The sequence below is a fragment of the Sitophilus oryzae genome, unplaced genomic scaffold, assembly GCF_002938485.1.
Source record: "Sitophilus oryzae breed Bouriz unplaced genomic scaffold, Soryzae_2.0 scaffold_1203_pilon_pilon, whole genome shotgun sequence".
In the NCBI taxonomy this organism is placed as follows: Eukaryota; Metazoa; Arthropoda; class Insecta; order Coleoptera; family Curculionidae; genus Sitophilus; species Sitophilus oryzae.
The window spans coordinates 558,417-615,123 of NW_022145842.1; the positions used below are offsets into that span (position 1 = coordinate 558,417).

The 56,707-nt window shown below is 31.6% G+C and overlaps 1 protein-coding gene across 1 annotated transcript; it reads left to right on the forward strand.

Annotated features, from left to right (window-relative positions):
• Positions 1 to 8,198: 8,198 nt before the first annotated feature.
• Positions 8,199 to 49,994, forward strand: LOC115891934 (protein Skeletor, isoforms B/C). The gene is made up of 9 exons (XM_030912545.1): positions 8,199 to 8,407; positions 20,192 to 20,411; positions 30,700 to 31,047; positions 32,719 to 32,893; positions 32,958 to 33,200; positions 38,409 to 38,544; positions 44,352 to 44,642; positions 47,286 to 47,540; positions 49,479 to 49,994. The coding sequence occupies exons 1-9, from the start codon at positions 8,365 to 8,367 to the stop codon at positions 49,790 to 49,792; spliced, it is 2,025 nt and encodes a 674-aa protein (XP_030768405.1). The 5' UTR covers positions 8,199 to 8,364; the 3' UTR covers positions 49,793 to 49,994.
• Positions 49,995 to 56,707: the final 6,713 nt, after the last annotated feature.

Here is a 56,707-nt window from a genome sequence, read left to right on the forward strand (position 1 = left end):
TATATATGTTATTTTGGACTTATTTGAAAAACTGCAAAGAGAAAAAATGTTTCTTTTGGCCAGATCTACCACCACTTAAAATTCTTGCACTTATTTCTGGGACACCCTGTATATTCACGAGTAGCCACTGATGGAACAGAAATGTTAAGGCATCCTTCCTTCCTTGTCAATGCATTCCAATCATGCATTTCTTCAGCAAGACTCGCACTATACGATATGCTCCTAACTCCTGTCCCATCGAATTACTGAAGTTCTATGTAATTAAGAAATTTATCGGGGTAAGGCTGTTTTGTTAAAATTGACGTTTGAAGAGGGGAAGATGACACATTTTCCCTACTATTTTTGGTGTTTTGTTTATTTGACTCGATTTCAAAAAATTTAATCGAAAATCAAGGGGCATAATAACAATGAAACAATTAAATCATGGTAATTAACTAACAATGGCAGCCCGGGTAAAAAATCTTCTTTTGAACAATTTAGTTACTCAGGCATAATTGTTTATAATTGTGGATTGTAGATAAGTAAATAAGTAGTGTATTTAATTCCTTATTTACGATCTATTTCAATTAAGTCCCGTTGTTTTCCATATCTACCAACGGTTAAGAATGTTATATGCGATATTTAAACTTTAACGGAGGGGTAGAAAGGCTGGCAGTATTAAAATGACGAGGCAAAAAGTAAGACTTTTTCGATCTTTCAATTTTTTATATTAATATTATCTTCTATATTAATAAAACATTGAGGGATCCAAAATGTCTCACTTTCATTAGGTAACATTAGGTCACATGAAACTCGTACAGTATACAGGGTTGTTCACCACATACGACACGGAGTATCGTATTTTACAAATTGTAAGTTTTGGATTCGTTGAAGGACTATTAGAGCTACAATTTAAAAATATTTTTACAAAATACAGAGTGTCCCAAATAAATAAAAAATATCGAAGTTTTAAATGGAACACCCTGTATATTATTACATTTTTAGTTTCTACGCTTAAAATAAAGGTAAATTTGATTAAGGTTTATTACACTTAAACCTTACAGTTTTTGAAATATTTTCAATTTTGTGAAATCGCAGTAAAAATTTTAAAGCTTCATTTCTCCAAGGGTATCAATGTTTTTAATACTAAATATTTAATGAAGTTTATTTATTGATCAGTTATTGTGTTGCAATAATAAAAATAATACTACCTTATACAGAGTGTCTAAAATTTACTTTTAAATAATTATTAGCTTCAAACGGTTAAATAACTTCTTTTAATTTAAATGGAATGCCTGTATATTTTAGGAGAATCAGATGCACAATTAAATTGTCTATCAAATTGTATTATACCATTTTTTACCTATCCCTTCAAGTTTTCGTAGAAAATGCATTTTCTTATAATTTAGACCTCATTTATCAATATATCCATGGAATATTGATATTTTAGATTGTTTTTTTAAAGCAACAAATGTACAATGTACAGATTAATATTTATCGTTTTTAGCAAAACGATACAATATTACTAGCCCATTTGTATGCAAAAAAAAAACTATTTAAATCTTTTATAAAAGAGTATACCATTAATTAAATATAACACCATTATTTCCGCCCATATACTAATTAATGGCATACTTAATTGTGTTCGTTAATAAATTATTATAAATAAATGTGGATTTTTGAGTCAGAAATCAATATAATAATAAGTTATCAAATTAAAGTCTTTGTTGTTATAAATAAGCATTATTAAAAAATGAAATATCATTTTTAAGGTGTTACCACAAACTAACTTAAACAGATGCGACACCTTATGGGAAATTTTGTGTTCAAAAAGACCTATGTTCGGAAGTGCGACGACAGGGCGGCGATACCGTCGATGAAGGCAAAATATTCGGCCAAGCAAACAGCCGTGGTGACTTCAAATCGTTCCCGCACCCCCGCTTCCCTAAGCTTCCATTTCCTTTCGTTCTTTCTCGCCTTTAACCTTGCTTTTTGATACACCGGGTGCCGTCTCGTCTGGCCGTCGCAGCCGCCGCACGATTATAAAGTCAAAGCGAGATTGCCAGCTTGAACTTTTTTTATGTGAGAATTAAATGTTATATGTACTTGTATTAGCGCTTTCTCCTGGATAATAATATATAACTATTACATGATGTTAGGGAAATATCAGCTAATATTTATTTGTAAAGTATGAGAAATTTACACATTTTAACAATGGGTTAAGATCAGTACATATGTATAAAGAAAATTACGATTTCTTTAAAATTAAAAATGATATAAAATATCAGAAATATACAATTCTTAAAGAATAGGATCTTTGTTGTCAGCTTGCCGTTTGTATTTAGCTATACTTCCAGCTGTTAATTTCAAATATTAATCTAAAGTCTATCTACTATTAGCCAGCTTAAATTATCTTTTAATTATTTTTTATATCCTGCTTGTTAATAGTTTTATGCACTACTATCATTTTATTTGATATTTTAAATTGATTTAAAATTTAGCAGCTGATCTTTATATAGCAAATAGGTACTTTTATGATACAGACACGGCATATTGTTTGCATGTGCCGTGATACCGATATAGTTTATACAAATTGGTAAGTAGAATTGGCAACAGTGTCCTAGAAAAAGAATATGGGAATCTAAGATGGGAATATTGAAGGTTTTCAGAGGATTTTTAAGTCAGTTTCTTCAGTTGTTTTATATGGATATTACATATACATCATTATTATTAGCTGTTTCCGATTTTAATTTTCTGTTGGGTTTTGTTGGTTTACATTTAGTTAGTTCACGGTGTTCTTAGTATTGTTTTAGTTAGTTCAGCTATTCAGTTTAAGTTTCTTGTTTTGATTTTATTTAAAATGCTTTTAAAAAAATATGCTTTCAATGGATGAGAAAACATTTCACTAAAAACTGAAAAAGATACATTTTTTAGATTTTCTAGGACTAAATTATATCAAAAACTGTGGGTGTTTTTTCCGAAAATACCTAGATTTTCTAATACGAAAAAAGCGAATTTAAATAGACATACAGTTCGATCAAATAATCGACTTATTAACTACATAAACTTTGTAAAAATATTATACTCTATTATATAGTATAATATATATATATTCTATATTATATTCTATGCCAGGTAGTAATAAATTTTCATGCCAACTTTCACCCCTATCATCCCCGAGATGAGGAATTTTCAAAAATCGTTTCTTCTACTCTATACTATTGCTTCCCAATTATACTTAAGCATATTTGGCCAAATTTTAATTCATAAATATTATGTAGTTCTAAATCACATAGTAGTAACGAATTTTCATAAAATTTTGCCCTTAATTTTACTCCCTTTAGAAATGAGTTTCGAGAAAACGCTTCTGTAAGTATGCCACACCGAAATATCATACTTCTATACCAAATATTAACGAATATTTACAATCATTTTTCCCTTCTTTAAGAGATGGATTTTTTTTATTGAATCCCTAGAGAAACCTTTTATTGTGTAATGTTTTGAATGAACAGGTTTTATTTTATGTTTTGCTTTTTATAATTGTTCAGCCCTAATTTTACCCTCCTCGGGGGATGAATTTTCATAGTCGCCTCTCATATAGTCATTGGTGTTACTTAAGAAACCTTTTGAAATTATTAATAACAAAAATTATTGCATATTCTTAGGACGAGATTTTTACAAATTTTTATATAAATTTCCCCACCACTAATTTCACACCTCTAGGGAATGAATTATCTTACCTTTGTGTGCAAAATATTAAACTCCCAGAACCAATTTTACGGAATGTTTGTACCGACTTTTTCCTTTTTTGGGAGATGAAATTTACGGATAATTATAATAATTATAGTTCGTTCCAATGGAGCTGAGAGCACAGAGCGCCTATAATAAACGGAAAACGGAGGTCGGGTGTGTCAACAAATTTTATCTCTTATTTATGTTTTGCAAATGTATTTAGACTAAGAAGAAAGAAATTGTGACCCAGACCACCCTGTAATCGGAAGTATATGTATAGAAAGTGACTCCGCTGCCGGCGCCGGCTTCCACAATTCAGAAGCATAGATGCCGGCTCCGAAAATAAAAATGTCAACTTACCCCAGAGACTAACCAACGCTAAACAAATGTAAATTAGTAAAAACCAAACCAACCCCACCTAGCTAAATAATAATAGCTAACCTATCCAATGCAATCAACACCACCAAATAACCAACGCAACTAACTCCACCAAATAATCAATCTAACCTCACCAAAAAGAGTGAAACCAACGCAATCCGTATTTTGGTTGCTATTAAATATTTACAGCTTTTTTTTAAATAAAAACAGCAGTAAAAAAATAAAAAAATTCTAGTTTGGCGTGAGATTTGAACCACGGACCTCTCGTTCACGAAGTGATGGCCTCAGTCTCAGTAACGGAGCCACAGCTGCTCTCGCAAAATCGTCAATGGAACAGGAGACGGCAACCATTAAGGGAACCGGCGCCGGCAGCGGAGTCACTTTCTAATAATTATATAGTTAGAAATTATATAATATAAAATAAGAAATACATAAAAAAACCTAATAGTAAAAAACCTTTTTTTAAAATGTATTAATATCTTTTAGTTATTATTAATTACTAGCGTGTGTACCTGCGACTTCGTTCGCGTCGAATTAATCATTTGTAATGGTGATGATAAAGCAAAGCAAGAATTTCCATTAACATACAAACTGGATAAAATTTTCTCACATTTATGTCCTGAGCCTGAGAAAACAATATAGCGATATTATTATATAACTTGGTAATATTTGACGGGTAGTTTCATCTCGTTGGAATTTGACTTTCGAAACATCTCTTTGCCAAAATAATAATTTTTACGTCAAGCAGTTTAAGCAGAATCGTAGTTAATCAAATTACCTACCCAACTTTTTTTGAACACTCTGTATGATTTTTTAAAAATTCAAAATATGTAAAAACAAAATAAATTATACGTGTCCAAGCGTTTTCCTGAAAGACCAATCGTTTTTAAATAACAAATATTGTAATATTTGAGGGGCATGCATGTTCACCCTCTTGAATCCCTCCTTATCGAATCCTCCTTATCGAATCTCTACACCCCACAGTCAATCCGTTTTGCCAAAAATCAGCTTTAAACGTCAAGCAGTTTAAGCAGAATCGTGGATTACTCAATGGTCATATTTTATGAAACACCCTGTATAAATTTTTAAAAAATCTTAAAATATGTAAAAAACACAAAATAAAATATATGTGCTTAAGCGTTTTTTCGGAAACTTGGCTGTTTTTTAAATAAAAATATTGTAATATTTGAGGGATGGTTTCACCCCCCTTGAACTGAATTTCGAAAAATCTCTTCCTATCGAACCTCTACACCCTAGAATCAACCTGTATGCCAAAATTGAGCTTCTTACGTTGAGTGGTTAAGAATTTTATATAGGTATATTAGTAGGTATAGATTGTGAATGTATCAAAATTGAAAAAAATAATGAAATTATAATCATCTCTATTTGATTCCGAACTACAAAAATTCTTATATTTTCTACACAAAGGAGGCGTGGCTTTAGTAAACGAATGGAGGTTACTTTGCTGGTCCGCTGTAAAATTCGCCTATATGACAAATCTAACGGAAAAATTTGCCTGGCGCATTCGCCAAAATGTAATTTTCAGATTTGCATTGTTTGTCGCATCTGTTTAGGTTAGTCTGTGGTGTTACTTTTTATCACACTGTCTAATGCCCATACAAAATTCAGTTTTTTAGTATTTGGAGCAATTATTATTAATCAACGCAAACAGTCAGTTAATGTAGTTTGAATACTGGAATCATATATTAATTGGTCCTCTTTAACAAATATTTAAACAGTTTTTTTTTATTTTTTTAATGAAATAAACGAATTATATCGACAATATTAGTATCTGTACTCTTTAGTACTCTAAAAATTTGGTACATCTTTAAAAATAATCTAAAATGTCAATAGTCCATGGGTATATTGATAAATAAGTTCTAAATTACAAGAAAATGCATTTTCTACGGAAACTTAAAGAGATAGGTAAAAATGGTATAATTACAATTTGATAGACAATTAAATTGTGCATCTGATTCTCGTAAAATATACAGGGTGTTCCATTTAAATTAAACAAGTTATTGCCGTTTGAAGCTAATAATTATTTAAAATAAATTTTTAGACACTCTGTATAAGGTAGTATTATTTTTATTATTGCAACACAATAACTGATTAAATAAACTTCAGTAAATATTTAGTATCAAAAACTTTGATACCCTTGGAGAAATGAAGCCTTTTTACTGCAATTTCACAAAATTGAAAATATTTCAAAAACGGTAAGGTTTAAGTATAATAAATCTTAATCAAATTTACCTTTATTTTAATCGTAGAAACTAAAAATGTAATAATATACAGGGTGTTCCATTTGAAAAAATACAACTTTGATATTTTTTACTTATTTGGGACACTCTGTATCTTGTAAAATTATTTTTAAATTGTACCTCTAATAGTCCTTCATCGAACCCAAAACTTACAATTTGTAAAAATCTCATCGTTTAGCTACAATACTCCGTGTCGTATGTGGTGAACAACCCTGTATAACTTCAATAGTCCAGAACTCTCTAGAACGGGCACTCCAGTAATTCGGACACGGCTATTATTCGGGCATTATAAATTATAAAACATTTGCCCCTGAAATCCGGGGAGCAAAGAAATCATACGCGAAATCTCAGAATTTCAAATCTGGACAAGCAAAAACGTTTACATTTTGTTTATGAACTGAGTCTATTCTTATGTATTGGATTCTAGAGCGGGTTAAACGTAATAGTTCCAATCAAACGAGCACATAAGATTCTTACACTGGCCGAAAAAATCTAAAATATTAGAGTATATTGATTCTGAAAAAAACTCGCCAAATTGCGGAACAGATCATGGTTTCAAAATCTGCAGTGTTTGACATGAACAAAAGGGATAAAAAGGACTTTTATATCAAAATTATTTCAAAGGCCAGTTGGGAATAGCATTATCGATGACGTATTGCTTTAAAGGCAAATAAAAACAATTTAGAAAAGAAGAATAATCTAAACTTGAAACTTGTATATACAATGGGGGGATCCGCAACAGTAACACTCGTGTCTATCATTTTAAATCACAGCTAAATTGTATTTTCTACCATTTTTTTGGATAATATCTGTCGGAATCTTTCCTGAATCGTTGGAAAAACTATACCATTGTAACTGGCTTATACAACAACGAAATGATTACGCACCTGTTTCATATTTCACGAACGAAGACAGAATTTTTAGCAAGTTATGAATTGCTAGATAAACTCATATTAGGGCACGAAGCACGTTTTTTTGACGATATGTGGCCAGAAATGTTACTGCTTTCCAGTGATTTCACCACCGTGATTCCATATCAGGAAAAAGTTTAGATCTGTTGTTCTAGATACGACAATATGCAAAATATCAAGATGAAAAATCATATCCATATTAAAAGATCGAAAGACCGATTAACTGTTTATGCCGTGCTACAACGCAGCGAGGAATCAGATTTTTATAGGAAATAGTACCTATTTATCTATAATTTAGAATAATAAACGTTATATTTGACACTTTTTGAGTTGTTTTCATTATCTAAAGAAATAAAAAATGCAAATTTTCTGTTTATAATTCTTAAATTATTAATTTTAAAAAAAATATTTTTAAACTATTAAATTCTACGTAAAAAGTTGATTTGAAAAAAATATATTTTCTTAAAAATACAAAATTTTCCATAGCCAAAAAGTTACAGCGATTTGTTAAAAATGCATATTTTTGAAAAACACACTGTAACTTCGAAACGGTAGCAGATATCGATATGCGGTTTTCGCCATCATGTTTTTGACAAAAGTTGAGCTCCAGACACCGATATTAGTTTTCGTCTATCTCCTATAGAAAAGGCCGGGTGTTTCCCTTTAAAAGCGTCCAATTTGGCCCACCCTGTACATAACATTTCAGTTATTTCCAGCGGTGAAGCTTCCGTTGATGCGGGTAACGAGTCGCATCCCTTCAAAATATTTTAATGCATTTTTATTTAAAAAAATTAAATTTTTCAACGCGTCAGATAAAGGGTTTTCCGTTAACGCGGCAGTACCGGTCATCCGACGACAGTGTTCCGTAATAAAATAACGTAAAGTAAAAGTAATAGACAATGCAAAATCTCTTCAATACGTACTGTAATCAAGCACAGCCGTTCTTGAATAAGAGACTAGAAAGTTGAACCGAAAAGTTGCCGCAGAAGCCGCCGTGGCTGGCTCTGCATAACGATATTGTTATTGGTGACAAGCCAAGCATTAAATATGATGTTAATTTCCTAAAAATATTAGTAAAAAATGTTCAAATCCATAGTGTTAAGATGAAAAAATTGCTATTTTTATTCCTGACCTTGTTTACTGCAGGTGAGTCGCCTTTGGCATGTTAGATTCCTTTCTTTCATTTTATTATTGTTCTTGTCTTATTACAAATTTTTGATATAGTTGAACTACATTCTTAATATCGACGTTTAGGTTAGAATGTAACAATTCATAAAATTCATACATATGTTAACAGTTAACAATACTGTTAAATTTTAACAGATATAAGCATTTATTTTCGCGATTATTCTTGTTTATCTTTTCAATTCATTTGTGATTTTAAATTTGCTAAAATTTTCATAGTACGTATTATTTTTAAATTGTTTTTTTAGTAAGTTTCCTTTTGTCTTTTATTCCTTTGCACTATAACAGCTAAAAATTCCAAAAAATAATAACTACAAATAATCTTATAGTGTAATAATCTTGTAGTATAACTTATATTAACAATAAGATCCAGATTGTCAGAGTTTTTTTCAGCGGTTTAAAAAATACTACAAATTCATAAAATTCTTCAAATATATGGCTTCACTGGCAAGGAATTTTTGTGTTAAGGTCCTTAATTTTTGCATCATTTATTCAAATTTTTATGACAAAGTAAAGTTTATTTAATAGATAATACATTATTTTGTAGTTTTTGGAAAAATGGAATTATATTTCTTATTAAAAAATCAAATAAATAACGAGATTGCTTTAGATTATCAGCTACGCTTGGCTTAATACCGTATGATCGAAAAATAAAACGGCGTCCAGATGGATTGGAAATGAACATCAATGATATTCCAAATAAAATTTTACATATAAAATGACAACGATCTTCATTTCATAGCCATCGCTTACGCGGTTTTTTTCCCAACATATTGTACTTAATATTCATGCCAACCAAATAATTACCATTGTCAGTACCGGGAAAATTTAATTACAATATACAAATGATATAATATCGATATACAATACAAATTTATTATATGTTTGAACTGCATTCTTAAGATTGGAGATTATTGACATTTACGTTACAGTCTAATAAATGTTGTTTCATTAATCCGATACATTATTTTTAAGAATATGTTACATTTATATTAAATTTAACCTGAATATGAACGCAATTCGGATTATATAATAAAATTGTATGTGTTTTCAGATTTTATTAGAATTTTCGAAACGATATTATATTATATTCACTTCCTCCTCATCGTCAGTGGGGTTTCTTTACTATATGACTGTTGATATCTCCTAAAAATAATGGAAAACGAGCTTATTCTTATGCAAACAGGTTGTTTCAAAAAACATGTGCCATCTTTCGTAGGGAGACTCTTCCCGTAGAAATAAGATGTATTTTTCATATAAATCCTATTCTGCTTTGTTTCGTAGGTACAGGGTGTTAAAGTTTTAACATTTTTTCGTTTTATTATAATTTTCTAAATAAGTACTTTTAGTGTTTCGAATGAAATTTTGAGGGTAAAACTTACTATAAATGCGACATATTTTAAAGCTAAAAAAGTTTCGACATATTTACCAGGGACGTGCATATGGGTTATCACTGGAATATTTTTCAAAAAAAAATGAACGCCACTGCCTTTTTTTTTCTCTTGTTACCGAAATAGTGTAAGCAGTTTAATGCCGATTAAAAAATGCCTCTTCATATTTTGTTGATTTCGGTCTCCTTGATGAGATAAATGCAATTTTACTAATTTGCCTTGATCCAGGTCTAATAGCAACCTTTAAAACATTTTAATATCATTAATTTGCGAACGTTTTAAATAAGTAGTCATTAATTCCTCATCAAAAGATATGAAAAAAAAGTTCCTATAAACATGGGTATGGGAATGCATAGTCTTAGACACAGGATGTTAAAACTTTTTAAAATTAGGTTTTTTGTAATAATTATATTAAATACCATTATTTTGTTTAATTTGAAATTGCTGTATGTTGTTAACAAATAGTAATAATAACTAATAGTAATAATATTTAATAATAAATTAGGTATAAAATATAATTTATTAATTTTATATTTATCTTAATTTTACTAATTGTGATAATTTAGTTTTTTTTTATAATAAATCGAAAAAAATGATTAAGACTTTAACACCTTGTAGCTACGAAACAAAGCAGAATCGGACCTATGTTTCTATGAAAAATAAATCTTATTTTTACGTGAGGAATCTCACCGCGAGAAATGGCACATGTTTTTTTGAAACACCTTGTATATCTAACGTATTACTTTGAATAAGAAGACTAAGGAAGGCGCATAATGCTATCCATGTATTCATGCATGGTGGGCGGAAAAACCACCATAAAAGCACTCTAGGGTGGGGATCCTTGACAGTTCTGTTTGACGATTCATTTGACACATTTGAATTTGATTATTTTATGTTATTTATTATTTATTCTACTACTGATAGTTGTATAAAGGTAGTAAATCTAGATGGAAATTGTGGCAGAACTTAAATTAACAGTGACACTATCGCGATTTATCGAAAAAGACACTAAAATAGTTGGTTGTGAAACAACCAACTATTTTAGTGTCTTGATAGTTGTTGATTGAGTGTCTTGATAAGTGGTTGTTGGAACAACTTTTCGCTAGTAAGTGACTATATAATATACATACGTGTAGTAAACCGATCATTTATGAAATTCACTTAAATTAACTAAATTATATATTTTTCTTGCATTTTAGCTTTTATTTATTACTTGTCAAAGATTAGATGTCAAAGAATTTAGATACGTTAATTTGACTTACCTGCTTCAGTAGCGTATCGGATGTTTGTGTTAATAAATACTTATTATAACTTATCTATTTTATTAGAATTATATATTTTTATAACAATTTTAATAACTACCAACATTTATTCACAACGTAAAATAAAACAACAAATTAGTGAGTCTACCCCACGTCTACCCTACATCATAGTTTTACATTTTTTAAATAAAATTAGAACGACACTGATAAACCGGAATTTAAGTCGGCCATATTTGAGGCCCATCGCGGTGTACCTAAGATTTTTGATATGCTCCTTCCTTAGTCTTCTTATTCAAAGACGTATTACATACCTATCAGAGCTACCAGATTTTCAGAAAAAAAGTTTAAAAATATATTACAAATTAATATTATTCGACTTATGATTTATTATTCTTTAAAAGTGATGTTGCTGCTACATGATCTTATATTTTTTCCACACTATATTCAAATTGTTTTGACAAAACGAAATATATTAATTACTTTTTAAGTCATTTTTTTATTAAACTAAATGAAACAACTCATTATAATACACGGGCCAAGTAATGACATTTAGGGCTTTACCTCGCCAAAATTATAATTTTGATATTATTCATTAATGTTTATTAAACTATATAATTAATTTCTTCAAATCACAGGTGTTTTTGAATGTCTTAAACTTTAAAATACGTTTGTATATTCATTTATTTTGCCACATTAGGGTTTCTTCAATATGTGACTGTTGATATTTCGAAAAACAAATAACCGATTAAAGATATTATTTTTAATATTGACAAATCAATGAAATCTTGTGAAATTTGTAAAATTATGATGCATCTAGTATCTGACTTATATGACTCATAACATTCTTCTTAGAACAAGCCTTCGTTTAACCGGATTTTTTTGTTAGTGACCTTTAAAATATAGCACAATAGAAATTTTTGTCTTCTGTTTTAATAGTTACATTAAAGTTGTAACAAAATCACACACACACAAGTATGTTTTCATTTTTTAACTATTCTATAAAACACAATGAATACATACAATGAAATCGCCTCCTTTTTTGTCAGTTTATGGTTAGTTATTTGTAATTGAAGGATCCTGGGGAAAAACTTGATAAGCGCCAATTTTTTAATTTTAGGATTTTACAATATTAGGTCTAACAGGTCCCTACAAAATGTATAAACTCTGCAGGGAAATAAGTTGTTAAATCCTATTATATATGCCTAGTAAAAATAGAGGGAGTGCCCCTCTGTAAAATTAGTAAAATGGCGCTTATCATGTTTTTCCCCTGGACCCTTCAATTTGTAACTTATATTATAATGGCAAAATTTTTCATAGCGTTATTTTACATTTTTTATTTCGTTAGTAAAGCTTCTTGTCTATGTAACTGTTGATATTTCTGAAAAAACTGTCCTGGCAGCATATTTCAGGCGTTTCTATAATAGTCTTCATGCAAAAGAAAAAAGAAACATATTGAGAGTTAATAGGAACACTTTGTGTAAAACAAAATTTCTTTAAAACAAGCTTACAGGCCAATCTCTAAAAAAAGTGACGTTTCTGGAGTTCCCGATATTTTTTTAAAAAAATCTTTGCTTATACAGGGTGGCGCACCTCATTCGCCTCGGTTGATTATACGACAACGGAAAGATGTAGAAACGAAATATTTCATGGGTATATGTGGGAAGGCAATGTGCATAATTTAAAATTATTTTGAAATGTACAGGGTGTGTCAGAACCAGAGATATGGAAGTGGGAGAATGAGCTTCGACGAGTGCGCATCCAAATTTTTGTCGACGGCAAGATGGCAGACATCTTCCAGGTCTCGCTGTCACTTCCCCTCTTTAATTGACATCTGTTTGTTTTTTTTTTCGTTTGTGTTGTTATCTAGTTAAAATTTATTATTATCTCAATTATTCTAAACACTAATTCAAAAAGGCTTGTTGTATATTCATAGTCATTCTAAGAAAGCTAATACGCCGGGAATAATGATTAGTTTTCATGTGTAAGTTTATACAACATAATTGTGTTTACAGATGATTCAAAACTGTTTATTTTTAGTTTTCCTAAAGGCGATTTGTAAAAATCGTGATTGTAATTGGGAATGGTCAAAAATAAGTGTATGATGTGGCCATTTAAAGAGGATGTTTTTATTACGTGTGGAGGAAGAAGATACTTGGAATCAGTGTTCGTGCTTCTGTAAAACAGTGCACTCTTATAGTGTCCATGAAAGCACAAGTTCAAGTGTACCAGAAATATATCAAATAAGATTGGTCCTTACTTGACAAGAAGATTATTTGGAGGAAAAGAAAACATAAGATAGGGTATTTTAATCGAACAGCGAAAATTTAACACTTTTATTGTAAAGTTTGTTGTAGGTAGTTGTAGTTTTGTGCTAAATATTTCTAACATTAGCAGCAGCCGTGTTCAGAGTGTCAAGAGGAGGAGAATTCAGTTAATTAGATTTATGCACAGTTACAGGTATGAAGGCTTTTTCAAACATAGTATCGAGTTCTATAGTCAACATTTTTAGTATTCCTACAACTGTAAAAACAAGGAACATTGGACTGAAAAAATGGCAAGATTTATATAGGAAGAAAGGGTATTATGCCAATAAGAAAATTAAATCTGTAGGCAGAAGTTTCTTATTTAAAAACTGTTATGGGGCATATATTAATTTGTATCTGTGCCACAAATCACTGAGAAAAATCATATAATATTCATAATTGTTAACGAGATGATATTTAAAGAGTGTTAAAAATGAGACTATTAGTCATGAAGCTTACAGTGTTACTTTGTTTCAATATTACACTTTTATTCTTGTAAAATCTATGATGAAGTTCAAAAGCATTTTGCAATGGCCTTAAATTGTGAGTTGTGAGCCAGGATTTATAGTAAAGGTATTTGATGCAATGAAACTTAATCGGTACCTTCCAGTATGTATTTTAGTAAGGGGATTGTCAATCCCATGTTTTTAAATAGATAAAATACAGGCCAAAGTTGACAATATTACAGTTGAGAAGAAACTATTTTATCTTAAAAAAAAATTTCTTAAAATTCTGAGATCATATAATCTAATTTTCTTAATAATAAATTAGGTATATGTACATACAGAATTTTGTTATGGACAAATAAGGATCGACAAGCTTCTTTTGTGCAAAAAATAAATGATTTTTTCTAGTATTACGACAAACCATAATGTGTTTTACAAACTTACCGGTAACAGTTTTTGTTTATAATAAAATATTTAGGAATAATTTGGGTTGTTTATCAATATATTAATGACTTGAATTTTGACAAATCGAATTTGTATCAAAATAATTTTACGAAATATAAAATTGATGTTCTATTACAAGATTGAGTTTTTATTGTCGACAAAAACCAGGATAAATACTAATAATAATACCCTTAATAAAATCAATGATGTTTATGTATTATGAAAATATTTGTTAGAGGACATGTTATGTAACAGTTTTTGAAACATAATTTGAAGGGACGAATAAAAAAAATAAAACAAAAACATATTTTTTCTAGGTTTATATTAAAAATACAAGGTAGATAATCATCAAAAATAATTATGAACCAAATGTTTTTTATGAATATACAACTTGAACAAAAAGTTGTTTAGAACAATTTTTACCAAATTTGCAAAAATTTTAAATTGAAACGCGTAATTCAGTACAAGTAAACATGAAATATTGTAAATACTTATTTAATATCATTTCGAGTGTTTAACGACGAAAAGGTCATCTGTCCGTAGCGTCTTTTGTCAGAATATTCGTATATTTAGTGTATTATATACCAATATTGTACGCAGTTTTGAAACTGATAATTAAATAAATCATATTAATGTTAACTATCCATAACATAGACTTAAAATAAAATATAGACTGAGCATCTCATTCATAAATAGCTGGAACATGCGGTCAGACAATGTCTTGTTATTGTTGTATTATTGTTTTAGGTTATAACGAGTGCGACACGAGCGATAGATAGGTTGTCTCTGTCGTAACGGTCGTTCCCTGACGACTCTGCCGAGAAACACAACACTGTCTTTCGTTTCTCAAGTACACCTGAACTCTCCGTATTATAGCCGGGTAATGTTTTTATTTTAATGAAGCTATAATTAAATTAAAAATATATCATATTTAAACTTTTTTATATTTTATTAAGATTTAGGACAGATTTTTTAAATAAAAGTTTAGAAAAAACGATTTAGAGTCCAAAAAGGATAAAAATAATAAAATACACGTTATAGAAGAAATGTTATAATCGAAATTACGTAATTTTTGAAATTAATAATAAATTATTAATTTTAGTCAAATATTTACAACCCCTAATATTAATCAAAACAGGATCTATTCCACAGATATAATAGAATCGGCGACAGGGAGAGAAAAATAAATATGATTTTTGTAATTTTTTTTCTGGTTAAGTGGTGTCGTCTTATTATGTAAATTAGAAAAAACATAAATCTGTTCCATTAAAGCAAGGAAGGTGATAGGAAGTGGATAAAATGAAAACTACATTTATTTAACTCGTTACTGTCTTTATTATACCGGGTGCGTCCCAAAAGTGGCACATCCCCCATAATTTTTTTATATGTTCAAATAAAAAAAGAAGATTTAATATGTTAGTATATGACATAAATTAGGATTGATTGACGCATTCAACTGTTTTTGGTCACTTCCTGTTTCACAGGAAATGACGATAACTTTTAATTTTTAAACGGCACCCTCGGTGTATTTCTACTTTATTCGATAGAAAATGGCACTCTCAATAGAATGACATATCATATGTCAACTTTTGACATTTTCGCATATGGTTTAATTGTAATTGTAACACGCGGTTCATAACGACAATTTGATTCGAAATACCAAGTGTGTGGTATCAATATATTCATAAAAAAATGCTTTTTCCAAATATGCTAATGAGTCACCCTTGTCCCATTTGAAAAAATTGACATATGTAGGATTAAAAATACGATTTGTACATCTTTTAACCGGCCTAGACAAGACACGAAACCTATTAGACGATCAAAACTATTTTTCCAAGGTTCCTTGATTAAAACTTAGTGTTTTTAACAACACCATGGCACCCTGGATTGAAATTTAAAATACGATTTGTTTTTAAGCGACAATGTCAAAAGTTGAAATATGATATGTCATTCTATTCAGAGTGTCATTTTTATCGAATAAAGTAGCAATATACCGAGGGTGCCTTTAAAAATCAAAAGATGTAATCATTTCGATGAAACAGGAAGAGACCAAAAACAATTGAGTACGTCAATAAATCCTAATTTATGTCATATACCTACTAACATACAAATCTGTTTTTTTTATCTAAAAAAATAAAAAAGTTATAGAGGGGTGAGCCACTTTTGAGACGACCTGGTATTATTAAAAATATTGTTTCATAATGTAATATCATTTTAAAATTCTTGTATGTTATTTTAGATTCTGAAGATAATTTTAGAATAAACCGGAATATATTTTTAATAAAAACATTATTAATTATTAACAGGGTTATAATTATGATTTTGTTACAATGTAAGTAAGTAAATAATGTAATGTAAGAGAAAAATTCAGATTTTACATTTTACTAAAATATTATCTACATAAGCTCCTTTCTGCAACAACGCCCCTGACTCCCACTGGGTAAATTGAAAGTTGCTTACCGGTCGAAAGTCGTTTCAAGACTTAAATGGATTATTTAAGTCAAATTTCTTGCAAATTTGGCACTGGCGAACCATATTTTATAGTTCTTGAACAGAAAAAGTCAATAAAATAAACACTTAAGAACTACAAGCTAAGAAAATGCGTTAATACAGCCGGGGACATAGCGGCAACAAAGCTTTACCGCACACGTGCGACGCGTACTAATATGCTCCCTCGCCTCTAATCGGTGTTGTCATATTGTAAAGAACTTATCCTTTTTAAACAGTGTCCGACTTATAATTTAGTAGTATAAGGACTATTTAATACATCTATGGGATATTAAAACCTACTTTATTAAACTGTAGTATTAATATCTCAATATATGTGTATAACAAGAAAAAAAATATTGATAATATTAAAGACGTGACAACATAGGCTGGATGAGGAAGGCTCGGTCGACTGTACCCAGAAGTAAACATGTGTGTACAAAAAAAATTGTTTGACCGCGTGGAGATGTAAATAGTGTAGTCTATATTTTATTTTAAGTCTATGATCCATAATAAATGATAGCATTTCACTAAATTTAAATTGCCCCCCGTATGGTTGAAAACAGCAAATTGATATTTGATTACTTATAGATTACCACCTATATACAAAATGACACGAAGATCTGGAATATGGCGCCCAACTTGATTAGACCTTCTGCGCATGTTGACGCTCATTCTCTATCCCTTCTATTTCTCTGGTCTGAACTAAGATCCATACCAAAGTTATATTTTTTCTTATGGAACACCCAGTATTTTATTTCATTTTTGGATTCTTCGACATAAAATAAGGCATTTATTATAAGGGTTTAATATGTTTAAAAGCTTTGGTTTTTGAGATATTTAAAGATATTTAAATATGCATGCTATAATAAAAAAGTTTGTCAATTTGTACATTACTTTTCAGAATTAATTCTTGCGCCGACTTTCAAACCAAAGAAATAAACTTTACTAAAAAAATTTGATTGCTTCCTTAAATGTATACAGGGGTATCAAAAATTGCTGGTCTATTTTAAATATTTATTTTACATAAAAACTTTGTTATTTCAAATGCAACACTATGTATTTTTTTAAATAAGTTGAAGCAAATTTCTATGCTCTTTCAAACTATATTAGGGTTTCCTATACCTATCTAGCTCAGATTTTGAATAAAAAGCGATTTTTTAATAAAATTGTAATCAAGATGGCTGGTGTCGCCATGGCAATTTTCTAATGACACTTAGTAGCTATTTTCAAAATCGACATTAGTGTATGGACTTTATTTAAATTTATAACGGGTTATTTTTATTCAATTTACCTACAATAATGTTAATAAGTAAGTATTTATTATTTTATCAAGAAAAATGAATTAGTATATGATGGCGGAAAGAATGGATATGCTAGTGATTTTATTTTGTGAGGACAATTGTTTGTTGGCCTGAAGGGTTAGGGGTTAGGTTATGCTCAGACATCCAAATAGGAATTTTCTTGACAAGCGTTCCTTTGAAAAACTACTTTTCGTATTTCGTAGAGCTGATGGTGGTATATGAAAAACATATTAGGCAGAAACCTGTCGTTGGAAGTGATGAAAATGAATTTGCCTTAATTGGTTCTTTTATAGAAAATCCAATATATCTACTAGTCATCGTAATATAAATTAAAAAGAACTACATCTTTATTTTTCTTGATAAAATAATACATACTTACTTATTAAACTATTGTAGGTAAATGAGGTAAAAGTAAATTGTTATAAATTTAAATAAAGTACATATACTGTCGATTTTAAAAATAGCTACTAACTGTCACTAGAAAATTGCCATGGCGACACCAGCCATCTTGATTGCCATTTTATTGAAAAACTGCTTTTTATTCAAAATCTGAGCCAGATAGGTATAAGAAACCCTAATATAGTTTGAAACAGCACTTAAATCTGCTTCGACTTGTTTAAAAAAATACATATTGTTGTATTTGAAATAACGAAGCTTTTATGTAAAACAAATATTTAAAATAGACCAGTAATTTTTGATACCCCTGTATACATTTAAGGAAGCAATAAATTTTTTAATAAAGTTTATTTCTCTGGTTTCAAAGTCAGCACAAGAATTAATTCTGAAAAGCAATGTACAGGGTGTATATATAATATTTTTTATTATAATATGCATATTTAAATAACTTTAAATATCTCAAAAACCAAAGGATTTAAAGATATTAAACCATTATAGTAAATGCCTTATTTTATGCCCAAGAATCCAAAAATGAAATAAAATACCAGATGTTCCAAAGAAAAAATATAACTTTGGTATGGATCTTAGTTCTGACGCACCCTGTACATTTGAAAATAATTTTAAATGATGGACATTGCCTCTCTACATAGACCCAAAAAAAAATTTTGTTCCTACATCTTTCCGTTTTCGTATAATCGACCGAGGCGAATGAGGTGCGCCACCCTGTATGCTTTTTAAAAAATTATGTATTTCTTAAATAGAAATATGTATAACGAATACGGAGAAAGGAGTTTTAAAATAAAATAGTCCTGAGGAAGACCCTTATATACAGGGTGCTACAAATTCGAGGTACGAACATATGTATCTCGGAAACCGTAATAGATACGAAGATGGTTAAATTGGGGCAAAGTTGTGCCTTGGGATGTTCACAAAAATGCCATTAAAAAAGTTTAAAAATTTTCAAGGATTGCTGAGTTTTTTAGAAAAAACGGATTTTTTTGAAAATAAATTTATTTTTTCCTGTCGTTACTTTTTAGAAAATCAAAAAACTAATTAGAACTGAATTAAAAAATGAAGGTCCGTATTTAAAAAAAATAAGTCGGCCTCTATATTTGACAAATTATCAGCTAATTTGAAAATCTAAAAATACTGTGAGATAGCCCTAATGAAGTGGCTATGAGAATAGGCTATTAGTTTTTTGATTTTCTAAAAAGTAACGACGGGAAAAAATAAAATTGATTTTCAAAAAATCCGTTTTTTCCGAAAAACTCAGTAATCCTTGAAATTTTTAAAACTTTTTTGATAGCATCTTGGTGAACATCCCAGGCGCAACTGAACCCCAATTTAACCATCTTGGTATCTATTACGGTTACCGAGATACCAGTGCTCGTATTTGTAACACCCTGTATATGTCAAAACGTCGACATACTAAATTAAAAACCTGAGTTTTATTTTACCCAAATCCAACAAAAAACAGCTATTTTCAGAATATGTTCGACTTCCTTGAAAATGTGCTTTATTGGACATATTCGAAATTAAACAAAGTAATAATTGCGTTTACTAATGGAAATTCTTAAAACTAAATACATTTTCTTTAGCTCAAAAACCAATTGTCATATTCTCCTAAATAAATATATTTTATCTTTCTAACTTCTAAGTCCAATAGACTATCTTTGATTTCATTAATTTTTATAATTTTAATTTTTTGTTAGGAATTTGTCAAGACGATGACGGACCATACAAAGGAAAATTGATTGGAAAACTAAATTCCTATCATCATCAGGTTTCAGGAGACGTATATGCTGTAGATAAATACACTTTGCTTCTAACATCTTTCAGTTATGACGGAAATGGAGCCGACACATTTTTCTGGGCAGGAGCGGCTAACCGACCTGGACCCCAAGGATTTATTGTACCAGACGAACATGGAAAGTTAGTATAATATTTAACTACCTAATAACTGCGTTTTATCTGTTAGTATACCATTCGATCGAGAAAAAAGGGCGTCTGAATTCGCTTGGCAATGAAATCGTTTAATTATTGTTATGTTAAATTACATGGCGAATATCACTGATCGTCATTTTCGACCCATCTTGAAGCCGTTTTTATTTCCATTATACGGTACATACCTTAGATTAACAATGTACATACAGTGTATATACCGGGTACGTCTCAAAAGTAGTGATGGGATGTTATTTAACTATCTGTTATTTTATAACAATTATTTATAAATAAATGCCTTTATTGTCAAAAAATTTTTCAATTTGTAGACAAAGGTAAACTAACAAACAAAGTAAAAAAAGAAGGTACACAAACAAACAAACAAAAGATAATACAAAACATTATACAAATAATATTGTCAGTCTTATTGTTAAAATAAACATTTATAAATGTTTATAATGTCAAAGAACAAAAAAAAATAAAATAATATTAAAAATATTTAGCTAGTTTATAGTAAAATATCAATGACCTCTAAATAAATTCATTTCGATGTCATTAGTAAATATAGCAATAGCAAACAGTAGACCAGTGTTTACAAGATCAAATTTTATTTTCAAAATATAATTCATTTACGGCGTAGAAAGCCTTGTCTAGTAAATAAGAGTTCAATTCTTTGCAAATGAAAAAAATGATGTTATGGATTTGATTTCAAATGGCAGGTGATTGTGCATTTTTTTCGAGTTGTATAGTATTGAACTTTTAACTAACTCTGAGCGTGGGGTAGGTAGATAAAGATCTTGCTCCGCGTTCCTGAGTGGATAAGTGTGAGATGACCTTCCTTGAGAAGCTGATACATGTTTACCTATTAGGAAAATGGATTCAAATATAAATAAGGAAGGAAGAGTCAATATTTTTAATTTTTTAAAAAAGTTCTGCTGTTTAGTCCCAGTGAATATAGAACAGCTCTCTTCTGGAGCCTGAAAATGCGGTCAAATTGAGTCGCACAACACGTACCCCAGAATGGAAGGGCATACCTGAGGTGCGACTCAAAAAGTGCATAATAAACAGTTCTAGCCACTGACAAGTTAAGCTCCTTAGAAACAGTACCTTAATGCAAAACAGGCAGAGCTCAATTTTTTGACAAAGCTTCGATATGTATGTCCCATTTCAGAGAATTGTCCACAACAAGCCCCAAGAACTTTACAGATTTGACGACGTCAATGGTGGTGTTGTTAAGTACAAAAGGCTGCAACGAGTTTTTATACGACAAAGCTTTAGTTTTAGAAATGTTGAGAGTCAGGAGGTTCGAATCGCACCAAGATTTAATGGTGATTAAGTCATTTGATATAATCCTATGAAGTGCCGTGATGTCCTTGTTGTTCCAAGTGAAGCTAGTGTCATCCGCAAAAAGACATATTTTGCCACTGATGTTTATGTTAGCAATGTCGTTAATAAAAAGAAGAAACAAAATAGGGCCTAGTACTGGGCCTTGTGGTACTCCACATTCTATTGGCTTGCTAGAAGACAACGTGGTATCCACCCTCACAAGTTGACTTCTGTCGCTCAGATACGACTTAAACGATTCGAGAGATGATCCCCTGAACCCACAGTGCTGCAGTTTATTAATTAAGATCTTATGATTTACACAATCGAACGCCTTAGAAAAATCACAGAAAATTGTTGCTGTAGAATGATGGTTGTTTAGGCTGGAGTAAACATTATTAAGCAGGGAAAACATAGCGTCATTTGTGGACTTGTTGCTTCGAAATCCAAATTGATATTCAGTAAGTATTTTGTACTTAAACAGAAAAGCCTTCCAAAAGATACCAGCCTTCTTTTAACCAACCTTTCTATGATCTTAGATAGCGTTGGAAGGAGTGCAATTGGGCGATAGTTAGAAGCTTCATCTTTGTCTCCGCCTTTATGCAGAGGAATGATTATTGCCGTCTTAAGACATTTTGGAAAAATACCATTTTGGAACGACATGTTTATTAAAGTTGTTAGGTGATTCAGAGTGCTTTCTGGCAGATTCGAAAACATTTTAAAGTTAGCCCGTTGGTCCCACAAGAGGATTTATTTTTGATGGTACTAATTGTACTGCGAAGCTCTTCTAAAACTACGGGCGAAAAAAAGAAACGTAAGTTTACAATATCATTAGAGAGAGATAAGAAAGTGGACTGCGACAAGGAGGACATATGGTATTAGTTAAGTTTTTCGCTACATTTACAAAGTAATCGTTAAGGTTCTCAGGTGAGGTAGAGATATTGCTAGACGAAGAAGCTTTGTTTCTCAACTGATTCACAATAGACCATGTTTCTTTAGCAACATTACCAGAATTGACTATTCTCCTATTATAATAAAGGTCCTTAGCGGCTCTTATAGTCTTATGATAAATTTTTCTGTATAGTTTTACGTAATTGTGGAAGAAGAGACTGTCTGAAAAATTTTTTAAGTGAGATAATGAACGCATGTTTTTAGAAGATATGCGTAGACCTTGAGAAATAACATAAAGCAACCGTTACTACTTCTAAAAAATAACAGATATAAAATAACGACACGTAGAGATCGGCCGCTCGTGAAACGAAAAACGAAGTCGGCGCTCTGCACCACCACGAAATTCTATGCTGCTCGAAGCAATTCCAAAAAACAACTAGTATGGATGGAAAACATGTTATTTCGTCAACCATCGATACAGGCGGCGAGACAACGGACAACGGAGTGGGGAATGCGCTACGGCGAACGTAGCTGCTTCGGTCGATCCCGTCGACGGTCGTATTGCGCTTATAACAGCTTAAAAATAATAGGATATAAAAGAAGCAGGTTTTTTGAAACAGTTGCGGGCATAACGCCTGGCGGTCGAGATAACAGGAGTGGGAAAGGAAGGCTGCTGCATCGGTCGATTGTCGATGGAAGTTCGAAACAGGTTGGAGAATAACGCATCAGTTGTTTTAGATATATTGTTTTTCAACCTGTTACGAGCATAACGGGCGGAGGTCGAGATATTATGGCGCTGTATGTTTCAGTACGTTATTAAGTTTCAATATTTAGGTATTTATTTATTCTGAAAAATTTTCAGAATAATATTTTAAGATTTTTTAAAAATGTATACAGGGTGTTTTGAAAAATCTGGTCATTGATTAATCACGATCCTGCTTAAAGCCCTTGACGTAAAAAGCTGATTTTTGGAAAACGGATTGACTTTAGGGTGTAGAGGTTCGATAAGAAGGGATTTTTCGAAACTCGAATTCAAAGGGGGTGAAACCACCCTCAAATATTAGAATATTTTTTATTTAAAAACCGGTGAGTTTTCCGGAAAAACTCTTAAACACGTATATTTTATTTCGTTGTTTTACATATTTTAAGATTTTTTAAAAATATATACAGGGTGTTTCATAAAATGTGACCATTGAGTAATCACGATTCTGCTTAAACTGCTTGACGTTTAAAGCTGATTTTTGGCAAACGGATTGACTGTGGGGTTGAGGTTCGATAAGGAGGGGTTTCTCGAATCTTAAATTCCAAGAGGGTGAAAACGCCCCTCAAATATTACAATATTTGTTATTTAAAAAACGGTTAGTCTTTCGGGAAAACGCTTGGACACGCATAATTTATTTTGTTTTTTTACATATTTTGAAATTTTTTAAAAAATAATACAGGGTGTTCCAAAAAGTTGAGTAATTGATTAACCACGATTCTGCTTAAACTGCTCGACGTTTAAAGCTTATTTTTGGCAAATGTGAGAAAATTTTATCCAGTTTGTATGTCAATAGAAATTCTTGCTTTGCTTTATCATCACCATTACAAATTATTAATTCGACGCGAACGAAGTCGCGGGTACATGCTAGTTTAAGTGTAAAATTAATTCGAACTCTAGTGTGTAGTTGGTTTACTTATGAATAATATACTACACATTTTCTTATATTGCTATTTTTTGACCGCAAATGGTAAAATTATAACTAAGAGCTTCACGCCCGTCGAGTGAGATGCACCTTGTACACTGCTACGCAATTCAGGATTGACGCGGATCGAGGGGCAAGGCGTAGGTAGATCGGAATGTAGAGGTATAGACGAGTGGCGGATTTTTTTTTTTATATCGCAATTTGTAAACAGCGCTTATTTGTAAACAACCACCGTTTTTAGGGAGGTATTTTAGCTAACAATCGATATTTAAAAATGTTTTGACACCCTGGAAATACTACCACCGAGCATGTCATTGTTGCAACTTGCAACTGCGTTAGTACGCCTCTGGCGGTGACCGCCTCATACTCTTTCAGATATTTAGCAATAAAATAAAGAAACCTGTTATTTTAAGCTGTTTTTTATAAATAACTATAACAGTTTCAAGTGTTATCTAAAAATAACAGTTTTGCCCATCACTACTCAAAAGTGGCTCACCCCTATAACTTTTCTATTTTTTCAGATAAAAAAACGAGAATTGGTATGTTAGTATATGACCTAAATTAGGATTGATTGACGTATTCAATTGTTTTTGGTCACTTCCTGTTTCACCGGAAACGACTACAATTTTTGGTTTTTAAATGGCACCTTCTGTATATTTCTACTTTATTCGATAGAAAATGACATTCTGAATAGAATGACATATCATATATCAACTTTTGACATTTTTACATATGGTTTATTTGAAATTGTAACATGCGGTTCATAACGACAATTTGACACAAAATAGATACCAAGTGAGGGATACCAAATTATTCGCAAAAACATTGTTCCATTTGAAAAAAATCAGATATGATTAAAAATACGATTTGGGCATATTTTAACCGGCCAGGACAAAACACGAAGAACATTTAGACGATCAAAACTATTTGACCAAGGTTCCTTGATTAACAATTAGTGTTTTTAACACCACCATGGCGCTCTCTAGATTGAAATTTAAAATACGATTTGTTTTTAAGCAAAAATGTCAAAAGTTGACATATAATATGTTATTCTATTCACAGTGTAATTTTCTATCGAATAAAGTAAAAATATACCGAGGGTGCCATTTAAAAATCAAAAGTTGTAGCCGCTTCCACTGAAACAGGAAGTGACCAAAAACAATGGAATACGTCAATCAATCCTAATTTATGTCATATACTAACATACCAAATCTTGTTTTTTTTAATCTGAAAAAATAAAAATGTTATAGTGGTAATGGTATTTTAATATACATTCTTCAATATATTATGGTATAGCGTAATTGGTAATAAAAATATGGGTAAAAATTGAATAAATTGGAATAAATCTCAAACTATTCAAATTAGATATATACCTATGACCTATCGATAAAAGTTGGTCATATGACCTACTTGATAAAAGTTGAAGAGTTTTTTGAAATCTATCAGAAAAAATGATAATATAGAGGGTGTGCCATCTAAAAAACTTCTGATTTTTTAATTTTAAGTAGTTGAAATTCATAAATATATTTTGAACACCCTGTAGCATCTAACTAAAATATCTTTACATATATCATTTTCTTCATATCTATAAAACTCTTCTACCAAATTTTAGTAGTTACTTCATAAACAATTATTGCATCACTGACAATTTTTTACCACACTGAAATATTATATTTGTTTGACAAATTCAAGTATTACAAAAACTTTTAATTTTAGGTAGACAACACTATATATAAAAAAGTTATAGAATTTTACGCAGAATCTAAAAATAAAATAAAAAATAGGGTGTTCCATTTAAAAAGACATACAGGGTCCGGCAATAGTGCGTCGGGCATCTGTAGCTCCTAGAAAAAAAAAACTTAAAAAAAGACTAAAAAATTTGTGTAAGTACGTAGGTTCCTAAAGTCAGGGTTGCCAGATGAAATTTGACGCGTGTCGCAGAACTCAAAGTTTGAAGATAGCCCAATGTCGCAGATTTTGCCAAACCTTGAAAATAGCCCAAAATCGCAGATCAAAAATAATACATGACTCTTTCATCGTTTTTTTTGTGACTTTATTAAAAGGCAGCTGTTAAGATAGCCCAAAGTCGCAGATTTTGCCAAAAGCAGTAAAACCTGTTTTGAAAAGTGGGGTAAAAGGAAAAAGAAGAACTAAAGAGAAATAATTATTAAATTTTGGTTAATATAATATTATGATCATTGAACAGCATATTTAGATTAATATGCAGTGCCTAAATATCATATACAAACGAAAGGGGCATAAGAGGGCATAGGAAAGGGGGTGATTTTTTGGCTCTTTGACATAGGTATTTTATGGCTAAAGTTTTTTATATGCCTCAGAAGAAGATCATAAGCATCGACATACGTCTCGGTGTTGAGGTTGTACTTTGTTTGGCCGATTATGCCGTTGCCCCAAGCAACAATGGGCCATTTCAACTTTCGAAGAAGAAGAAGCTAACCTAAAATATATTTCCTTTGTAGCCCAAAAAATCCCAGAAAATTTTTGAGAATCGCCCAATCTGCGACTAGTCGCAGGAAGATAAAATGTGTCCCAAAATGATTTTTAAAGTAGCCCAATCTGCGATAAGTCGCCCAATCTGGCAACTCTGCCTTATCTACTGGGATGTATTTCAGGAAAATATTTTAACTTCTCTAGGGTGGCTCAAAAATATATGAGTGGATCGGGATGATTTGTTTTAAATGGAACACCCTGTATATTATTGCATTTTTGGCTTAGAATAAAAATTGGTGTCTGGGAGTTTTTTGAAATGAGAAATTTGATTTTGATGTCAATATGACCCTATACTTGTAGAGGGAGCCACCTACATATTTTGTAACTGGTTTGAAGAATAATAACTTTTCGTCCATATCTGTATAAAACTACTGAGTAAAAAATATACATTTAGGACGTAAAAAAGGTCTCTTTGTAAAAATCGCTACGAGTAATGATTAACGAGTAACCTATCAACATTGAAATAAATTAAGCATGTTGACTAAATAGTTATTAGACTGAAATCATAAATATGAATTTTTTTTGTGCCAAAAGTTCAACAGAAACTGTTTTATCATCACGTTTGGCTGAAAAATTTATAATTAACTTAAAAAAATAAAAATTTCCCAAATTTATTATTTCAGTCAAAAAACTATCTACTCAACGTATTTATTTTTTGTCAATAATGACATGTATTGACTATTTCCACGCTAATTATTTTGAGAACAGTTGCTCGTAGCGATTTTTACCAAGAGACATTTTTTACGTAAAAGATGACGGAAATGTATATTTTTTTACTCGATAGTTTCATACCCGTACGGACGAAAAGTTATTACACTTTAAAACAGTTAAAACACACATAGGGGACGCCCCATACAAATAGGAGTCATATTGACATCAAAATCAAATTTCTCATGTCAAAAACCTCTCAGACATCAATTTTCATCCAAGTATCGACGTTACTTCAGAAATTATCTGGAAAAAATCGAAATAAAAATGAAACTTCTACACCCTGTATCTTTTAAACTAAGCATTTTAGGACATATATTTATACGAACTTTTTTACTTATTTTTATCTGCAGAATATTTTGCCGAAGTTTCCGGAATAACAGTTCGGACCACCCTGTATAATAATACAATCATTCAAGTGACATTTTCAACATGTTTTTAAAAACACATATATTCCTAGAAATAATTGCGAATTTCGTTATTTTATGAACTATGTAAGTAAACGGTATTTTGCGATATTCGCATTTCGCAATTGGCGTTCCTCATGTAAAAATAAGATTTATTCTTCATATCAGCATAGGTCCGATTCTGATTTGTTTCGTAGCTACAGGCTATTAAAGTCTTAATAATATTTCGATTTATTATAATTTTCTTCCAAATACTTTTAGTGATTAGAATGAAATTTTGAGGGTAAAAGTTTCTATAAGTGCTACATATTTTATTGTCGATAAATTCATCAATTCGTTTTTCAATAAAATACATGTGCGCCACTGATTTTTTTCTCTTGATATCAAAATTGTGTACCATTTTAGATACCAATTAAAAGTTATATCTTGATATTTTATGGAATTCGGCAACCTTGATGAGATAAACGCAGTCTTATTAATCACAATAATTAATAAAACTAAAATAAAAATAAAAATAATAAATTATATATTTTACCTAATTTATTATTAAATATTATTACTATTAGTATTAGTCCAACCTACAGCAATTTCAAATAAAAAAATAATGATATTTAAGATAATTTTTAAAAGTTTTAACATCCTGTAACTCTAAAACTATGCATTTCCATACCCATGTTTATAGGAACTTTTTTCATATTTTTTGATGAGGATTCAACGTGTTCTTGTTTAAAACTTTTTCAAGTTAACGATAAGAACATCTTTTAAAAAGTTGCTATTAGACTTGAATCAAGGCAAATTAATAAAAATGCGTTTATCTCATAAAGGAGGCCGAAATCGACAAAATATCAAGAGACAACTTTTAATCGGCATTAAACTGCTTATACCATTTCGCTAACAAAATCATAAAAAAAATCAGTGGCGTACATTCTTTTTTTAGAAATATATTCCAGTGATAACCCATATGCAAGTCTTTGATGAATTTATCGACAATAAAATATGTAGCACTTATAGTAACTTTTACCCTCAAAATTTCATTCGAATCACTAAAAGTACTTGGAAGAAAATTATAACAAATCGAAAGTTTATTAAGACTTCAACATCTTGTAGCTACGAAACAAAACAGAATCTATGTTGATATGATAAAATCTATGTTGATAGGACCTATGTTGATATGAAAAATAAATCCCAAGCAGCATTTGGACGTCGGGACAACGTTGTGTCACGCGACCAAACGTCGGGGCGCAAAGTCGGCACAACCTCGTGCCAACCCTAGTCTGCATTAGTTTGGAGAATAATTTTTGGGTCGAAACGACGTTAGATACCGACGTTGGCTAGAAGCCTAATTTAGTACAAACTGCAACGTTGTTTGAAATCCTAATTTACAGAAATACAAAACTATTATGGCGTCTAAGTCGCGTTTTATCCTAAATTGGGATAATTATAGTAAAAATATTATTTTTATGATTCAGTTAAGAGACATATGTCAGATGACAGTGAAGGAAAACAAAAGCATTTAAGTGTGGAGGATGTTTGAAGATCATAATTATTGAAACACTTTAACCGACTGTGTAACTCGTTACCCAAGGCAAAAAAGTTAAACGCAAACAACTTTATTGATAAATGTATTGTTTCTACTTTGAAAAATACTAATGGGCCTTAAAATTAAAGAAGTTTTAAAAATTTTCTTGAATTTTTTTTTTTTTAGTAAAATGAGAATAATTTATTCGCAGTCGAAAAAATTGTTTCCGCGTGTTTTTTAGGGTCAAATATTTCAAGTTAATGTATTCAAAAAGCAGGAATTGCTATTTTAGGAACGAAACATTTTCTTATTTAACAACATGGCGGCTTTCACTTTGTTGTTTTGGAGATTAAGATGGAGTAGTTCGAGTAGTCGCATACTGGACTAATAAAGTCGCAGTTCGGCCTTAACAGGTAGTATACTAGTCGCAAGATTGCCTAATTTAGTCATCCTAAAGTCTAGCTTGTGCCGACCTCTATAATATAAATAAACGAGGGAGTGGATAAACTATCGGTAATATATGTCGATGTATATTTAAATTTAGTTTTATATGTACCTTTCTTATGTCCCTTTTTAATTAAGTTTTTTTTATAAAAACAAAAACAGCACTGAACTGTCTGACTGAACAGAACAATGAAGTGAAAATTTAAAATTTAAGGTTATGGTTCAATACAGTTGCAAAAAGGTAGTGACTCGACGTCCTACCAACGTAAGAATAAGGAAATCTAAACAACGTTGGAATCAGTAAAACAGACGCGTTTGCATAACGTTGAATAGGTCCTGAAACTGACGTCGGAAAACTCTATATTGTCCAACGTTGTAACTACGTTGTCCGAATCACCTAAAGATCACTTAAGCAAAAAAGGTTACAAGACAACGTTTATTCGACGTCGCAGAAGCTTCTACTTTGCTGTAGCACTAGTCCAACGTCGGCACAACGTTATAAAAACGTTTAAATTTATTTTAATACCAAAGGTAGGGAGGTAACTATTTTGTGTAACTAATCCAACGTTGTGTTTAGTAAACATGTGGTAGCAAGTCGTGAAAATGCTACTTGGGATCTTATTTTTACGTGAGGAATCACCCCACAAGAGATGGCACATGTTTTTTGAAACACCCTGTATAAAATTCGCGTCTACCGTTAATCTGTCATCGCGCTCCACCTAAATATTTTAATATACCTCTTCCTTAATCTTTTATAGAATTAGAATTAATTCGATGGCTTTTTATTTCAGAACAAACGTCCTCGAACGGTACTTCAACAAGGACTTCACGCTAGTCCTGCCGGAAAATAAGAAAATCACCGACATCAAGTGGCTGGCGATCTACGACATCTGGTCCCAGAACACCTTCGGCGACATCTACATTCCGGAAGAGTTCGAACCGCCCACGACCCAAAAGATTTCCCAGTTGACCGGAAGGACGAACTCGATCAGTACGATAACGGTGGAAATTTTGGACGCCAAGCAAATTAAACTGGTCGGATTTACCTACGATGGGAAGGCGTCGGGCGCTTACTTTTGGGTGGGCGTCGGGGCCCAACCTGTGGCCAAAGGAAATAAAGTCCCGGACGAACACGGATAGTAAGTTTTGAGACTAGAGTTTGACTGTATTGAATCTAGCTATCTTCCAATAACTGCTTCAATGGATTGATTGTTTTTATCTGGGTCCCAATTCTGGATATGTAATAAAGGGTAATACCTACCTAGTATATGCATTGTTGGCTCTGATTTAATACGCCTTTTTTATTTTTTTAAACTAGAATATTTATCCAAGTCCCATTATCTTGTTTGTTTTGAGGTTTACAAAAAATATTAAATATAAAAGTTCTAGGGAAGATTAAGATAAATAGTTTAAAATTATTATAGAATATACAGGTTGCTTCAAAAAAATGTGGCGGATATAACATATGTTTTTTTTAAATGCAATACCCTATTTTTATTTTAGGTTATGCATAAATGTATATCTTTAAATGCATAGTTTTGGAGATACAGGGTGTAGAAGTAGTCATTTTTATTTCGATTTTTTCCAAATAATTTCTGAAGTAACGTTAATATTTGGATGAAAATTGGTGATTGGGAGTTTTTTAACATGAGAAATTTGATTTTGATGTCAATATGAGTCCTACTTGTAGAAGGCGCCTCTGAACTGGTTTGAAGAGTAATAACTTTTCGTCCGTACCTGTATAAAACTACTGAGTAAAAAATATACATTTATGACGCTTTTTACGTAAAAAATCTCTATGAGTAATGGTTCTCGAGATATTTGGAATCGAAATTATCAATATCTGTCTTCATTGACATAAATTAAATATATTGACTAATTAGTTATTAGACTGAAATCATAAATTTGAAATGTTTTTGTGCCAAAAGTTCAACAGAAACTTTTTTATTATCGTTTTTTCGAAGAAAAATTTATGATTAATATAAAAAAATAAAAATTTCCCAAATTTATCATTTCAGTCAAATAACTATCTACCCGACTTGTTCATTTATTGTCAATAATGACATGTATTGACTATTTTCCGTACTAAATATCTTGAGAACGGTTGCTCGTAGCGATTTTTACCAAGAGACATTTTTTACGTAAAAAATCACGAAAATGTATATTTTTTTACCCAATAGTTTTATACAGGTACGGACGAAAAGTTATTTTTCTTCAAAACAGTTAAAACACGTGTAGGTGGCGCCCACTACAAATAGGAGTCATATTGACATCAAAATCAAATCCTAGATACCAATTTTCATCTAAATATTGGCATTACTTCAGAAATTATCTAGAAGTCTTTTTTGTCAATAATGACATGTATTGACTATTTCCACGCTAATTATCTTGAGAACAGTTGCTCGTAGCGATTTTTACCAAGAGACATTTTTTACGTAAAAAATCACGAAAATATATATTTTTTTACCCAATAGTTTTATACAGGTACGGACGAAAAGTTATTTTTCTTCAAAACAGTTAAAACACGTGTAGGTGGCGCCCACTACAAATAGGAGTCATATTGACATCAAAATCAAATTTCTAATGTCAAAAAACTCCCAGATACCAATTTTCATCTAAATATTGGCATTACTTCAGAAATTATCTAGAAAAAAATCAAAATAAAAATGAAACTTCTACACCCTGTATCTCCGAAACTAAGAATTTATACCAACTTTTTTACTTATTTTTATCTGCAGAATATGCTGCCGAAATTTCCGGAATACAATTCGGACCACCCTGAATACAATACAATGTTGTTTATTTTTTAGCTTAGATCCTCTTAAAGCATACAAAAACAAAACTATTACCTTAGAGCTACCCGGAGATCTCACAATTTTCAATATAGACTGGTTCAGTATATTCGACAAAGACACTAACACAAACTTGGGTTCAATTATTATTCCAGAAGCACTAAACGTTCCTCCTTCTTTGATAAAAGTTATCGTAAGTAAACATTATCGTATTCTCTTACACGCATAACTAAACTTACAACATTTATATATTTCAGCCGCAGAAAGATGATCTTCCCAACTGTCTCCAACTGCACAAAGATTTTCAAGTATCCTGGGAAATATTTGGACCCCAAATTACCATCCAGCTTTCGGGAATGGTGGACGAGGACGAGTACATGGCGTTCGGAATATCGGGATCCCCAGAGCAGAGTCAGATGTTAGGGGCTGACATTGCCGTTGCCTATATCAATGGATATCAAGGATACGCGACGGATTATAATATTACAGCATTAACACCGGTAATAGATAATATACAGTATATCCCGGATTGTCTTTAGAATAGGAAAATCTTTTTTATTATTGAAATTTTGAAAAAAATGCATTCTTCATAAAAAAATTTGCTTGTTCTAAAATAGTCCCGTAAAAAATCCCGTTAAAGGTTGATTCTTACTATACCTTCCGTTTACAGAAAATATTATATCATGTAAATGAATAGGACAATGCATACTATCCGTTCCGTTTCCCTTCCGTTTCAAATCCTTTTCTTCCATACATTGTTTTTGGCGGACCGACTGAAGCTTATCGGAAACATTTTTTTTTTATAGATGAGAAACGCCATTTACAGCCAGAGTGTGGGGGTCACCTCTCACCCGAGTCATACCCACTAAAAACCCAACTGTAGAGTTAACTCTCCAATCTCGGAACCGCCTTGCGGCATTACTTCAAGACTGGAGATTGTTTCGCCACTTATGTCTGTGTCTGCCAAATTTTTATCTTTTCATCTTCCTGTTTTTTAAGCATGATTGCTCTCATCATCCTGGTGATTGCTTCACAGTTCTCTCTATTTTCCATCATAAGCTCGCCGACATTTTCCCTTGTTATAATAATGTGTGATTGGCCGTGTCTGATGCTTCACAATACCAGCATTTTGTGGATTCCGCCTTAGTTATTCTAAACAGGTACTCTCCAAAAGCACCGTGCCCTGTCATCGCCTGGGTGATGTAGTAGTCCGTTTTTGTCCACGTGTTATTTATCCAAACCCTCACGTCCGGGATAAATATCTTAATTCGACCCTGGTATGCCTCCCATCTGTTCTGTCATTTGTCCAGTATTATCTTTCTGGCCTCTGATCGATACCCTGAGCCGTGCCTGTATATTAAATTTTTTTCCTCGATTTGTAGGATAATTGGGGGGATTTTTGCTAGAGCGAGAACAGCTTCTGTGGAAACTGTACGATACGGCGACACTACGCGTAGGGCTAGCATTCTGTTAATTTTCTCAAGGACTTTTTCATAGTATTTATAGTCTGTTGCCCTGCTCCAAATGGGCGAGGCGTACAGGATCATCGAATGCACAACCGAGGCAAGCATTCTCCTCTTTTCGTCACTGGGGCCTCTAATATTGGGGGTGATTCTGGTCAGCTGTTTGATGGTATCAACCGTCCTGTCCCTGATTTTAAGGACATGTGTAGTCATGTGCATCCCCGAATCAAGCCAAACGCCCATATATTTTATTGCCTTTTGAGGTCTGATGTGGCAATTTCCCAATTGGATATTTAAGTTCATCGTCTTTCGATGTCCTACCATAACGACTAGTTCTGATTTTTCTGGTGCCAGATGTATGTCCATTCTATCCAACTTATTGGTTATAGTTAGGGCAGCTGTTTGTATCTTTTCTTCGAAGATAGTGATGGTCGGAGCGGTGATCAGGACAGCCAGATCATCCGCATAAGCAATCAGTAGATTACCTGGTCCAATATCGACCCTCAGGATCTGGTCATAGAAGATGTTCCACAAGGTCGGTCCTAGAATGGACCCCTGCGGTACCCCGCACGTCATCTTGTGTTTTTTGCCGTTTTCTGCAATTACATATCTTTTTGACAAGAAAGACTTAATCATAACGATGAGGTATTTACTGATCTTTATGCTCCCTAATTGTTCAACAATTCCTGTCCATGGGGTAGAATTGAATGCGTTTTTAATGTCTAATGTAAGCAGTGCCGCGTATCCCTTGTTCTTATACGATTTCGTTTTAATACGGTCTACGTTACTCGTAACAATGTTTAACGCGCCTATCGTAGATTTGCCTCTGCGGAACCCGTATTGGTTTGGGTGTAGTCTGTTTCCATCCTCCAGTTCTTTCTCCAGTCTATCCCTCAGAAGACATTCTAACAGTTTGGCGCTTGCATTAATTAAACATATTGGACGATATTTTTTGTCTTGACTTCCATCGTTATTGGGTTTCTCTACTAGAACAAGTTTGGCAATTTTGATAAGACACTTGTTCAGGATCTCAGTGATTCTCTGAGGGTCTTGCATAGCAGCAATTTTGATAACTTCCACCGGTATGTAGTCCGGGCCAGGAGCTTTTTTGTTTTTCAGTTTACTTGCTGCAGAACGCACCTCTCCTTCAGTAAACCATATTACATCATCCGGTATTTTTTTTGGTATATCCCAACTATTTGACTGAGCTTTAGGGAACAATGTTGTGATCTGTTTTTCTATTATGTTATCTGTAACGGGAGCGTTGCGTCGGCCGATAAACTTTCTCATTACCAGTTGGTAAGCCTTGCCCCAAACATCGGACTCAAGCTCGTCACAGAGCTCTAGCCAATTCCTTTTCTTGCTCCTAAGGATTTCTTTTTTAAGACTGTGCTTGGCTATGCTGTAGTTGGTACGCGCCTGTTCCACGGCTTCGGGGTCCATCTCGCGTTCTCTTGCTCTTGTTAATACCCGTCTCTCTTTAATACAAATCTTCCTCTTTTCAGCAATCTCATTATTCCACCAGTACATTTGTTTTTTGTCCGTTATTCCTTTCCTGGGGAGAAAGGAATTACACAACTTTCTGAGACGTTTGTCTAGCCCTTCTGGGGATGGCGTTTACATTTTCAGTCCGTTCTCCTCACAATAGGTACTTATCTTTTGTAAGCCGTTTATTGTTGTCCTCCATCCGTTTATCTTTGCGACCACGTTGTCCTTCATCTGATTAACAATCTGTATGTCAAATCTGATGTAACGATGTAGGCTTAGACTTTCCTCCTCAGTTATCACACGCCAGTTTCTCACTAGTCTACTGATTCCCGGAGTTGCGACGGTAATATCTATTATTGATTCGCCATTTGCGTTTTTGAAAGTGGGCGTATTACCCTGGTTCACAACTACAAGATCATTGCACACGATCCACTCTTCGATAATCCTGCCTTTTGCATTTTGGATCCCAGAGCCGCAAATCCTTGTTTTGGCATTAAAGTCTCCCCCAATTATGGCTTCCTTCTTCCTCGAGCGTATCACAGCATTTATCTCATAGAATAAATCATTCAAGAGATCGATGGGTTTACTTGGTGAAAAATAACACGAAAACACTAACATATTTGTATATTCAACACACACAAAGCCTGTACCTGACACGTAGTCTACAATATTAAACTTATCTCCTAGGTTTGTTCGTATAAAACTATCACAGTCAATATCACAGGTGTTATTTTTTTTGGCATATATATTGGGTTCCTGACCCAGTATCAAGTTGATTTTGTGAGTCCTCATATACTGCAGAAGGAGGTCATATGCTGCCCCCTCCTATCCATATTTAACTGGAGGACTGAGAAGGCGCTGATTTTCCTCAAATGTTTGGACTCAGTTCTGGCTAACCTGAGACTGGAGGGTTCCGCTTGTTTTCTCTGCCCTTCTAGCAGTCTTTAGCGCTTTTTTGAACGCCCCGCACCTCCCAGTGTTGGCGCTGTGACCCTGCTCGTCACATATCAGGCAGTATGCCTCTTCTGTACATGCCTTGGCTTGATGGCCCTCCTTGCCGCAGTTAAGACAGAGTTTTGATCTGTCCGGTCCAGAACATTCATTTCCTGCACGGTCATAAGTCCAGCACCTTGAGCATTTTCTGATATCTAACCTCTTCTCCACAGAACATGATACCATTCCAGCTTATCGGAAACAGCGTTGTCAAGTTCTTACATTTGTACCAGCTCTGTTAACATTTTGCTGATATTTATTTATTCTTTCACCTCTTAAATAAAATGTATTACCTTTTTCAAAAGACACAAATTTTTAAAATAAAACTTTCGTAATTATATAAATTGTACAGTAAAAAGTATGGAACTGATACGGAAAGGAAGCTTACGTATAGCGTCAATACAATAAATGAAATGGATATGGAATGGAAACGGAAGGTATAATGAGAATCAACCTTTATACTTTTCCAAATCTCCATACCCTTTCAGAGAAAATTTAGAAAAACATGAAAATATGGTGAATTTTTTAAGAAGTTCCCAAAAATCAAAAGGCGTTCCTTGGGTAATATCATTTCGATTTCATTCATACATCGTTCTTATTAATTTTAATTAACGTCATATTTTTTGCTGATGTTAAACTATTAAATTTTCCGATATATATTGTCACCCTTTCCGTACCATTAAACTAAATAAATTTTGTGCTTCTTTAACATTTTAACACAGCAAAAAGATGATGTTAATTAAAATTCTATCAATAACAAATGAATAACAATCTATCAAGAAATGAATTCGGAATGATATTACCATAGAAACGCCTTATAAATTTTAGGACTTACGGCCTACACACGTAACGATTTATCGTACTGCATGCAGTACGATATCCATCGAAACTGCCGCATTAACGATAAATCGTAGCGTGTGTAGGGAAATTGGATGGTTTGCAGTATGCAGTACGGAGCTTCCGTAAAATATCGTATCAACGGGTCGTGTCTGGGGTGGGGTTTGAACGCAAGTTTGAACGTGTGTAGTGTATTCCCTGCCGCAGCGCGCAGTTACGATATAATTTTTATTTGTATTTGGTTTAATGAATATTATGGATTTAAAAAATAAGTCGTTCTGGGAAGACTTTATTGATTTATATAAAGAAAATAGATGCCTATGGAATGCGAAGTCAAAAGATTATGCAAATAAAATGAAAAGAAATTCCAGTTATGAAATTTTGTTTATTTTTTTATTTTTTTTTTGAATATTTCTTTCCATCAACCACTTTTTACACCGTTTTCGCTTTTTGATTTCTTTTTGTTCATCATCTTCATCTATCAGCAATACGGTAGCTACAAACACGGCAGCTTTCTCATTTGAAATTCTTGACATAACGGTAGCCCTTCTCGACGAAAAGTGAATAATCTGAACTGCGGCAGTACAATGTGTTGCATCGTGTGTACAAAAAATGGCTGTACTATGAGCCGTACGATTTTCTTTACGATCTGCAGTTCAAAGCGCAGTACGATAAATCGTTACGTGTGTAGGCCGCTTTAGAAAGAATTTTCATGTTTTTTTAAATTTTCTCTAAAGAGGTATGGAAATTTGGAAAAGTATAAACCAGGTTAACCATTTTAGAACAAGCAAAATTTTTTATGAAGAATGCATTTTTCTCAAAATGTCAAAAATAAAAAAGTTTTTCCTCTTGTAAAGACAATCCGGGGACTACCGTAGGTATTTATAACGTCAGTTAAACAATATAACTTACATGGTCTATTTTTAGTGTGTAAAAGTATTGGGTCAATATAAAGGCGTATGTAAAGACGAAATGGTTGGCGGACAAGATAGCAATCAAATGAACACAGCTGTCAGAGAAAATGGAGTAAATACCATAACGTTCAGAAGATTTTTAATATCACGTAAGTAAAATATATAAATTTTACTAATGGTTATAGGTTGTGGCTACATCCCAGTTAATTCTAAATAATTCACAATATCTATATTCAGTGTAAGAGTATACTTAGCGTGTCAAGAAGACAATTTTTCTATAAAACTACCTATATCTAGATTAGAGCTTTTCTTCCACACTATATAGTGTCTTACAATGAAATATAACGTGGAATGTTCATTTCTCATAAGAAAAAATATAATATTAGAAAAAAACGCATATATGGTCTTCTTAGAGTACACACACTGCAGGGTAGTGCAGGGACGCATACAATGGAGGTAACAACTCTACTCAGGAACAGATTTAAATCTAGTACTTTTATTAAATATTGCTACTACTCCTCCCTGACTCAATCTCTAGATGCGCCAGTGGCACATTGCCCTAATCCTCAGAATCGTCATAGATGTGTCATAGGTCTCAATCCAAAGTAATCCAAAGTACTCAAGAACTCCAAAGTACCCTCATAGAACCAATTTTTACATGTCATGCGCTGAATCTAGTCATTTTCAGGAGAACATTCATATATTTCACACCAAACCGGGCACAACATTTTTGTTTTTGGTTTGAAGACGAACCCAATGATTTTGCTTTATTTTTATTGCGGATTCTAATTCTCCTATATGTTTTCGTTTCATCTGTTTTGGGTTTTAACTTGCTTGCATACTGGTGAAAAAAAATCTCATAGAATCGCAAATTTCGATTTTTTTTTTCGATTTCATATTCGCCGTCCGCCAACTAGAGAAAAAAGTAAACGAGCAGCAGAGTAAAATTTATGTTGCATTCATCGACCTAACAAAAGCCTTCGACTCTGTGAACAGAGATGCACTTTGGGCTATTATGCAAAAGTTCGGAGCACCCAACAAATGTCTTACAGTGTGTAAAAGTCTCCATAACAAGTCAAGAGTGTCACCATCACGGATCACTGAGCGATCCCTTCCTAACAAATACAAGAGTTAGGTAGAGATGTGTCTTAGCGTCTCTCCTGTTCAATATATTCATGGCGGCACTCTCTATTATAGTGGACAGTAAACTACAGGAAAGAGGACTGGACATTAGATACAGATACTACGACGGAGACGGTCTGTTCAACATAAAAAGACTCAGGGCAAAAACACGCAGTAAATTCATCACAAAACTTCAATACACTGATAACGGTGCTTTAGTTGCCAAAACGTTACAGCAATTATAAGAAATGCTGAACTCATATACCTGGACATACCAAGCTTTGGTCAAAAAATCATGTGCACTCACCAGGAAAATTACAACAATGCTATAAAAATCGAAATCGAATATGTAGCGGAATTCAATTACCTCAGCAGTTTGATTTCGGAAAAAGCCAATATCGAATCTAGCACAAGATTAGCAGCGCCTCGAGAGTATTCTGCAAATTAAGAGACATTGTTTTCTAAAACAAAAACGAAACTTACAGTGTATCGAGCAATAACACCCCCCCCCCCCACCCCCCAATATTATATGGAAGCGAAACCTGGGTGCCGCGCTGTACCGCCGGCAGATGAACGCATTAAACAATTATATATATATATATATATATATATATATATATATATATATATATATATATATATATATTATATATATATATATATATATATATATATATATATATATTATTACATATATATAGCTAGTTATTATATATATATATATATATACATATATATATATATTATGTATATATATATATATATATATATATATATGCTATATATATATATATACATATATATATATATATATATATATATATATATATATCTCTGAAAGTAGTATATATATATATATATATATATATATATATATATATATATATATATATATATATATATATATATATATATATATATATATACATATATATATATATATATATATATATATATATATATATATATATATGAAAATATGGAAAAATCAAAACGTGTTTCTATGGTTTATAGCTTCGTTTTCATTCTTTGATACTATATACTATACTGCCATTACTCGCTGACGAGTATTCGACACGCATCAAAAGATGGTCACGCAAAGCGTTTTCTTTCATGAGCTTCTCTGTGACTGAAAAGCCCGATACGTAATGTTATTTGCCTACCGCACTCCGGACATTCAAAAATCTCATTGCTTTGTTGCCTCTTTACTTTTTGGTTGTCGCTGTTAACTGAGTTTACAATTCTTCTCCATTGAGTTCTATTGTGAACTGCTGAAGATTTTGGTATGCGGTTTTCTTGCATTCTGCATACGTGACCAGCCCATCTTAAGCGGGATTTTGTAACCATGACTTCAATACTCTCGCAATTAGCTTTTTCAAGGACCGATACGTTTGAGACATGATGGAACCACCGGATTCTTAAGAGTTGTCTAAGGTGTCTCTGTTGTAACTTGTTTAATGCGTTCTTGTGTCGGCGGTACGGCACCCAGGTTTCGCTCCCATTCTTTGATAGATTGTTATTCATGGAATTTTATTTAACTAACAACAACTAATATTTTTTTGTTGTTTTAAAAGAAGCTCAAAATTTATTTAGTTCAATGCTAGGAAAAGGATGATGATAGTTATCGTAAAATACGATATACTTTAACAACAACAAAGAATATGACGTTAATCAAAATTAATAATAACCGTCTATCAAAGAATGAAATCGAATTGATATTACTATAGAACGCTTTTTGATTTTTAGGACTTCGAAAAAAGTCAACAATATTTTCATGTTTTTCTTAATTTTCTCTAAAATGGTATGGAAATTTGGAAAAGAGTATAAACGGGATTAACCATTTTAGACCAGGCAAAATTTTTTTATGAAAAATATATTTTTCGCAGCGAAAATTCCTGCAACCTTCTTTTTATACATAGTATGTATGAAAGATATACTATTTTTCTAGATCTATACAGGGTGCTACAAATTCGAGGTACGAGCATTTATATCTCAGTAATCGTAATAGATACGAACATTGTTAAATTGGAGCAAAGTTGCCCTTTGGGATGTTCACCAAGATGCCATCAAATTTTTTTTTTTAATATCTAGGATTGCTGAGGTTTTTGGAAAAAAAACGGATTTTTTTGAAAATTAATTTTCTTCTTTCCTGTCATTACGTTAAAGAAAATCAAAGAACTAATTGCACATTCTCATAGCCACTTTATAAAAGCTATCTGACAGTATTTTTATATTTTCAAATTAGCTGATAATTTGTGAGATACAGAGGCCAACTTAATTTTTTTAAGTAGGGACCTGCATTTTTTATTTCAGATTTTGAAAGAACTCGGTCTCCTGCGTACAATGATATGCTACACTAAATATTTGTTTTTGTTTCGGACATTTGAGCACAATTTATTTAAACTAATTTCAAGTACGGCTCTGTTTTTTTTAATATTTAATCTATTCATCGTTACAACATTGATAAGCCTTCAAACTTAACAATGACGTGTGAGGTTTCGCTTCCATATAATATGGGGGGGGGGTGTTATTGCTCGATACACTGTAAGTTTCGTTTTTGTTTTCAAGTCATAATTGTAGAAAACCATGTCTCTTAATTTGCAGAATACTCTCGAGGCGCTGCTAATCTTGTGCTAAATTTCAGATTCGATATTGGCTTTTTCCGAAATCAAACTGCTGAGGTAATTGAATTCCGCTACATATTCGATTTCGATTTTTATAGCATTGTTGTAATTTTCCTGGTGAGTGCACATGATTTTTTGACCAAAGCTTATATATATATACAGTGATGGACATAAGTATGGAAAGATTTTTTTTCTAAAATATTTTGTGTAACTTTCTTTTTAAACAACTTATTTTAAATATATTAAATGAAACAGCGTTTTGTAATATATGGATATTTAGTTTTAATTTTCAAAAATAATTTATATATTATTATATTTATATATTTTTCTTTTACCAAAAAACATAAAAATTACTGTGGACAAAAGTATGGAAAGAAAATTTTATAAAGAAACAAATCCTAAAATCTAATATTTAGTTGCGTAACCTTTGGCCTGAAGGACTGCTTTACATCTTCTTGGCATGGAATCCACAAGGTTTTGACAAATTTCCAAAGGAATGTTCTGCCATTCATCTTGGAGCATCTCCCACAAATCTTTCGCATTGTGAATAACCCTTAATTGAATTTTTCTTTCTAAATGCTCCCAAAGCTGTTCAATTGGGTTTAAGTCTGGCGACTGAGAAGGCCATTCCAAAACATCCACGTTTGCCTCCAAAAACCAATTTTTTACCAATCGTGAGGCGTGTTTGGGATCACTGTCCTGCTGGAATCTCCATATTACGGGCATCTCTTCTTCCGCAAATGGTAACATGTTATTTTGCAGAATGTCCCTGTACATAAAGCGATCCATTTTTCCCTCTATCTTTAGTAGCGGACCAACCCCAGCTCGAGAAAAGCACCCCCAGATCATAACGCTGCCACCACCATGCTTTACCGTTGGCTTCTGGTACTTTGCATCATATATCTTTTACCTACTGGCCTTCACAAATGATCATCAGAACTAAATATTTTAAATTTACTCTCATCACTCCAGAGCCCTGTGTTCCAATTTTGAGATGTCCAATTTAAATGATTTTGGGCAAACCGAATTCTGTACCTGATTTCTTTGAGAGCAAAGGTTTTTAACGGCCACTCTTCCAGAAGTCTTACTCAATGCCGTCTCACGGTGCGATCAGTAACATTGATATTGAAATTGTCACAGATTTCCTCTTTTATTTGCAGTGAAGATTTGTGGGTCTGCTAGAGAAATCTTTTTTAATGGATTTTTATAAAAGGGATGTTTTTCGGGGACGTCCTGATTTGGCCGGTTAGTTGTAGCTCCCCAATGTTCGATACTTTTTAAAATTTCGAACTGTTCCTTCTGAAATCATTAATGATTTGGCAATTGTACACTGTTTAGCACCTCTATTTTTTAACTCTATAACTCTGCGTAAGTCCCTATCAGCTCTTATTTTTACCCATTTTAACAATATGTTGCTTGCCTTTGCAATAAAATGAAACCAAATGAAATCGATCACAACAGCAAAAAATATGAACAAGAAAAAAGCTTCCATACCTTTGTCCGAGGCGTAAACAAAATATGTTGATAAAAATAAACAATGTAGGTATAATAAAAATTATCTTTGTGAATATTTGATATATTTATGCGGTTGTTAGCATACGAAAATATTTAAGCTGTATTATTTGTTTGATGAGATAAAATAGGAATTAAAATCTTCATACTTTTTTGTCCGCCACTGTATATATATATATATATATATATATATATATATATATATATATATATATATATATATATATATATATATATATATATATATATATATATATATATATATATTATTCCGAGATAGGCTTTTGCGTACTAACAGTCCCTCCTGTGTCTGTTAGTACCTTAGTAATGTCTCCTGTCTCACTAATCTCCATGGACTGAATTTGAATGAATGTTCTCTATTAATTTTAGTAGTTCCCAATTTAAGTGTTATTTAATCTTATTACTACCATTTCAGATTAATAAAAATAATAAAGCAAATTTCTTGTACTAAAAAAAACATCTCACCAATGGGAAATTCGACTCATGTAATTAATGAACGCCCCACTAACTAGAATGTTTTCTACTGAGATATTTAAATAGTCGAATTAAAAAAAAACATTGGGATTTTATTTTATAAGCGGTTCTAAATAAATAAAAAAGAAGATTTTTTATTTAATAGAGAATAATAATTATAAGATATTATATAATTAATACAGAATAATAAAATCTTTTTTTAGCCGATAATGGAGATAAAGATATCCCTGTCAACGGAACCATTTATGTCGTTTGGGCGATGGGCAAATTGGACGAAAATAAAGAACCGGCATTCCACGATGTCTACCCGAAAACCAATATAACCATCGAAGTCAATCCTAAAGAACCGCAAAATAATTGCTATTCCTTTACGAGGTCCGAACCACAAGTGGGAGAACCCTGGAGTAAAGGGCAGATTTTTGACAAAACCGTACGGGTGTTTAGAAGTACCATCGGCCCATCTGGAGCTAAAAAGGGATATCAAACTATAACGAGTGAGTATTTATTATTTATAGAGAAAGCATCATGGTCGTCTCCTTAATTGTTCACTTTCTCACGCTTCGTCTTCCATAGTAATGAGCAAATGCAAGAGCAAGACTCGCTTGGTCTTGGTCATGCAGGGTCCAGTTTTGTTCTTGGTCTTGCTGCAAGACTCTTGGAAGTCTTGCATTTTTAATGAATTTTTACAAAAACACTTTCAGAGCTGCAACAAGTCAGTTTTAAAAAGACTTAAGTCTTAAGATCAGATCTTTGACTTAAGTCATTTTCTTTCTCAAGTTAACTCATTTTTGTAAAGACTTAATTCAATATAACGTTATTTAAGTCTTTTTTTTTACTTAAATCATGATAATCTGCATTGTCAGTAAAATGAATTAAATCAATATAATTTCCCCCAAATCAAGACAACTAGAATTCAATTTAAATACCTATTTTTTAAATGTTAATATTAATTTTCATGCATGTACTATTTCCCATTACCGATTTTTTATGGTTCCGTACCCAAAGGGTAAAAACGGGAACCCTACTACTAAGACTTCGCTGTCCGTCCGTCCGTCTGTCACAAAGGTCTATCTTATGAACCGTTATAGCTAGACAGTTGAAATTTTTACAGATAATGTATCTATGTTCATTGCCTGGAAACTTATATGGTGAAATTTTGATAAAATAATTTAGTACTCACTAAAAACACGGTACGTCGCTAGTGGTAGGAAAAATAATTTTTAGAGGTTACTAGTTTATTTGGTTGCCTGTGATATGCATATACAGGGTGTTTCCTAACTAATCTAAAAAATATAAAAATCGTTAGAAACATTTCCATTACATATTTATTTGTTTCTCGACAACCGTTTGATGAACAAGAAAAACCTAAAAAGATCAATTTTGTTGAAAAGGATGGCCAGTCAAGAAAAATATATTTTCTTTAGAAAAGCAGTAGTGTACCATTTATGTTAAGCAAAATATCGATTTTTTTTTGAATTTTTAACACCCTGTAGATCAGAAAGGAAGTACTTTAGGACCTAATGGTTATATAAAATTGTTTTAAGAAGACATGAGGAATCACACCACAATTTTTAGACTAATTAGAAAAAAACCCTGTATATTGTCAACTTGACAATGATTGCTGATAAATCAAAAATACCTTTTCTGTGAAAAAAAAACGATTTTCGCAGAAATTTTGGTTTTCGAATTTGGCCTGCGTCTGCAAATACCGGTATGTTTTTTTAATATTCTATTCATCTAAATTTTAAATATCATCATAGTCAGAAATAGTTTTATTATTTATTAACTGTAAAAATGGTATACTTATAAGTTTTGTCAAATATTGTGATTTACTTTCTACCTTTGTAGTCAAAATTTATATTTAATAAACTGTAAATATATATATATATTCTTATGTGTTTTACAGTTACTCTGATATACTAATATATCAGTGTAACTTTAAAACTAAATCCTTTGAAATCAAATATAAACATAAAAAATATTTACAGCAGAAAAGGCGAAGGCGGTGGGTTAAACGTAGTCTCTACTAAGAACACGGAGGGGCGCTTTGACCCAAAATTTTACTATTAAGTTTCATATCTATCTATGTTGGCGCTATAAGAACAAATACTATAAACAGAATTAAATAAATGTTTATAAATAAAAAATTACTTTTACTAAACATTATATTTTAAGTAAGAATTTTACATAAAATATTTCAAGTCCTCGGTGACCGGCGCGGCGTGGTTAAAGCGTTAGTCAAGGCGACTTTTTTTAATGTTTTTTTTTTAATTTTTACATATTTATTTTTACTTTTTACATATTTATTATTGATTGATACACTTTTTAGTAATGTGTTTCTTATTTTTTTTTAAATTACTTATACGCGCATTCAAAATTTCAGCTAAATCGGAAAAAAAGTTTATAATAATATAGTGTCTAATGTTGTATAGATAATGAATGGTACGGAACCCTTCGTGCGCGAGTACTTGATCAATTTTTTATTAGCTATATTAATTTATTGTAAATACAGATTAGAATAAAATATTATATAAACAACTATAATAAACAATAAAAAAATAAATGCATCAAGGACATAAAAACACATATATAAAAACATCAACAACTTAAATAAAATTAAATTTTGTGGTACTTTGTACAGGTTGTCCCATTTTTATGTGTTTCACAGGGTTTCTAGTTTATGAGCAGCGGTACAACGATACGGTTTTTACAATTGCTACTTTTTTATGAAACTAAAGATGGTAAACACATAGTTTGATGCCACTGCTAAAAATTTACGATAAAAATATATGAAAAAAGACCTAAATCTTTTCTAAAAAGACTTAAATCTTTTGTAAAATGACTTTTAGGTCATTAAAAAAATATTTAAATTTCGTTATGTGTTTAAATTATTATCATCTATGAAAAATGATTGAAAAAGGACCTGAAAAAGACCTTGCATGCTGGAAGTCTTGCGTCGGTCTTCGTCTTGCAGATAAAACGTTAGTCTTGGTCTTGCTTTTTGCTCCAGATTAAGACCAGTCTGGCTCATCACTAGTCTTCCATAGAATAGTTAGCATTTAGTTGATTGGCCCATATTCGTATTTAGAAAGAGCGAGAATATATTATAATATACAAAATTTATTAATATTTTTTAGAACATACCTCAACAGCCCTCGCTTGGTACATAAATGGTCTACTGGCACCAGAATTATGGTTAAGAAGAGGCTTGACTTATGTTTTTAAAGTGTATGGTGGTAATAACCCGCACAGCCCTGAATATTATCATCCAATGATCATTACCGACGATCCGCATGGCGGATTTGATAGATTAACCGACGAAGCTCAGTCGAAAATCAGAGTTTTAACTGGTGTTGAGTATTCGAGAAGAGGAAGACCACGACCGACCGCAGGTAACTTATAAAATATGACCCCATTGTCTATTAATCAAATCATGTACTGTTATAAAAACCTTAATGAAAGAACATTTTACTAACAACCAAAAACTACGCAAAAACATATATTTGAAGCCCTTGTCTAGATATCTAACATCTTTTTTTTAATTGTAATAAGATAGGCAAACAGCAAAGCACTGTTTATTTATTTACTTACAGGTTTTCCTCTTTTTAAGGGAAATAGAATCGATAAAAAATCATTAAAAAATGTCAAGAAAAATATAAAATTTTCAACATTTTTTTTTTCGCAAAAAAACTCGTTGAGTTTGTTTCTGGGGTCGAACTATACTACCAGATAAAATATCTGCACTTATTTCTAGGACACCCTGTATATACCATATACAAAAATTACTTGAATAAATAATTTAAGCAATTTTAATAGATACTATATTAATATATACAGGATGGCGCACCTCATTCGCCTCGGTTGATTATACGAAAACGGAAAGATGTAGAAACAAAATATGGGTATATGTGGGAAGACAACATGCATAATTTAAAATTATTTTGAAGTGTACAGGGTAGGTCAGAACTAAGATCCACACCGTTATGTTTTTTCTTATGATACAAAATAAGGTATTTATTATAAGGGTTGAATATGTTTACAAGCATTGGTTTTTGAGATATTTACATATGCATGCTATAATAAAAAAGATTGTCAACACGCTATACATTGCCACAGACATTGCTTTTCAGAATTAATTCTTGTGCTGACTTTTAAGCCAAAGAAATAAACTTTACAGCTATTTTCTAGTGACAGTGGCTATTTTCAAAATCGACATTAGTTTATGGACTTTATTTAAATTTATAACAGTTTAGTTTAACACTTTTATTTAATTTAGCTACAGTAGTTTCATAAGTAAGTATTTATTATTTTATCAAGAAATATAAAGAAGTAGTTCTTTGATTTATATTACGATGACTTGTAGATATATTGGTTTTTCTATAAAAGAGCCAATTAAGGCAAATTCATTTTCTTGACTTCCAACGACAGGTTTCTACCTAATAGGTGCTCCATATACCACACTATCAGCTCTGCGAAATAAGAAAAGTAGTTTTTCAAAGAAACGCTTGTCAAGAAAATTCTTGTTTGGATATCTTTGAGCATTCATGCTTCATTTTTCTTGATAAAATAATAAATACTTACTTATAAACCTTATTGTAGGTAAATTAAATAAAAAGCACTTGTTATAAATTTAAATAAAGTCCATAAACTAATGTGGATTTTGAAAATAGCTACTAAGTGTCACTAGAAAACTACCATGACGACACCATGCAGCCATCTTGATTACAATTTTATTGAAAAATCGATTTTTATTCAAAATCTGAGCCAGATAGGTAGAGGAAACCCTAATATAGTTTGAAAGAGCATTTAAATATGCTTCGACTTATTCAAAAAATACATAGTGTTGTATTTGAAATAACGAAGTTTTTATGTAAGATAAATATTTAAAATAGACCAACAATTTTTGATAACCCTGTATACATTTAAAGAAGCAATCAAATTTTGTAATAAAGTTTATTTCGCTGGCTTGAAAGCCAGCACAAGAATTAATTCTGAAAATTAATGTACAAGGTGTTGACAAACTTTTTTATTATAGCATGCATACTTAAATATCTTTAATTATCTCAAAACCCAAAGCTTTTAAACATATTAAACCCTTATAATAAATGCCTTATTTAATGTTCTAGTATTCAAAAATGGAATAAAATACCGGGTGTGTTCCATAAGAAAAAATATATAACTTTGGTATGGATCTTAGTTCTGACACACCCTGTACATTTCAAAATAATTTTAAATTGTGTACATTTATTTCCGTTTTCGTATAATCAACCGAGGCGAATGAGGTGCGCCATCCTGTATATAAATTCATAACTCATAAATATCATTTCTAGCTGGACCTCTCTGCCTGTCCAAACATCGAGATGATCACGATCGAAGACTGGACGACGATTTTGAATCGTTTAAAAAATTCAATCGTTCCCTGATCTGGACTTGCGAGTCTGGAGAACCAGGCATACTGGAATTTACGCCAAATAACACTTGGCCGGATATAGTCTACTACAACTCGTTCACTCAAGCTAACATGGGATGGAAGATTCACATCATAGATAGTTTCAATCAACGGACCAGCGGATCTTCCAAATCAAGACTCGACTTCTTTTCATTCTTCATCCTCTTATTATTGTTTGTTAAACAATTATTTTAATTGTTTATTTAAACAACCAGATGACTGCCATAGTTTTAAGTAAATTATATTGAAGCCCTACAAGTGTTATACATTTTTGAATATTTATGAATTAGTTAAAATGTTTGTAGTTTAGTATGCAGGTCTTGATTATATGTCATAATCAATACACCTGAAAAAAAACTGCTTCTTTGGTATGCCGATAATAAACTATTCAATCTGATATTTTTTAGTTATTTCGAGTAGATAATAGTTGTCTGTTTCAAGGAAAAAAACCAATGCCCCAATTTAACCATGTTCGTATCTATTACTGTTACCGAGATACCAGTGCTGGTACCTCGAATTTGTAGCACTCTGTATAGAACTGTTTTCGAGAAAAAAAAACAATTCATTGTAGGTCCCTGAATCCCATTAAAAACCTTTAAACACGTAAATTTCAATTTCCATTTGCAACTAGAGTAAGGTAGTAAAATACTTGATATCAAATTACAATGTGTTATTTATGTTTGTGAATTGAAGAAAATTAAAAAAATGGTATTTAACATAATTTAAAAAAAATCAATCTTTTCAAAGTTGATGTTAAAACTTTGAAGAAATTGATTTTTTTAATTATATTAAAAATAATAAATTTAAAATTGATTTTCTGTATCTTTAAACTATGCATTTTCCGGCCCCATATAAACATATAGTGTGACCAACGGATCTGAAGCTACGGGGTATCGGCAGGGGAACGCAGTTGTAAACAAAACACGCCCAATTTCATTCATAAAATAGGTATGGACGTACGGTGTTTTATGAAAATAATGTGTATCATAAATATAATATTCAGATTAATATTTTTTTTTTCAAAAAACTTTATGCTGTCTGAATCGTTACTGTTGAGTTAGTAGATAAACTAACTTAACACTAAAATCTTTTATTAAAGCTCCCTTAAATATTTTGAATCACTTTATTATTATGTGTTGTTAATATAATAGAAGAAATAATTACAGCTGGGGGTTGGAACCTTTGGTCTTACACAGCAAAATAAAACACTAAATCAGCACAATACACCAAAACACTTTTACTTTTACACTGGCTCACGTTTCGCTAACCATGCTAGCACCATCAGCAGATGATCAAGACTGAGTCTTGAGGTATATTTATTTTCTATTTCCAGTAAAAAAAATCTTGAAAATAGTTAACTTTGGAAGCGCAAACAAAACATAATTTTATTCACCAGTAGATCCAATATTGCCTATTACACCAGATATGGTATCGCTCCACCAGCACTTTTTAGTGTTTTTATATTTATTTATTTATATTTATTATATGTATTTTTTAGCCTGTTGTTTCCCTGTCAAAGGAAAATTCGATTCTTCCTACAATTTTTGCAAAAGCTTTCTAATTGTGGGGACGACTTTGAATTCGAGATAAAATCTATTTATCAAATTCTCACTTCACTTGGAAATCCTCTCTTCACTTGGAAATCAAAGTCGTCGAGCTTTTCAACAGCAGTCTCACGTGGTCGTTTCTTTCCAGGGCTGGATATCATTTTATCGGGGTTAGTTTCCAGCCTTTTTTTATCTTCTGTGTGAATTTTTTTATAACAGATACGCTAACTCCGGTATAAAGAGATCAAGTTCCGTATATTATCCGTATCCGTATATTATTATTCAAGTATAAAGAGATCCGCTCAAGTTTACGTTTAAGCGGCAACTTAAGCGAACTCTCTGTAGCTTCTTCGTCGCAAACCCTATTATGAACACAAGGAAATAAACCAAATGAGATTTCATCCACGTTTATTTATATTTATTTTAGTTTAGCTAAAATATTTAGGTAAATTGCGTGCTTTTCATTTTAGCCAATATTTAATTTTAATATTCTAATAATTATATTATTATTATTATTATTCTACTTACCTATATAAATTAGCTATTATTTCTCTTGTCTGGCTATGTAGCGTCTTACCCTTAACAAATTTATTCACTTTAAAACACAAATATACGATCAAACTTAATATTAATAATTAAAAACTACGAACAATAAACATTATAACAAGATAACAAAACAATATAACACAACTTAACTACTAAATATACGAAAAATATAGGAATAAAGTTTAGGATAACCGGTATAAAATAATGAAAGAAAGTAATAATCATCAAAAGAATCACACCGCCACTGGATATTTCAATAGTATTCAATATTTCTACTCTTTTCAGAAGAGACCGTGAAGTTGGGGATAAAGATAGCAAATAGAAAAGGCGTAAAAGCCATGGCAACCGCGTGGTAACAAATCCTGTGACGTACTCTCGCCAATCATTTTCGATGAATAGGCGGCCATGCGCGGCGATGCCGGTTTGCCAATGATATCCTTGAAAAATCTTCACCTTCCATAATAAGCAGATTATACAGAATGAAAGAAATAAGTTATTAAATAAAACATATCGAACAATATGAACTACTTAAATTACAGTTGAGGGTTGGAACCTTTGGTGTTACACAGCAAAATAAAAACACTAAATCACCACAATACACCAAAACACTTTTACTTTTACACTGGACGCGCGTTTCGCTAACCATGTTAGCATCATCAGCAGATGATTATAAAACTCGAGTTTTATAATCCCAGTTTTATAATCATCTGCTGATGATGCTAACATGGTTAGCGAAACGCGCGTCCAGTGTAAAAGTAAAAGTGTTTTGGTGTATTGTGGTGATTTAGTGTTTTTATTTTGTTTAATATGAACTACGTTAAAATTCCTTAGTAATATACGTCAGAATATATGCTAAACACATTATATATAATAAAAATATATTAAATTTATAGTTCATATCTGGAAATTTTGCAATTTTATAGATAAACGTGGCAATATCGATTTTTTTTTCTCGCATTCCTTCCGTAGCTTCAGATCCGCTGGTCAAACAGTATGTCCTACACACATACTGCATACTGCCATTACTCGCTGACTGAGTATTTGACATGCATCAGAAGATGGTCACGCAAGGCGTTTTCTTTCATGAGCTTTTCTGTGACTGAAAAGCCTGATTCGTGATGTTATCTGTCTACCGCACCGGACATTTAAAAATCTCATTGCTTTGTTCGTCAGCGAGTAATGGCAGTATGCAGTATGTGTGTAGGACATTTTTTCCTAAGTTTTCGATGAGGATTTACCCTCTAAATTTTGGAGTGCATTATTCGAACACTGTGTATACTAGTAGTGGGAACTATCGAATGAATACTATCGAAACATTCGATAGTTGCAATTCATTCGAATAATTCGATAGCTAGTAAGAAAACATTCGTCGAAAACTATTCGAATAAAAATTATCGAATAGATGCGTCATCTGCCTTGAAATATTGTATTCTAGTAATTCGGCAGCAAAAACCATTCATTTATAAAATTCATTTATTCGTCAGGATCGATTTTAATGAAATATAAACTGGATTTCTGTTGTTTCTTTCCTAGAAACCCGACAGCGGTCGGTGGCAATGCTATGAAAGAAGCCGGCATCTTTGATTTTTTGCGGAGTCAAATAAAGATAAGGACACATTATTTTTTTTTATTGGGGTGCTAGTATTTACACAGAAAATACATTATGAAGGGCGCTGTTGCCATATATTCGTATTAGTTGGTATTAGCAAAGAATATTATTCTTTTTCGATATAATCGAGATAAAAATTAGACGTATTTTATATTATATCTGTGGTAACCGAATTACAAATGAACAAGTAGTATTCTTTCGTTCTGAATTTTCGATATATCGGATAAAAATTAGTAGTATTTATTAGTGTTGGGAAAATTCGAATTAAATAATACGACTAATTCGATAGTAAATTAAAATTAACTAATTCGAATTATCTTTTTCGATATAATCGAGATAAAAATTAGTAGTATCTTGTATTATACTGTGGTAACCGAATTACAAATGAACATAAAACATAACCTCTTATGGACGAATACGAATATTAGTAATTAGTATAGTACTATTAGTAGTATTCTTTCGTTCTGAACGAACTGAAAATTTTCACTTAAACTGATTTATAAAGGGAATCGACAAAGAAAGGAACGATCCGATATAGAAAAATCCAGAAATCATTGTTATTTCCTATACCACGTAGGAATAAATCAGTTTAAGTGAAAATTTTCATTTCGTTCAGAACGAAAGAATACTACTATTATTTGGCTCATTTCAATCTCACCCAAATTTCACCGAACACCTGCCGAACACTAAAATTAATTTTCTTCTTTTATCTAAATAGTTATTGATTGCAATTGATAAAATAAAAAGAAATACGAACCGCACGTAAACAAGGACATACCTACTTATATCGTTTTAGAAGAAGCTTTTATTTTAGATATGAGCTTTTCAATAGGAATTGAAACAATCATAAACTCAGCACTTTTAAATTTAAAACTTTAAAAAGTTAGGGATGGTATGTCTAATGTTTTGCATTTTTTTATTAATATTCTGTTATTACACTGCAATAATACTTTTTATTTTGGATGTAGGAAAATGATTTTTAATGTTTTTAAGCAAAGACTGGTTTAATAAATAATAATAACAGTAATAATTTGTTATACCTATTAACAACAAAATTTAAAATCATTTAATAATATAAACATTTCTTTAAGTAGTAGCAAAATATAAACAACAAATAGAAATCAAAAGTATTTATATTAGATCCTATTTAAAAATAATATAGTCTCTAAATGGCAACGTTGGTTTATTAAATAATAATAGTTACAGAACTAATTTGTTATATTAACAACAAATTTTAAAATCACGAAATATAAACATTTATTAATTTTCTAAGCATGCAGTGTAATGGAAGGAAAATATAAATAAAAAATTAGAAATCAAAATTATTTATATTACTTTTTATTACTTTATATTACTATATAAAAATAATATTTACTTTTACTGGCATTTACTTTAAAAAATAAATGAAATATTTCTTCGCAAAAAACTACATGTAAGAGAATTAGCATAAACAAAATACAAACCTTGTTAACTTTTTTTAAATTGGCACGTGTAAAACTTTCAATTTAATTTTCTCACCCCAAAATTTGAGTTCAATAACCATTTACTTAACCACATTACTTAAATATGATTATTAAGTTCAACTAATTCATATTATTAAAACATCCAAAATACAAATATGTATTTTTAAAATTAATTGTAAATTCATCTCATCTCTCTTAAAAATTGTTACTTCTCAAAATTTCCCATTAAAAAAATGCAATCTAACCTAACCATAATATACCATATAAAATTAAATAATTGAAAGATCGGGCTACGGAAAATCACACAAATTTTCGGAAAAATTTTGACCACTTCGCACGCAATCGTCAATTAAAAAAAAACTATTTTAGTATTTTAAATATTTTAATAAACGCAAAAATAGCATAGTACTTACAAGGCGAAGTTATAAAAATTTGGAAGAACTAATAATGCACTGACGCACACAAAAATCAAACGAATACTAAATTTCATTTATCAAAAACATTCGATAGTCGTGGCTCGTGGCGCAACGATAACCATTTAGTCGCACGGCGAGGTTGTCACTTATGCTTTAGTATACAAATGAATGAATGATTTTATTCAAATAAAACCATTCGATAGTTGAAATCATTCATTCAGTAACCATTCGATAGTTCCCATCGCTAGTGTATACTAGTATCAAATATCCTTTCCCTGTTATTTTACACAAACGTTATATACACAAACGTTATTTTTTTTATCTATAAAAACAAGTGAACTAGTTTTATGTACATTTATTGAAAATATGGAATCAACATTAAACACTTGATTTCAACATTTATAAATTGTGATTTACACGTACACGATCATTGTAATATTTATGCTAATAAAGTTAAAAAAAATAACAACTGCTTTTTGAAACGGCATCATGTAAAAACATGAACACTGATTATAAATGAAAAAATATATTAACAAAAATACAAAACTGAACTTAGTGATAATAAATAGCGATAGCAGCCTTTCAAAATGATTGATATTAATAAAAAAATGTTATCTTTGATTAGTTTACACTTGCCATGTAAATATTTAGTATAAAAATACTATAAACCTCTTTATTTTACTTAGTGCGAGTTTATATGCATGCATCTTGCGTCGTTGATTACTGTGGACTTTTATTGGGGATAATTTCAAAAATGACAGGTAATACCTCAACACATGAGAGGCTAAATCGCCCAGGCTGTACCCAGTACCAACGTTGCCAAATGTCCACAAGTGTCGAGATTGAGAGGTTGGTCTAGTGATTTAATTTCGTTCGGTTTCACTCTTATTGGTGGGGTTGGATAGATTATTTGGTGGGGTTATAGTTGCGTTGGTTAAGTTGGTTATTTGGTGGGGTTGACTGCGTTGGTTCGGTTAGCTGTTTGGTGGGGTTGGTTCAAGGACTGTATATATTCTAAAGGACTGTTCGATCGCGTCAAATCGCCGCTGTCGTAGTCGCCGTGGAATGCTACGTCACGCGCTGACCAGCGCTCCACAGTGCGGCGGATGGTTATTCTAGCGGGACAAAATCTCAAGAGCAATGTTTGGGACTTAAAATCTAAGAACGTAGCAAATGGTCTAATATATAGCAACTATATGGTTAAATTTATTTATTTATTAACAACTTAATTTATTAATAAATAAATACAAGATAATAAAACTATGATATTATTCGTACATGACACATAAAAATCGTATTGTAAACTATTGCCAAATACATAAAATTATGATATCAAAAAACTCTTTAGCAGTTTTTTTTAATTAATTTGTAATCTTGTTACACCCTCTATAATTTATTTTAAAAAAATATATTTTATTTTGAAAATAATAAATAAGATAGATATTTTAATTTTAATTTAAACACTCGGTAATTGTAAATTCATATATAGTAAGTATCTAAGACAATTTTTTAAACTCAGTGCCTTTTGA

What these genes read in the sequence shown, in the direction of transcription:
- LOC115891934 (XM_030912545.1), top strand. Translation starts at nt 8,365, where the DNA reads ATGAAAAAATTGCTATTTTTATTCCTGACCTTGTTTACTGCAG. An exon ending in ATATTACAGCATTAACACCG is followed by an intron (nt 33,201 to 38,408) that starts GTAATAGATAAT and finishes GTCTATTTTTAG; the next exon opens with TGTGTAAAAGTATTGGGTCA. An exon ending in CAGAAGATTTTTAATATCAC is followed by an intron (nt 38,545 to 44,351) that starts GTAAGTAAAATA and finishes ATCTTTTTTTAG; the next exon opens with CCGATAATGGAGATAAAGAT.